At 50.2% G+C, this 58641-nt stretch overlaps 3 protein-coding genes and 2 long non-coding RNA genes across 10 annotated transcripts; 3 read left to right on the forward strand and 2 right to left on the reverse strand.

Annotated features, from left to right (window-relative positions):
* The first annotated feature begins 11956 nt into the window (after positions 1 to 11956).
* Pold2 (DNA polymerase delta 2, accessory subunit) lies at positions 11957 to 18156 on the forward strand. 4 transcript variants are annotated; one of them, XM_027388190.2, is made up of 11 exons: positions 11957 to 12014; positions 13542 to 13817; positions 15244 to 15365; positions 15538 to 15661; positions 15969 to 16083; positions 16171 to 16369; positions 16597 to 16677; positions 16819 to 16976; positions 17185 to 17312; positions 17564 to 17665; positions 17921 to 18156. In XM_027388190.2, exons 2-11 carry the CDS (start codon positions 13544 to 13546, stop codon positions 18079 to 18081), a joined length of 1464 nt encoding a protein of 487 aa, XP_027243991.1. In that variant the 5' UTR covers positions 11957 to 12014; positions 13542 to 13543; the 3' UTR covers positions 18082 to 18156. The 4 variants fall into 4 exon arrangements, with proteins under 4 accessions (XP_027243991.1, XP_027243990.1, XP_027243993.1 ...); XM_027388189.2 differs by lacking the exon at positions 11957 to 12014 and adding an exon at positions 12142 to 12560; XM_027388192.2 differs by lacking the exon at positions 11957 to 12014 and adding an exon at positions 12602 to 12752.
* Positions 18157 to 18241: 85 nt separating this feature from the next.
* On the reverse strand, positions 18242 to 27920 carry Aebp1 (AE binding protein 1). Its single transcript, XM_027388188.2, has 21 exons — positions 27422 to 27920; positions 25540 to 25881; positions 25031 to 25102; positions 24844 to 24915; positions 24629 to 24739; positions 24486 to 24554; positions 23758 to 23835; positions 23385 to 23465; positions 23249 to 23302; positions 22531 to 22640; positions 22319 to 22458; positions 21905 to 21989; positions 21665 to 21809; positions 21475 to 21560; positions 21133 to 21256; positions 20706 to 20902; positions 20428 to 20607; positions 19878 to 20229; positions 19658 to 19797; positions 19471 to 19570; positions 18242 to 19067 (listed from the first exon to the last, which is right to left on the reverse strand). The coding sequence occupies exons 1-21, from the start codon at positions 27666 to 27668 to the stop codon at positions 18472 to 18474; spliced, it is 3381 nt and encodes a 1126-aa protein (XP_027243989.1). The 5' UTR covers positions 27669 to 27920; the 3' UTR covers positions 18242 to 18471.
* Positions 27921 to 31893: 3973 nt separating this feature from the next.
* On the forward strand, positions 31894 to 39069 carry LOC113832393. Its single transcript, XR_003479679.2, has 4 exons — positions 31894 to 33332; positions 37861 to 37931; positions 38701 to 38899; positions 39012 to 39069. It is a non-coding gene; the product is annotated as an uncharacterized LOC113832393 (long non-coding RNA).
* A 7696-nt stretch (positions 39070 to 46765) lies between these two features.
* On the reverse strand, positions 46766 to 49357 carry LOC118239671. Its single transcript, XR_004772435.1, has 2 exons — positions 49032 to 49357; positions 46766 to 48568 (listed from the first exon to the last, which is right to left on the reverse strand). It is a non-coding gene; the product is annotated as an uncharacterized LOC118239671 (long non-coding RNA).
* Polm (DNA polymerase mu) lies at positions 47680 to 58037 on the forward strand. Of its 3 annotated transcripts, none has more exons than XM_027388194.2 (11): positions 47680 to 47832; positions 49272 to 49452; positions 49859 to 49957; positions 50086 to 50256; positions 50913 to 50984; positions 53848 to 53968; positions 55646 to 55778; positions 55927 to 56029; positions 56119 to 56361; positions 56443 to 56526; positions 56753 to 58037. In XM_027388194.2, exons 2-11 carry the CDS (start codon positions 49294 to 49296, stop codon positions 56837 to 56839), a joined length of 1272 nt encoding a protein of 423 aa, XP_027243995.1. In that variant the 5' UTR covers positions 47680 to 47832; positions 49272 to 49293; the 3' UTR covers positions 56840 to 58037. The 3 variants fall into 3 exon arrangements, with proteins under 3 accessions (XP_027243995.1, XP_027243994.1, XP_027243996.1); XM_027388193.2 differs by lacking the exon at positions 47680 to 47832 and adding an exon at positions 47857 to 48226; XM_027388195.2 differs by lacking the exon at positions 47680 to 47832 and adding an exon at positions 48090 to 48226 and having other exon boundaries at positions 49277 to 49452.
* Positions 58038 to 58641: the final 604 nt, after the last annotated feature.

The following is a 58641-nucleotide window of genomic DNA, read 5'->3' on the forward strand; positions in this document are numbered from 1 at the left end:
CTCCACTTGGCATGTCATCACCATGGGAGACAGTGCCCTTATCTCCCTGCTTCCCCAGAGAAGGCAGAGGCTTGACTTCAGCAGGCGCCTGGCTGTGCTTGCACTACCAGTCTTAAAGATAGGAGTTTATTTTTTTTTTCCTTTGAATAAAGGCAATTAGCAAACCCAGATGGCCCCATCCTGTGCATGACATATGGTTCCCATATCACTCCATAAAGTGGATGGAGTAGGCTATCCCTGGCTGCATACAGTGGGGGAGATGTCTTCTTTGATCTCCTTGTGCTCTCAGAGTGTACTATAGAGTGTGGAAAGGTTTTCTGGATTGACAGGAGACTTTGTTTTGCAATATCTTATCAACATGGCCAGTGATCCACCCTTCCAGGGCCTTCACAAGCCAAGGGAGAGCATGGTGGCAACGGGACTCTCTGGGGACAGTGCTGACCAGGCTGACTGGGTGCACAACACAAACTTCTCCCTAAAAGTCCAGTCAGTGGAGGCTGGGGCCCTGATGTTTTTGTGTCCTTTGATCTTATGCTGAGACCCCTTGTGCAGGGCCCTGGACCTCAGCTCCTGCCTTGCTCCCACCCAGTCTCAGTCCACACATTCTTTCTTTAACTGAATTAACCCTGCTGATTGAGTGAGAGCCAGACTCTTAGATTGCTGCCCTAGTATGAGAAATATGTGACCCCACAGGCTTCTCCAGCAGGCGTGGGCCACTCAAAGCCTCACGATATCAAGGCCTGATGGATGCCTGCTGTCCTACAGGCTATGCCTGTGTTCTGTAATCCGGATCAACCTCCACAGGCTGGGACCCCACCTGGCACTAACTCATAGTGCTCTGATTTCACTGCACAGGAGATCAGAGGGCCCAGGGAGGCTATGAGGACAGAAGTAGCCTCACATGTGCAGTAAAACTTCTGGAATCTTCTAGACTGATAGCTGCAGGTTTGGCAATATGGAGGGAGTCGTAGCCAGGGTGAAGAGGCAGGCATATCTTCCTTGCACTGCATCTGATCTTACCCTCTCTGAGGTTTTGTTTCCTCATCTGTCAAGGAGGCTGGACCACACTTTAAAGGCACTCAATGTCTGGCTACGCTGCTCTCTTCTCTGTGGATTCTGTATAGTGCCCACACACACACTGTTACCCTCTCTTCCTCCACCATACCTAAGCCAGGCTGGACTTCTGGCTCCACAAGAAAGACTCCACTTTCAGCAATTTTGCCCACAGATACAACCAGGGAGTAGTTTCCCACCTAACAGACAGACCTAGGAATCTCGTTCCTTTCACCTCAGATATCTGACGACTTTCTTAGCCTTTAGTTGGTGGAAGCTAGCGTCCTGTTAACACATTCCAAAAATGATTGACCTAAATAGTCACAAGGATGTCGGGTCACACACAGAGATGAACAGCCAATGGCTATCAAGTGGCTAAAGATAACTTGAGATAATTTGCCTCCAGCTCTCCACAATCACAGTTCAAATCAGTCCATCGGATTGTAGGCTCTTTAACTGGGGGGGGGGGGATGTCAGTTCACGCTTCATTGATATTTGTGCAGAGGGATCCCAGACCAAAGCAGAGAGAGGCCAGGTCTGGAGCTGCATCTCTGAAGAGCAAACCAGCAGAACAGAACCCATGGTAAAGCCACTCCCTGTACTTGGAAATTTCTGTGACTCTCACATACCCAGAGGCTACAAATGAAGACATTGGAATTTCACAGCCTCTCCTGATAGCACCCATCCAACCTCAGAAGCCTCCTCTGCTGTGGTCTGTCTGGAGTAATTTAGTTCTGGTTTAGAACTTCTGGGCACATCCTGTAAAGATTTTGTTTTAAAGGTGAAGTTGGTGCCTTTTCATGGTCCCTGCTAAATTAAACCACTAAGTGAACATGCTACATGCAATAGAGTTAGTGCAAGAGGTTTATTGGGGGAGGCGTGAAGGCGAGAGTGAAAGAGCAAAGGCCATCTAAGAGTGGGGACATGAGAGATGCAGGCAGGCAGACAGACAGACAGACAGACAGACAAGAAGGCAAGAAGAACTAGAGAAGCAAGAGAAGGGGCTATTCCCTTGGAAATGGACCAACACTTAAAGGGTGTGGCGTGTGATATAGCTGAAGGTGGCTGAGGCAGGCAGGCTGCTGTTACTGCTACTACCAAGAGTCAAAGCTTCTGCTCCAAAGCTGGAAGGCAAGACAGCCTTGTAGCATGTTGACCCCCAAGTTGGAAGTCCTGCTCTCAATTGTTTGGGAATCCAAAGGGCACTATTCTGAGAAAAAAAAAAAAAAAAGATTGGGCTGGGTATAGGGGTGCACACCTTTAATTCTAGTACTCAGAAGGCAGAGGCAGGTGGATCTCTGTGAGTTTGAGGCATCTGGTTTACACTGTGAGTTCCAAGTCAGTTAAGGCTACTTAGTGAGACCCTGTCAAACAGCAAAAAAGAGTAAGAGGTTATATACAGACAGAGGCCTTAGCCATTCATCTGGGGCTGTACATGTAGGAAGAAGGTTCCCATGGACCCCCTACTTCCAGTCAAATGGCCATGTACAATCTCAGGAAGTCAGAGACCAGGAACTGCATGGTCAGCCTACAGCATCTTGTTTTGAGCCAATAAAATCTGGCCAGGCTTGTCCTGAAGATAATTGGTCCATCAGTTTAGCCAATACCCCGTGGGGACCAACAGTAGCATTAGCCAACATTTAAGAAATATCAACAGGCTGGGCAGTGATGGCACATACTTTTAATTCCAGCACTCAGGAGACAGAGGCAGTGGGAGCTCTATGAGTTTGAGGCCAGCCTGGTCTACAAAGTGAGTTCCAGGGCAGCTAGGGCTCTGTCTCAAAACACAAAAACAAAACAAACAAACAAAGAAACCCCAACAACAAACAAAAAAAGAAAAATCAACACAAACTCGAGACTTTTTTACTTCATTTTGACCATGTGCTGTAAGAAACAGAATGCCACTGCCTTCCCAGCCCAATTTCTGGGTGGTCACTACTCCACAGGAACCTAGGGCTCTCTGGACAGTCACCTGAAGCCAGCCCTGGATGGAAGTCATGAAGCACCAAGATAAGAGAGCTCAGGCCATGTCAGACAATGGAGCAGCTCTGGCCAGGTCATCTAGATTGGAGAAGCTTCAGTAATCCACAGTGGATTCATGTGTCTGCTGCCATGGCCACGTGACAAGAGACCCTACCAGACCTTCTCCTCCCAGACCCCCTTCTCTTAAAGAGAAATGTAGTCAAGCTGAGCAGGGAAGCTGAGGCAGGAGGATTGCCACTAGTTTGAGAACAGCCTGGTCTATAGAGCAAAACCCTGTCTCAAACAAACAATCCTTCAATGATAACTGTTAAAGCACAGCAAGATAGACTTTATTCTGGGCTATCATAATAGGTGTAGGAACCACAACAATGGATTTTGTAGTGGGGACAAAGATGGGGCTTGATTCCAGTTATAGTGTGGTCAAGGAGCCAAAGCCGGCGTCAGTGGGTGGAAAATAACTGAGAGAAGACACCAAAGTAGGGGATTCTGGTTAAATTAACTGTCCACAGAGTTTTTGTTGAAGGCAAGCCAGAGTGGCCAAACATCGGCATGGTAGAGGGAGAGAGGCAGAGGGGGAGGAACCTGGTCAGGTGTGGGGAGAGGAGGCTGTGACCAAACTGACTCAGAAAGTTCTTTGCTAAAACTGATCAAATGGGGGGGCTGGAGAGATGGTCCAGGGATTAAGAGCACTGGCTGTTCTTCCTGAGGTCCTGAGTTCAATTCCCAGCAATCACAGGGTGGCTCACAATCATCTGTAATGAGATATTGTGCCCTCTTCTGGCTGCAGGCAGACATGCAGGCAGAACACTATATACATAGTAAATAAATCTTTAAAAAAACACATGGAAGTGGCCACCAGGGCTGAGAAGACTCAGGGGCCTGACTGCAGTTTGGCCAAGCAGAGAATCCTTGTCAGGAGAAGCCCCTTCTCTGCCTGTGTCCATAGGCTTCAGGACACTGTCCAGTGGAGACCACTTCTAGAAGACGACACCTTACCTCAGGTCTGGACAGTGTTCTTCCCAGGGCTCACCTGTCTCACGGTGACTTCGGAAGAGCAATGTGAGGGTAGCCTTCCACCCTGATACAGAACAGGCTCTGCAAACACCTTAGTCACAAATAGAAAAAATAACCCCACCTAGATAGAAGTTGAAGAGCCTTTGCAGGCTGGAGCCACTGAGTTTGCCAAGGGGAGCAGCTTATAGCCAGATTTTGCTCTCTGGGTATCAGAGTGTGTCTCCCCTCAAAGGCTGGTGGCACAGGGCCTGCCCCTGCAGGCAGAGGAGGCTTGGCTTTACACAGGGGCACCTCTCTGCTACCTGCATTTGCACTGTGTGGGTGTGTGCAATAGGGAGACCCCTCTTGCTGGTCTCTCTTCCTATGTATATATGGCCCCCTTTCTCCAGGACATTGTCTCTGCAACCCTAGGCATCTGAAGCAACTTCTGTCGTTCGTCTTCTAACCTTAGCCCTGCCTCCCCTGACTGGAGATCATCTCCTGGAATGTGCTGCTGATGTGCAAAGCCCCACAGCTCCAAAATAGAACCTTATCTCCCTGCTCGGCCACTTGCCATCAGCAGCACCTCCATCCCAACTTCCCCAGGACCCCCTGAACTTTTGACTTCCTCTACAGCCTTACCCCTCCCAGGTTCTAGAGACATGGAGAGACTTCCAGATAGCCTGGAGAAATGCCCTGACCATCCAATGGGCTCTTCGGATAGAAACGGCCATGCCCCTGCCTGCTGCTACGATATCCTTCTGACTGAGTGTCAGGGATGTGCTGCAGTTGAAGAGATGGAATCAGAAACTGAACAACTAGTCACACATAAAAGCACGGCACAAATGACTTCATCACTGAGTATGACCAAACATTCCAGGACACTGCTGACGCAGGCATAGACATAGCTTTGTGATTCGGCGTTAATAAGTATGCACGCGGCTGTGACCTTCCCAGTACTTCTTGGGCTCTTTTCTCTGCTCCTTAAGGTGAGATAGGAAGTTGGCTGGAGTCTGAGATATCTCCTTGGTAAAATGGTTTCCCTTATGAAAGTCTTCTAAGAACAGAAGACTCTTGCCTATTTTAGAACTGTTATTTTGAAAGAGCTCCCATGTTGAAGACACTCAGGGACCTTTTTCCATTTTTTGCTTCACCATAGCAATCATAGAGACAGAGGACGGAGACCTTCCTTTCCCTGCACTCTTGGCGGGTGTTAAGCACTCTTTAAATCTGTTAAAACCACTATTTGTATTAATGATGTCATTATTGAAGGCTCTCCTGGTGTTTATGTTCCTGTAAATAAGCAAAGATGGGGGAGGGCATACATGTGACTCCTTAGTTGGCAAGTTTGGACTCTCTGTTTGTGCCCTGGCTGTCTTGAGCAAAAGGACTGTCAGGGGCCGGAGAGAGAGCTCAGCAGGTAAGAACACTGGCTGCTCTTCCAGTGGACCCAGGTTCAATTTCTAGCATCCACATACGGCTCACAATAGTCAGTCTATAACTCTGGTCCTAGGAAACCCAACTCCCTCTTCTGGCCTCTGAGAAGACTGCATGAACATTGTGCGTAGACATTTACTTATGCAAAACACCCAACACATTTTTTTTCTAAAAATACTACTACTAATAATATATTTTTAGCAGCATCATCAATCAGACAGTCAGTGAAACTACCTTCTACCAGCATTCTGAATCTTCCATGGATATATTGAAAAAACTACCCCACAGCCACATCTGGTTGCTCTAGCTCCTGAAGGTGCAGCCTCCAGCAGGAATGTTTCAAACAGTTTACACCAGACACATTGTACTCTAACAAGCCTTAGTGAACTCTAGATGACCCTGCAACAATGTCTACCTGAGGTCAGAAGGGGAGACTTCCCTTAGGGGCCTGGTGGAGGGGGGAGGGAACCCTAACACTGCTGTGACAAATGCTAAATACGCAAGGCTATGATTTACATGCAAGAAGTGTTTCATTTGAATATAAACCTCATCTGCAAGTGACATGTGCTATGATTGGTCCAAGGTCCCCTTCTCTGACTGGCTGCTTAGATATTCACAGGCTGCTTAGATTCAGTGCTCTCCTGGAATAGGATCCCCAGCTTTGCAACATCAGGCTCAACAAAAGGCCTCTGAGCAGTCTTTTCTATCCTACCCTTTAGCAGTGTGGCCTGATCTGGTAATAAGAAAAATGACACAAGGAGGGGATGGGGAGAGGGAGTCAGCAGTGGGCTGGAGCAGTGGCTCAGGGGTTAAGAGTATGTACTGTTTCTGCACAGGACCTGGCTTTGATTACCAGCACACACATCAGGCAGCTCACAACCTCCTATGACTCCAGCTCCAGCGGGATCTGATGCCTCTGGCCCCTGCAGGCACCTGTACTCATCATGCACATACACACATACAGACACACATGATTAAAAATAAAATAATTTTAAAGAAGAAAGAAACAACAGAACTGGCAGAGTGGCAGCCGCAGCAGAGTGATCAGCAGGTGCAAAAGTGGGGAAGCATCTTTTTGCTCCTTGGCAGCTACTGAAGGGCCCAAGAGCATGGCCAGGGCAGGGACAAGGGGGAACAGTGGGAGGCGAGATGGCAGAGAGCTGAGGCTGAAGAGAGATAAAAGGCTGACAGGAGCCAGAGAAAAGAAACTGCAGACTCTGGTCACTGGCAGTGTTCTGGAGAACTGCCAAGCCTGAGAACAAATGATCTCAGACACTCCAGGCCCGGGAGCTGGAACACTGCTGCCATGAATGACTCAGGAATTCTATGCTAGACTTGCCTGCGGTTGCAATATCAGCTGCAGCAAATGGCCAGGAAAGTCCAATGTCCTAGGCCCACATAAGAGCTACAATGTGGGGCTGGAGAGATGGCTCAACAGGTAAGAGCACTGGCTGCTCTTCCAGAGGGCTGGGGTTTGATTCTAGCACCTACATGACAGCTAACAGCCATCTGTAACTCCAGTTCAAAGGATCCAACTCCTGGCCTCTGACGGCAACAGGCATATATACATGGTACACAGACCTACTCAGGCAGAACACCCATACACATAAAAGAATAATAGAAGAACTTCAAAGAACTCTAATGCTTACAGAGTCACGTGTCCCTCTACCGGAGGCCTGCAAAAGTTCTCCACTAGTGGGCGCTGCTGTTAGAGCTCCTACTTTCCCACAGCTATTGCTCACTGCTGCCATTCACTGAAGGAAACGAAAGCTGTCAAAGCTTGTCCTTGCCCATCCGCTATCTCCGTTTAGGTAAAGGACTCCAGCCAGATGATTGTAACATCATTACCAGGGCTTCTGAAGGTAAGACTCATGAGCAGTGTAGGGTCTTCTTAAGACCAAGTTTCCCCTGAACAAGACTGGACCCATCAACACTCACTCCATCATGGATGGAGAAGGGGTTCACAGGCCACCTTTCCCTGAGGAGCCAAGAGCAGCTAACGGTTGCTGGGATGGAGTCGTTTCTTCTTCTTCATTATTTATTCATTTTATTATTATTGCTTATTATTGTTGTTATATGGTTTCTTGAACGGGGTCTTTTAGTAATTTATTTATTTTTATTTTATGTGCACTGGTGTTTTGCCAGATCCCCTGGAACAGGAGTTACAGACAGTTGTGAGCTGTCATGTGGGTGCTGGGAATTGTACCCAGGCCCTCTGGAAGAGCAGCCAGTGCTCTTAACTGCTGAGTCATCTTTCCAGTACTGAACAGGATCTTCCTACAAAGCCCTGGCTGTCCTGAAACTCACAACTCACTTTTTGGACCAGACTGGCCTTGAACTCAGAGATACGCCTGCCTCTACTTCCTAAGTGCTGGGATTAAAATACAAACTCCACCACAATCCTGTTACTGATGGAGCCACTAGGAAGTTGCCCTTATTCAACCCCTCACCCATTCTCATGCAAACAATCCTAATTAAATGTTGTGAGCACCAGAAAAAAACATCCACTAGGAGGGGGAAAAATTCAGTGGGAGAGGTGAGGACAGTGGGGAATATTATCAAAGTAATAATAAAATTGTGAACAACTCAGAAAAAGAAACAACTTCCCTGGAGGTTTTGTGAAGATAGCACCATGTTCGGCCCACACTAGCCTTGAACTCACGATCTTTCTGCTGGGATTACAGGCAGACATTCATAGCCACAGCTGGCTCCCTGATTGTTGTTGCATTTTCTCAATATTGTCCATATTAGGGCCAGGTGTAGTGGTGTCTGCCTGTAACAACAACACTAAAAGGCCAGGGCAGGAGGGCTGTGGGCTCCAAGGCAGTGAGACCATGTCTTAAAGCAAGAACTAAAAGATTGTCCATGTTGAGTCTAGCAATTTCCTGATTACAGTTTGAGCTTTCCAGCCTGAGTCTGGTCCTAGCTGTGGGCAAGCTGTGGTTCTCTGTGTTTGCCTGTCTGTCCCCAGGACTCAGGATAGTGGTTTACCCTAAGACCTCAATTCTTTGATGGCTGTAACAAAAGCTGTTAATTTTCGGTTTGCTCAGCATTTTTCTTTATTGTGTAGATGGTAGTGGTCACTTCCCAACTCTTTATGTGCCTGACCAGAAACCAAATGTTAAAGCTATTATTTCAGGGTGAGGAGATGACTCAGTAGTTAAGAGAACTTGTTGCTCTTACAGAAGACCCAGGTTCAATTCTCAGCACCCACATAGTGGTTCACAATTATCCATAACTCCAGTTTCAGGTGATTTGACACCTTCTTCTGTCCACCATAGGCACCAGACATTCATGTGTGCATGTACCTGCATACAGGCAAAACACTCACACATATAAAATGAAACAAAGAAACGTAAAATAATTTATTTTTTAAAAAGCTATGATTTAAGAAAAATCCTCAGAGCTGGGGAGTCATTTTCTCCTTACACCTTGATGTAGGTTCTGGGGATGGAACTCAGGTTGTCAGGCTTGTACATCAAACGCCTATACCAACTGGGCCATTTTGGCAGCCCTAGACTACTGTAGTATGGGACTGATACAAGCCAGGCCCAGCAGGTGGACTCTGAGATTTCAAAAGCCCACACCAGGCCCAGTCTCTCTGCCTCTGCTTATGGGTCAGATGTAAGCTCTCAGCTACTTCTCCAGGACATGCCTGCCTGCCTTCTGCCATGCTTCCCGCCATGACGGAAATGGACTGACTCTCTGAAACTGTGAGCAAGCCTCCAATTAAAATGCTCTCTTTTATAAGTTGCTATGGTCATGGTGTTGTCTCACAGCAACAGAACACTAATTAAGACACTGCCTATTTCAGTAGCTCTTCTATCCACACACCAGCCTGTATTCTTCAGTCAGTTTTGCATCACAGTAACAATACCTGAGTGATCAATTTATGGAAAGGCTTATTCAGGAACAAAGGTACACACTTGTAGTCCTTGCTACTTTAGAAGATGAGGCAAAAGGATTGCTTGAGTCTGGGACTTGGGAGCTAGCCTTAGCAGCATAGAGAGACCCTAGGAGGGGAGAAGGGAAGAGAAAAGAGAAAGAAGGCTTATTTTGAATTTTGGTTTCAAAAGTGCAGGCGCATAATCAGTGGATCCTATTGCTTTTAGACAAGGCAGTGAACCATGGCAGAAAGATAGACTCAGATTTAAAGGTAATTTGAGCAGAGACAATAAAGAACAGAAAAGGTAAAAATGAGATAAAATTATCAAATAAAAAGAATAGAGAGTCAAAGAGATGGCTCAGCAGTTAAAAATACTCGCTGCTCCAGCGCCCATATGGCAACTTTACAACTGGAAACTCCAGTTCCAGGGGATCCTGTGCCCTCTTGTGGCCACTCAGGGCACTGCATGCACATGGTGCTCAGACATACATGCAGGCAAACATTCACATATATAAAATTTTTTTAGAAGGAAAAAAAAATCTAAGAAACAGAAAAAATACTAAAGTGAACAGATCCTCCCAGATGTGTGAACACCCTGACTTTTCTATAAGATTAAATAAACCTTTTCCCCCCAAGTTGCTTTTGGTCACATCTATCACAGCAATAGAAACCTAACTAGAACACCTGTAATCCTAGTACTCAAGAGGCAGAAACTAACAATTGGAGATTAGCTGGAATACAGCAAGATACCTGACTCTAAAGAAACACAATCGAGTGGAAATAGGCGCGAGGGAATGTAGTTCAGCTGGCAGAGTGCTTGCTTAGCATGCATGAAGGCGTGTGTTCAGTCTCCAACACCACACAAAACTCAGGGTGGCAGAGGCAGCGGCGGCACAGGCCTGTAATCCCAGCACTCAGGTGTGGGCAGAAAGACCTGGAGTTTAAGGTCCTTCTTGACTACACCATGAGTTCTATGCCAGGCTGGGATGTATGAGGCCTGTCTCAAGAAAGAGTAGAAGGCCTGGTGTTGGTGGTGCATGCCTTTAATCTCAGCACTCGGGAGGCAGAGGCAGGTGGAACTCTGAGTTCAAGACCAGCCTGGTCTACAGAGTGAGTTCTAGGATAGTCTCCAAAGCCACAAAGAAACCCTGTCACAGATAGGATTTGAAGGAGTTCATTACCAGTAGACATTTACTGTAAGAAATACTAAAGATTTCTGTGGATTGAAGTCAACACTGTTAGCAACTAAACACCAAATAAGCACCTCTAGGAGAGGTAGACAAGCAGTTAGAAAGCCTAGTGTTACTATAACTCTGTTTTTGCTTTGTTTTCAAGACAGGGTTTCTCTATATTTCCCTGGCTATCATGGAACTTACTCTGTAAACCAGGCTGGCCTCAAACTCACAGAGATCCTCCTGCCTCTGCTTTCCAAGTGCTGGGATTAAAGGCGTGCACCACCAACATCCGGTATAACTCTGTTTCTAATTCCACTCAGTAGTTTCTTTGTCCATCAAATGGGACTTGTCCCTGGAATACAAGAATGTTTCACCCGATGTTGGTGGTGCACACCTTTAATCCCAGCACGTGGGAGGCAGAGACAGGCAAATCTCTGTGAGTTCGAGGCCAACCTGGTCTACTGAGTGAGTTCTAGGACAGCCCCCATAGCTACAGAAAAACCCTGTCTCAAAAAACCAAAAAAAAAAAAAAAATGTTTCAACATAGTATTTAAAAATGCCACAGACAACCTGCACCAGCAGGCCAACACCCCACACTCACCCCAACCTACATAGGAAACACTATTTGACAAAGTGAAATATTAAAAAAAACAAATTATTAAAATCATTATTAAAGCAGAAACAAGAGGCTGGGGAGGGGCTCAGTCAAGAGCACTAACCACTCTTTCAGAATGCTGGCGCTGGGCTCCAGCACCCACCGTTGAGTAGCTCACAGCACCTGTAACTCCAGCTCCAAGGGATCCCACACTCTTTTTGTACTCCTCTGAGGCCACGTGCATATACCCATACACAGACACACATGCATTGACACAATTAATTTTTTTTAAAAGCCACTAAAAACCAAAAACAGAACCAGGGTGTATTAGTGTGAATCCCAGATTCCGCTGGGTGATTGTTCTTTGCCTTGGTTTCCCTGCCTGTGAGATGGGAGACTAGCTCATGCTTCAAAGGGAATCTGAGAAGTGGGTGCAATGAGACCGGAGAATTCAGAATAGTGGCTATCTTGCACAGATTACTATGAGCTGCTTTGTTAGGACAGGCCTTCTGAAGCTGGAGCGAGTATCACAGCGTTGGACAGAGAGTTGGAGGAAAGCTTCATCCACCCAGGAGCCACCAGGTCACCAGAGCCAGGGAAGTGTGACATGACCCGGATTGAGAGGCTCAAAACGGCCCATGACACCCAACGTGCTCACACTGTGTAACCTAGCCGCAAACACTCGCATGCGCAGGAAATCTACGGGGGGGGGCACGTTGTCAGGGCAACCGGAGGCGTGGCTTCGCGGTCCCTCGGCCTCCAGAGGCGGGGCACATGAGGATTGGCCGGACGAGGCGTGCGGCGATGGGCGGGGCGGGGCGGGCGGCGATTGGCCGGATGCGGTGATGGGCGGGATGGGCGCGCGGAGATTGGCGGGATGCGGCGCGGCGCGGTGAGTGTGCTGCTGAGAGGGGTTAATGTGGGTGCTGGGCCAGGCTGGGGGCTCCCGGGGCCACGGGCTGGGGTCTCGATGGTGCTTCGGACTGCTGCGTAGGCCCGAGCTGGGGGCGCCTGCTGCGGGGCGGGTCGTCCGTCGCGTCTGGCTGCGGGCACCGTGTGGGCCGCTGCCCACCACTGCGTGTTCGGCTTACATTGAATTCACACGCGCCCTTTTGGCAAATTCGTTGAGTTCGCTTCCTACGCCAGAGCTGCACATTAAAGAAAGCAGAGCCAGCAAGAAGAATTTGAACTTTGTATTAGCTGTACCAAAAAAGTAAAATGAAAAGAAGGCTGTGTTCTAAACTTACTACATCCAGACTGTTGTCGTTTAACCTACGCATGAAAAATGTTTAACCAGCCGTTATTATTTACTGAAATCCTCCGTGCATCCCCGGAGCACATCTTAATTGGACTCGTTGTGGGACAATTGTGCAATACCTCCTTGAAGATAACAAAAACCGGCCTCCCTGGAACTTTGAGTGCATTTGGAGGAGGCAAAGTAAATGCTTGAGAGATGCAAACAATTGGAGTGGCAGATGTAGTAAATTAGGTGTGGGGAAGTGAGTTTTAAGGAAAGACTTGAAGGGGAAGATCCAGTGAACCTGTGGGGCACAGGAGAAGAGCCAACAGAGAGTAGACAGGCCTCTGCTGGAGCCCCTGCTGTGGAAAGGACACTTGGAAGGAGAAACAGGTGGGAGGGGAGGAACAAATCTTACAGGTAGTGTTAAGAACTTGAGGCTTTGTTTACTAAAATAGCAGCCATTGGAGAGTCTTGAGCAGAGCAGGGGCAGCTTTACGTTTTATTTTTATCACTAATTGTCTTATGGTTGGTGAGCACTCAGAAGTTAAGAGCACTGGCTGCTCTTCCAGCGATCCAGGTTCAATTCCTAGCATTCTCATGGCTGCTCACACCTGCCTGTAGTTCCAGTTCCAGGGGATCTGACACCCTCGGACAGACATGCATGCAGACAAAGCACCAATGCATATAAAATCAAAATTAAAAAAAAAATGCTGAGTAAGCCATGAGGAGCAAGTTAGTAAACAGCACCTCTCCATGGCTTCTGCATCAGCTCCTGACTCCAGGTTCCTGTTCTGTTTGAGTTTCTGTCCTGACCTCCCTCTGTAATGGACTGTGCTGTGGAAGTGTAAGCCAGATTATACTGTGGTAAGCTTCTTTGACGATGCTTGGCAGCATTCCCAGAAGTAAGGTAGTTTCCAAGGAAGTGAATGAAGGCAGATCAATAATTCTGTTGTGGGTATGCCGAATTTGAGACCCTGGTAACTGGGTAGAAATATGGAGGAGATGAACAGGGTTTGGCTCAAGCTCCAGGTTTTATCTGACTAAGGCTACAGGGTGCTGTCTCCAGACATATCTCGGTGCCCATCAGATGCAGTGTGGGCAGCTTGGTTGAGACACCAGGGGAGCTCCTGCTTCGGGTTCAAGTAGGAGTTGCAGGGGTGACTTTGTGTGTCTTTACAGTGATGCTCCTTAGCCTGGACACAGCGGCGTGGACAGAACAAGCCAGGAACGCTGCCATGTTCTCAGAGCAGGCAGCACAGAGGGCCCACACTCTGCTCTCCCCACCATCAGCCAGCAATGCCACCTTTGCCCGGGTGCCTGTGGCAACTTATACCAACTCCTCACAGCCTTTTCGACTGGGAGAGCGCAGCTTTAGCAGACAGTATGCTCATATTTATGCCACCCGCCTCATCCAGATGAGACCCTTCCTGGAGAGCCGGGCCCAGCAGCACTGGGGTAAGCTGCTTCTAACCTGTTAACACTTTCCAGTTACTGTGGAAACTTAGTGTTGTTAGCTCTCTGTTGCTTCTTAAGTTAATAATAATGAGGGTTAAATTAACCTGTGGGGTTAAAGTTAGGTTTGGCTCAGAGGCTGGTCTGAGGTAAGGACTGAGTTCTGGCAGTGGTAGCCGCTATTTCCTGTCCTCAGTGCAAGTTAGGCACCCTTCGCCCACTCTAGCTAGCTAGAGAGCAGGCCATGGCAGGCTGGGCACCAAAAGCCTTGGTCTTTGAGGGATGGACCACACCCAAGCCATAGCAGAGCCACAGGTACTTCTGTGTGGTGCTAGAGTTGCCTTCCTTCTGTGGAATCCGCTCCTCCGGGTGGAGCTCTGAGGAATGTTCTTGGCTGTTCCGGGGCATGAGTGTGGTTCTGGCCGAGCCTCCACTTCACCCTGCCTCCTCAGCAATTTGTTCTAGGGTTGGGTCTGTGCTGATGAATCCCTGGAACTTTCTGGAACTTGCATTCCTTCTTCCTACCCAGCTTGGCTTTCCACATCTTTCCTGCTGAGCATAAGGGACCTTCACTTGCGTTTTGGTTTGCCTCCTGGGGGCTTTGAATGAGCAAGGCTGCTGACTCCACAGGGAATAAAATGGACCGAGGTGGAGGGGACATCAAGTGGGAAATGTAAGGTATATTTTCAGAGGATGAAGCATTGGGTGGAGCAGGGGCTGACACATAAGAATCCAAGGTCTTAGTTGGATACAGTGGTGCACACCTTTAATCCCAGCACTTGGCAAGCAGAAGCAGGTGGGGGGTCTCTGAGTTTGAGGCCAGCTTGGTCTACAGAGTGAGTTTGAGGACAGCCAGGGCTATGTAGTGAGACACCATCTTGAAAAAAACAAAAGAATCTGAAGTCTTAGGACATGGTAATTGTCGGGATGTAGCATGTGACTGAGACGTAGGTAATGTGTTTCACAGTTGCTTCTTGTGGCCATGGTAATGAAGTGTTGTAAACAGGGGACTTAGGACAACATATATTTATTCTCCCATTGTTCTAAAGGCTTAAAGTCTGAAATTGGGTTTTCAGCAGGACTGGTGCCTTCTAGAGGCTTTAGAGTAGATCCTTCCAGTTTCTGGTGGCTCTGGGAGTCCCTGGGATTGTGTCTGTAGCACTCCGGTCTCTTCCTTGACTTCACATGGCCTTCCCTGCCTCTGTAGATATTTGGCATCAAGGTTCCCCTCCACCCACAGGCCCTTTCTCCTCTGGTGGGCCCCTTCACCGTTCATTGAGGTCCAGGGATCCTTAACTTAACATGCTCTCCCTCCTGGCAAAGGCCAGGAGAGCAGCATTCCTATGAGCCCCAGTAAGTGTCCTGTGGGTACTCTGAGGGTATCATCAGGGTGGGATTTCATAGTCTGACTTTGTGCCCTCACACCCAGGCAGTGGAGTCGGAGTGAAGAAGTTGTGTGAGCTGCAGCCTGGGGAACAGTGCTGTGTGGTGGGCACACTATTCAAAGCCATGCCACTCCAGCCCTCCATCCTGCGGGAGATCAGCGAGGAGGTGAGCCCTACCACCCTGGATGCGCCAGCCTTGTCCCGGTGGATTGAGGCTGGGCTCTGACTCTAGGGAGTAAGAAGCCAATCCAGGCAGGCAGAGATTGTGGTGCCACTTCATAACACAGGAGCTGTGGCGACCTGGGCTCTGAGACTGCCTTCTTCTGTCTGCCTTCCAGCACAACCTGATCCCCCAGCCTCCTCGGAGCAAATACATCCACCCGGATGATGAGCTGGTCTTAGAAGATGAATTGCAGCGTATCAAACTGAAAGGCACCATCGATGTGTCGAAATTGGTCACAGGTGGGACCCCAAGCGAGTGGTAGGTGGGGATCCTGAAAGGAGGGTGGCTGTGGGAGGCCTGGCAAGAGTGTATGGGGAAGCCTGTGCGTTAAAGGCTGCTACACCAGAGTTTTGGGAAGTTTACATGGTCAGAGGCTGCTTGTCCAAGATAATCGTCTGGGAGATAAATCTTCCTGTCTCCATGTAAGAGCAGTGAGCCTGAGAAGTAGATAGTTAATCAAGGCTTCACTGGAGTGGCTGACAGAGTGGCCAGGAGGTAGGAGACCCCCAAAGGCTACCTTGGGGTTCTGACTTCACCTTCCCTCAGGAACCGTCTTGGCAGTGTTTGGCTCCGTGAGAGACGATGGCAGGTTTCAGGTTGAGGACCACTGCTTTGCTGATTTGGCTCCACAGAAGCCTGTACCCCCACTTGACACAGACAGGTGAGGAGCTCACTCAGGCACCCCAGTGTCTCTGTTGGGAGAATCGTCTCCTTCCAGCAACCTGCAAGACCTCACCATTCTCTGCAGGTTTGTGTTGCTGGTATCCGGGCTGGGCCTGGGCGGAGGTGGCGGTGAGAGCCTCCTGGGCACCCAGCTGCTGGTGGATGTGGTGACAGGACAGCTTGGGGACGAAGGAGAACAGTGTAGTGCTGCCCATGTCTCTCGAGTCATCCTTGCAGGCAACCTCCTCAGCCACAATACCCAGAGCAGAGATTCTATCAACAAGGTACGGAGTCTGCCTAACTTCTCTGCCTGGCCTGCTAACATGACTGGGCCTGCTCCAGGGTTATCTTCATTAGGCCCCACCCCCTACAGGTATGAGGGCCAGGGTGCAGTTCAGGGCCTGTGCAACCAGCCCCTATCTACCCTTCAGCAAGTAGACATACCTGCTGACCTTTGGCTTTCTCAGAGTCTCACTGAGAGCCCAACCACATCCTGGGTCTCTTCTCCTAGGCCAAGTACCTCACCAAGAAAACCCAGGCAGCCAGCGTGGAAGCAGTCAAAATGCTGGATGAGATCCTGCTGCAATTGAGTGTGAGCAGCTTGGGGACTGGCAGGGCTATGGAGATCCAGCTGGTGAAGCTGCTGTTGGATGGGGAAGAGAAGGTAGGGTGGGTGGAGTAGGGGGTGGGGCCTCTTGAGGCCTACTAGCTCTCCCTGCCTTGTGCCCTCCAGGCCTCAGTACCTGTGGATGTGATGCCAGGTGAATTTGATCCAACCAACTATACACTCCCACAGCAGCCACTGCACCCCTGCATGTTCCCACTGGCCACTGCCTATTCCACACTGCAGCTGGTCACCAACCCGTACCAAGCCACCATCGATGGAGTAAGGTAGTCAGCATGGCATGTGACCTGGGGACAAAGGAAGTCTGGGAGGGACAGGACTGCCCTCCTGGCATTGTCTACCCTGCAAGGTTGGCTTGGGCACCCCCACGAGGCCATTGGGTAGGATCTGAGGTAGTCTTTGTGGCTGGGATGGCAGTGATAGCCTTCCCCCTTCCCATCCCCAGCCATAGTCAGAAGATCCTTTCCCTTTCAGATTCCTGGGGACGTCTGGACAGAACGTGAGTGACATCTTCCGGTACAGCAGCATGGAAGACCACTTAGAGATCCTAGAGTGGACCCTGCGGGTCCGTCACATCAGCCCCACGGCTCCAGACACCCTAGGTATCTGCTTGGTTACACTTTGGGAGGCATTCCCAGCACAGCCTTGTATTCAGAGAAGCTGTTCTGGAAGCCACTGTGGAATCATACTTCTGTCCACAGCCAAGGCCTGTACAGTTACAGACTAGAAGCATACTGTGCCTAGCACCACTGGGCCATGTGACCACAAGGCACTTTTGTCAGTTGGGGTGCTATTGCATTCAGTGAGGGGGGGGCACCTTAGTGGGACAGCTCAACAGCACGCCTTTCTCCAGGGTGTTACCCCTTCTACAAAACCGACCCGTTCATCTTTCCGGAGTGCCCCCATGTCTACTTCTGTGGCAACACCCCCAGCTTTGGCTCCAAAATCATCCGAGGTAAGTTTTATCTTTGGGGGACTCTAGGCCTGAGTCATCAGGAACAATTTTGCTTCACCTGAGTACAAAGGTCCCTACAGGATAGACTGTCTGTGCGGTGACCATTGTGTTATGGTGTGTGGTGTAGCTGACTGGCAAGGGTCTGAGATGGATCTAAGCACATGGTCCAACTGTGGCTGCCATTTCTGGGGACTTGCCTGTAAGGCAGGTCCTACCCAGAACCTAACCAGCTGGTCCCCTGTGATTGTCTTACAGGTCCTGAGGACCAGGTGGTACTGTTGGTGGCCGTTCCTGACTTTAGTTCCACACAGACTGCCTGCCTGGTGAACCTGCGCAGCCTGGCCTGCCAGCCTATCAGCTTTTCAGGCTTTGGAGCAGAACATGACGACCTGGGAGACCTGGGGCTGGGTCCCTGATGACAGGCAGCTGGGCCATTCACCTTTGCCATGTGAGCCCCTGTAAATAAAACATGATTTTTTTATAGGTCTGAACCTTGAGCATCTGGGCATGTTTGGGATGGGACTGACAGGGAGAGCCCCCAGTGAGCCAACCTTTTCTCCTGGGCAGAACAGTACAGTTGGTGCCATGAGCTTGTTTTATTGGTGTGACTGTGGCTCCCTTGCCTGCCTCTCGCCAAAGGCTGGCAGGTGGGACTGGAACTTCTGCAGAGATTGGCTTTGGAGTCCTGGTGACCTTGATGTCCCACACCAGGGAGGGGGGAACCTCTGATGGCTATGTGGCAGCCAGCACAGGCTTGGGAAGTGCTGTCTTAGTTTGAATTGGGCCAGAATGTTGGGATCCCAGTTTCAGAAATCCCCGAAGTTCACTGTGTATGTCTCCACTGTTGTGAATGGAAATGTGGGGCCTGTGACTGTCTCCTCTTCCTCCTCCTCTTCCATTTCCTCCTCCTCAAGCTCAGTCCCATAATCTGTCCCAAACTCTGTCACTATTTCTGTATAGGTCTCAGTTTCTGACTCCTCCCAGCCTGTAGTGGTTGTAGGTGGAATTTCCCAGGGCCTCGTGGTAATGCCTGGTGTAGGGGAAGGAGGAGGAGTGGGGGGAGGGGTGGGGCTTGTGACAGGGTCTGTGGTAGCATTGAGGCGTCGAAGCCGCATTTGTTCCCTCATCCGGAGCCGGTACTGTAGACGGCGCTGCTGCATGCGCCGCTGCTGGGGGGTCATGGGTCGTGAGGGGTCAATGCGGAGAATGGGCCGGTTCCCATTCATAGCCAAGATCTCCCGAATGCGCTTCCAGTTGGAGCGAGCCAGGATGAAGTTGCACTGTGTAGCCCCAATATCATAGTCCACGTTGCAGGTCTTGGCACTTGAAGTGTAGCCCTCTGCATGGGCCGTCACACGGTACTCACCCGGGTTGAGGATGCGCCAGTAGTCACCTCCACTTGCTATATAAAGAAGTTAGGCCTGACTGTCCCGGGGGCCTCTCCAGCTCTGACCATTCAGATTCCCCCAGGCCCAGTCCTCAGAGATCTCCCCAGTAGCTGCCCTCCCAAGTCCTAGGCAGGCCCAACATCTCTGGGAAGCTCTAAGGGACCTGAGACTTGCTATACAAATCAGGTTTGCCTTGTTACTACTTTGGAAGGGCAAGGTGAGTCCCACCTGGGAAGGCAAAGCTATGTACACATGGGCCAGGTTTCATGACACTAGCTCTGTAATCTCAGTACTCTAGGCAGGGCTCTGAATTCAAGGCCAGCCTGGGGCTATACAGAATTGCTAGGCCAGACAGAGATACATGTCAAGACCCTTCAAAAAAAGAAAAAAAATAGGGTGTGTGTACATGCAGAATACCTGTCTTAACACCATGGTTGATGCCATTCACCGAGATGGTAGCATTGGCAATGGGAATGCCTTGCTCATCTGTCACCACACCCTTAATGCCACGGTGCACCTGCAAAAAGGAGGTGTGGGCCCACATAGATTCCATGTCCATACTCCTCCCAAGCTTCACCCTCCTGTGTAGCCCAGGCTGTCCCACCTGCTCCATGAAGGTAAGCAGCGCCTCCTTGTTGTTCTCCCACTCACGGGGCAGCTCACTCTCATGAGGGAACTTGTCACAGCCCAGGTAAATAGAGAGCTCCAGGCAATTAGTATGCAGGTAGCTAAAGTCATTGATAGCTAGACAGACAAAAACAGACCTGTGGTCATCCCCTCCCCAGGTCACATGCCTTCCCCAAGCTCTTCCCAAGCTGACTTACTCCCAGACCGAGGATTCCACTTGGCTCCATTAACAATGCCCATGCCGTTGGTGTAGTCCTGGGCCTGGCACCCTCCCCGGTAGGGCTCAGTCATGGTGAGATGGGCAGAAGCAAAAGAAATAGCCAGCCAGCGGAAAATAGCATGATCTGGAGTCTCCTGGGCTTCGGATGACTCCTCATCATCTTCTCCACGGGCAGCTGCCATTGCTGCTGCCAACAGCTGCTCCTGGCTCGGTGTCCGAGCCATGTCATAGGGGTAAGACACAAACCTCTCACCACCATTCAGATTTGCACCCAGCACGAAGGGGTTCTTCTCCATCCAGGCAATGATGGCCCGGACTTCTGTGGATACCTAGGGATATGTGGCATAAGGAGCCATGTCCCCTTCCATCTGTGGAGCCCCACACTAGTGCTATACTTCCCACATCTATGTCCCTCAGATTCTTCCTCTTGCCCTCTGGGGTCTCAATGCCAACACCTCAACTCACTGTCAGCAACCCTCCCCTCACTCCAGCTGCCACCACTCAGCATGCCAGGATTTGCTCCTCACCGTGGCATCTGGGGACAGGTAGCGTTCAGGGATTGGTAGGTTATTGTTGGGCATCCTGTAGGGAACCCATTTCTTCTCCTCAGCTGCCCAGAGCACAGAGTTGAGGTCTGGGAAGTCCTCAAAGATGTCAAAGCCCTCTTCACTCCACAACCCCAGTGCCCAGTTGCCAAACTCTGAGCCCTACAAGGAAAACATAGGTGACTTATGGAGTAGGAAGTCAGGGAAGGACCACCCGTGCCTTCAGTCGCTAGCCACCCCTTGCTAGCCCCACAACCCACCATCTGCGCGGCCACCTCGTAGCCATCAGGGTTCAGTGACGGCACCAGGTGGATCCGCGTGTCCTGGACCAGGCTGCGCACTCTGGGGTTCCCATCACGGTACTCTCGGCACAGGTACTGCATGAGAAGTAACAGGAGCTCTCTGCCTAGCACCTCATTGCCGTGGATCCCAGCTGTGTAGCGGAACTCGGGCTCCCCTGCAAAGACAGGAGCCACTTAACCTGGCAAGGCCCAGATGTGCCCAGAAGGTTTGGGGGCAGCTGATGCTTATGGTGCTCAGCAAGGCAGGCCTGGGTCCCCTGGAGTCTGCAGGTCAGGCAGAGGATGGCGAGTGCTGTATATCCACCGTACAGGCCCAGCATGAGGGAGGCAGTGCAGGGACCCTGGAACTCTAGGCATTGGTAAAACTAAGTCCCCAGGCCCTCACCCAGCTCGTGCTCCCCAGGGTTATCCGAGATCTCCATCGCATAGATCTTGAGCCCCCGTGAACTCTTGCCCAGGCTGTATGTGCGGGTAATTGTGGGGCACTCCTCATTCACCACCTTCATCAGCTGGCAGGGAGGAGACGTTATGTCACTGAGCATCCTCCCGCTCCCCCGGTGGGTTCTATGGGAGGACCCCAGGTACTAGTTCCTTCCCTAAGGCAAGAGGTGGCCAACATCCCTTGAAGGGAGAGTATGCCTTTGGAATAGTAGGGACAGGGCTGAGTATAAGCTCTCTTGTCCCCCAGCACAGGGCCCAGCCCAGACTGTGACCTCAGGCTCCTAACCTGGCGCATGTCCTTGTAACTGTGGTGGCGGAAGTCCAGGTTGTCAGTGATTACCACCTCATTCTGTGCATAGTAGCTGTGGACAGCTGCAGAAGAGCAGGTATACAGGGCCTGAACCGGCTGCCCTTTGGTCCACACCCGAATCACACGCAGCCACCCAAAGCCAAAGCCAGGCCCCCTCTTCACTCACGCGTCACAGGGCAGCCTAGCACCTCCAGGCGCATGCACAGGCTACCATTCCAGGTGAGCGGATAGATTCGGATGAAACGAGCTACAACTGGATCAGGGAGCTCACTCAACACAGGTGTGTCCTTGTCCACATTCCCATGGAAGGTCTAGAGAGAAGCAGGCCTCTGTGTGGTACCCTGGTCTCCCAAAAGCCCACTGCATCCCAGACAATGAGAGCAAAGCGGAAGATTTGAGCACCCACCATTTCCTCATAGCCATTGGTATACATCACCCAGGTCTGGCTGTCATTGCTGAAGCCCACGAAGAAGGTAGTCACAAAGTCGTCACTGTGGAGCAGAAACAGTAGGCAAAGCTGCTCTCATTCAAGGCTCCAAGGCCTTGAGACCAACTTCTGGGCCAGCAGGGCTGTGGAGCATGGCCTGGACCTCTGGAGCCAGATTCTGTGTCTGGCCATGGGCAGTGGCTGTCTCAACACTTGTCTGTCTGTCTGAACATGCACACTGACTAGCCATGGCTGAGGGGCAGGTACATGCTTGGCCCCTCATTGATTTTTCTGGCCTTCCCAGTTCAGGTCAAGGGCTGTCTGGAATGTCCCAAATGGGACTCAGAGCTGTGCAGGAGCCCCTACCCACTGCCTGAGCGCCCATTTACATACTGGATGCTGGAATCTCGGCCCTGCGTAATGATGCCTGTGAACCGAGTTGTCCTTCTGGTGTCCACCTCGATCCACTGTGTCTGGGAGTCGTCCTCAGCACACCATGCCCCATCATAGTAGTCATCTTCATTAGCACCAGCCTGTTAACAGGGAGGCTGAGCATGGGCAGGGGAGCCCTCACCCACAGCAGGGTGGACAGTCCACTCACCCACCTGCATGTTGAGCCGGCCCCGCTGAGCTCCCAGGCCGTGGCGCAGCATGGAGGAGGCACGGATCTGGTTGTCCTCAATGCGGTGTGATTCCATCCCAATGGGTGGGCACTCTGAGGATGCACACCCTGGGCTAGTGGCTCACAGACTCAACCTCCCTTCATTAATCCGGAGTCAACAGGCCTACAGCCCACATCCCTTACATGTGGGTGCCAGTCAGAGGACAGCCGTGTAGCTTGTGGCTCTGAAGACTGCAGATGCCACCCATCTCAAGTGGACACAGATCAGGCAAGGAGCCAGTATGACCCAAGCCTGCTTCCTCTGTATTAGCTGCCATCTGAAGAATGAGCTGATGGTGCCCAACACTTGTGATAAACCCCAGGTTCCCCCAGGGACTTCACCCAGATGAGGCCGTTTGCACAATGGCTTCAGAATGAAAGCTATATAAAGATAGCTGGAGAGCTCCCTCCCTACCCCAGGCCCTGCCCCCATCCCACTGTCACCCAGCTGCTGGATACCCAGAAGCCCTCCCCTGAAGCAGGCCAACCTCAGGTCAGAGCACAGGTGCAACTGAGTAAGGCTGTCTTCAGCTCATGGGGCTCTCCCCTGTGCTGTAAGAATCTATGGCCGGGTGGGCTTCTGGGGGTCAAAGCTGCAGCAAGAAATCTGGTCCCATGTACAGTCCTGAGTGGATCATCACCCTACACCTAGCCCTACTCACTGATTTTCTCCACCGGAGCCCACTCCTCTTCCAGGTCCTCTCCCTTCCGGGACCCTGTTAACAAAGGGAAGGGCTGGAGCCAAGAGTTTACAGCAGCAAAAAGCTAAATGCTGCCCCATGGGGACTGGCCACATACCTTTGTGGTCCTTGTTTTTCTCCACAGCCCACTTGTCCTCTGTCTCCTCCTTGGGGCTACTGCCCTCCTTTTTGGGTTTCTCTGGGGCATGCAAGATAAGAGAGGCCAGTCAGGTTGGCTCTGGGCCTAGAGAAGGGGAGGCCAGGCTGAGCTGGGGATACATGGGAGGGTGTCAGATTGAGCTGAGGCATGTGGTGGGGTTCAGGCTGAGCTGGGGATACATGAGGGTCAGGCTGACCTGAGAGCGTGTGGGGAGGGGCCAGGCTGAGCCTGGAGCATGCAGATAAGAATCAGGCTGAGCTGGGGGCACATCTAGCAGGCACAGGCAGCCTCCGATGGTGGCCTGATATGATATCTGTCTGGTCTCACTCACTCATTTCCTCCTTTTCTTCATCCACCTCTTGTCCAACATCTGGCTTCTGTGGTGGAGGATGGGGGAAGTAATAGTCCACTGTAGGAGAGAAAGCCAGGTTTAGCTGACCCTGATCCTGTGCTGGCCTTGGCTCCCGACTTCAAAGGAGCCCATAAGGCAGCCTGAACAATAGGGGAGAGAGGCAGGAAGGTAGAGGACAGGCCAAGACTGAGGTCACAAGGCTGGCACAAGGTCTGCCTATGGGAAGGAAGAATCAACGATGAGCAAGAGTGGTGCCAGGGCAAGAGACATGCCTGGGTGGCAGCTAGCACATGTGGCCAGGAGGGGGCAGGCCTTGAGTTCTGGGCTGAGGCCAGGGGTTGGAGGCATGAATAGTAACACAAAGGCAGGGAAATGGTAAGAACCGGTACAAGAGCCCAGAAAGGAGGAGATCTGAGGGCTCCACTGGAATCCAACGAAGGAGTACGACGAGGGCTACAGCCTAGCCAATTTGGAGAAGGCAGGTGCAGTGACCTGGCAGGAAGCCTGCTGGAGCCCAGGATAGGGAGGTCGAGGCCCACATAGGGTAACAGGGCTGAGAGTGAGTCCCAGGCACACCCCCACTGGAGGCAAGAGCAAAGTCAGGAACCAGGAAGGTAGACAGAGAAAGCCCAGTGTCCTGAAGGCACTCTTGGCCCCAGATGCCCACTCGCCTGCATCCCTTGGTCTCTGGGATACTAGATACTCACTGTCGTCATAGTTGGGGATCAAGTAGCCATCCCCATAGTCAGGGGGAAGCAGGGGCTTCAGAGGTGGACCTGTGGGGGTAAGGTAGAGGTGAACTAGGGCCTCTCCCCTGACCCTGAGTCCCCTCTACTGCCTCCTATCTTACCAATTTCTTTCCTTTCTTCTGGCTCTTCAGCCTTCTCCTCAGGGCGCTCTGGCCAGAGTCTCTTCCTACTGGGTGTAGGTCTGGGTTGCTTCTGGCGCCGGATGTATTCAACTAAGGGGGAGGCAGATCCTAAGCAGCCATGCTGGGCGGACCTCATGTAGGACCACCAATGCCCAGGCCAGAATCTAGCCCAAACGTGGGGAGGGTCTACTCACAGTCCTCGTAATCCTCCCTCTCTATCTGGTCATTGTAGTCCAGTGTGGGTGCCTCGGTCTCCTCCTCTGGTTCTGAGGGGAAGATACCAGTGGCCTCCTGACAACCATACCCAGTCTGGAAGGCCCCTAAGTCTAGCAGGGCTGAGTGGCTGGTCACCCTGAGACCGAGAGGACGACAGCTACTCACCCGGCTGGTGCTCCTTGGCCTCCACCTGTGTCCCCTCTCCTTGCCCCTGCCAGGTATTTGGGAAGGTTCTTCCTACAACACACAAGACCCAGGAGCAGATTAACAGGAGTGCTTACATGGACCACCTTGAGAGCTTAAGGCAGCAGTGCCTCAGAGCCTGTGGGCCCTGTGAGTTCCCTCCTAAGGTCACAGCCTACCAAAGAAGCAGAGGCACTCTGCTGGTTTACCCTGGGGCTAGAGTGCTCCATTGCCCCCTGCGGGTTTGGGGATGCCTACTATAAAGCTGAAGCCAGCATAGGAAAGCAAGTGGGACCAGGGTACAGGGTTTTCCACCTATAAGCTCCCAAGCTCTCTCCCTGCCCAAGTGGCAGCCTTAAGAGAACTCACTGAGAAAACTACCAAGTTCATGACAAGGCGTCAAAGCTTCCTTATCTGAGGGTCCCAGGAATCTCTCCTCATTTATCCAAGTCCTCAAAGAGGTCAGAATCCCAAGGAGCATGTTAACAAACCTCTCTCCTGTGGTAGTTCCTTGGGGCTGGGGTTGGAGGGTGGGGGTAATGGCCACTCCAGTGTTTCTAAGGGGGCCACAGTTGAGAGCCTTTTTCCTGCCAAGGGTCTCTTAGTGGCCTTGGGTGGCTTCTCCTTGGGCTTCTTGGTTGCCTTAGGTGGCTTCTCCTTGGGTTTCTTGGTGGCTTTGGGTGGCTTCTCCTTGGGCTTCTTTGTGGCCTTAGGTGTCTTCTCCTTTCCTTTCTTGGGAGGCCTGGTGGACCCCTCCAGGGGTTGTTTTGTAACCTTGGGGCCTTTGTCCTTCTTCCCTTTCTTCCCTCTGTCTTTGTTCTTTTCTGAAGGGGCTGCCAAGGACGAAGATGTAGGTTCAAACCATCAGAACCCATTCTGTATGCCCTTGTGGTCCCTCGGGACGCCTACAGCCTGGGTGTGGGGGTACCCGTCAGTCCCTGGTATTCATCAGGAAACTGAGGTCAGCCACTTGCTCAAGTAGTAGAAATGAGAGCTGTGTCCAGGTTTCCTGTCTGCACATCCCGAGCAATCAGCATCAACTCTCAGATGCTCTGAAGGCTAAGCATGGGGCACGATATCTCAGGAGACATCTCCATATGCCAAAACTTCCATGGGGGGGGGGTCCCTCACAATCCACTTTTTCAATATCTAGTTAGCCTGGAGCACATGTGCCAGACATGGAAAGCACTGGAAAATGCCTGAAGGAGCAAGGCTCCCCCACCAAACTGCCAGGCAAATTAAAGAGCATGACTCAACCTTCCTAGAACCTCCTAACAGGGACAAGACAAACTTCAAAGAGACTCTCAAGTCAGTCTGCGGGTGTATGCAGTTCTATACTCGAGCAGTCCCCTGGTATGTGCAAAGTCTGGGTTTGGTTCCCTAGCGCTGCACCAAGGGAGGAAGGCAGGCACTCAGTAGGTCTTGAAGCCTAAAAGGAAGGTGTAGGGTAGGTTGAAAGCTAGAACCAACAGAAGGCCCTGGGGACTGCATCAAGGATAGAGGGACAGGTAGGTAGCTCCTAGCTGTTGGCTCATCTCAAAGAAGTCTAGTAGTAGGGGCACCCTCCCAGCACCCTAGGAGCTGCAAATGCTGCAGAGAGTTTAATGGTGGATGGGAACACAAAGGCAGTTGGCTGAACAGGGAACATTAATTACAAAACTTGCAGCAGAAGCGGGCTCATTTCAGCCAAGTCTAGTAAGCCTTGACTGCTGGAGGCAGAGTGTGCAGGAAGGTGAGGGATGGGGAGAGCAGAACAGACCTACAGCAGTGGGGGCTGGAGGGGGAGCTGCTGACCTCAGGAATGATGAATGGTGCCTTGCGGTCTCCTGGGAGAGAGATCACAAGACCCTCTGCCACCCTCCAGAGGGCCATGGAAAACAGCTAGGATTTACTGACACCGGTTACGTAAGAGGCTCTGGGTTACATGCTTTGGTGATGCTATCATCTCGGCTAGTTCTGACCATCTCAGACTGCCCACTTTCACCTGGAAGTTTGGAGAACAGCGGTCTTCCGTACCCCCCACCCCCTGCCTCTGTGTTCCTGTGGGAGGAGAGGAGGCAGAAACTCGCCACTAACAGACTAGGGCCAGTCTGAACTGCAGGGAGGTGAAACACAATCCCCCTCTGGCCCAAGCCTACATCCTCGTGAGTCTTGGATGACTGGATCTTAGAACCGCAAAAACCCAGTGCCACCCTGTACTGGACATACCTCCAGGTCTCCAAACTCCTGGCTAGAATTGCCACCTGGCACGGTGTTGCCTTGTATTGCACTGAAGAGCCATTCCTCACTGCGCAGCATGGGAAGTGGCCAGACCCTCCAGAGTCCCTGTATGCTCACCTGAGGCCATGGCCACCCACGCCTCCAGGTTCTCACCTTCTGCATCTGTCCGAAGCTTGCCCCCTGCCTTGGATTTGCGAGCACGCTGGGTGGGCTCTGGAAGTGGCTGGGCTTCCACGTCGTCCTCCCGGGGCGGGGACTGGGTCTCCAGCTCTGAAAGGAAGCCTTCGAGGAACTCCTCGATCTCGTCGTCGGTCAGCACCGTCTGTGGGCTCCCCCCGGGGCACAGCGCCAGCAGCGCCAGGAGGCCGCAGAGCAGAGGTGCGGTGCGCACCGCAGCCATGGCTTCGGGCACACGCGGGAGAGGGGTGGGCTCAAGCAGGGACTTGGGTGGCAGGGCGGTGCCCCGCGTGGGGGCGGGAAAGGGCGTGAGGGACCCTGAAGAGCAACGTGGGCGTCGAGGGATTCCAGAAAGGGGTAAGAGAGGGAGATTCAGGGAGGACAAGGGGCTCCGGGAGAGGTTCTGGAGGCGCTGGGTGCTCCTACCCCGCGTGGCTAGCTCTCACCCGGACCGCCCTCCAGAAGCTTGCCACGGCCTGGCCAGGGCGGGGGCTTCGGGTTTCCGGAGTGGGAGGAGGAGGAGTCGGCCTTGGACCGGGGGCTGCGGGGGAGGGAGGCGGAGCAGCATGGAGCCCTGACTACTAGCAGCGTCTGCGCCCAGCTCAGAGGGTCTATGTGCAGGGCGCCTGGAGGAAAGGAGGCCTGGGAGGAGAGAGAGCCGGGTAGAAGTTTTGGGGGAGAGGGTGTGCAGGGTCTAAGGAGGCCTATGCTCTCTACCTGTTGTGCCCTCTGCTTTAAGCCCCCAACTTACTAGGAGAGGGAGGGAGGCAGGGTAAAAGAGACTTAGGGCCCCAAGGGTATGGCAACCCACTCTCTTGAGGTTGGGTCTTCAAAGTCTTCAAAGTGTCACCTGCTGCTTGCAAGTGCAGATGTCACCTTCGTGGAGTTATCACCTACATCCCGGGTCTTTGGAGTCAACCCTTGCCACAACAGAAAAGATAGCCTTGTCGGGATTCACTTTTTCAAGGGGGGCTATGAAAAACTGCCCTGAGCAACTCAGCTGTTGTCCTGGAGATAGGAGCCCCACTTTAGACCTCAGCTTTCAGGTCCCAACGTGGACCAATAGTTATTTCTTTCCTTTCTCTAACTGGAATCAGTTAAAACAACAACACATTGTATGTAATAGCTTCGGCTACTACACAGGCCCAGATGGGGGCCTAGAGCCTCAGAGCATCCCAGGATACATCAGTGGAAGTGCCAGGGTGTTTGACATTGGCTTCCAGATGGTAAATATTGTTTGGCCCCAATAGCCATTCCAGCTAAGCCCAGAACTGCCAGAGCATTTGCCGTTGAAGAATAAGGACATAAAAGTGGGCCTGTAGCCATAGGTCCAGTTCAGTGGCAGGTAGCTTTCAATCAAGGTGAGGAGGCACCCTGATAGAGCAGAATATAGGCCCTAGGATGATTGACATGGAGAAAAAGGAAAATGCATATCAGGACATCCCAGCACAACCCCTACCTCCCAGGGCCAGCCTGAACAAGTAGAGAACAAGGGAGACTTTCAGAGGCTGGCTCTGCACCCCGCTGCTCCCTGGGAGTAGGTGACAACAGGAAGTCCCCTTTCTGGCTCTCCTTAAGCAAGCAGTTATATACTACATCAAGAACTGGTCCCTGAGGCCTATCCCATCCCTGCCCTCCTAGCCATCTGGTTTCCACAAGTGACCTCAATGTCTGAAACTTACCGTGTGCATATTAAATGGATCATGTTATGTTGTGCCTAGCACACACGGTCAACAGTTGCATCCCAAAGGCTGTTGGCCCTCATCAGCTTTGTCCCCAACCCCCATCCCAGGACAACTCTCACAGCTGGGCCTCCACATAAGTGACTTCAGCCTGGTGGTAGTAACCAGGGTGAATGAAGCAAGTCTCACCCACTGTCTCCCTCTGACTCATTATGCTCCAAATCAGTTCTGGGAATTTGCTTCCATGTGCCTGGTCTAGTCCAATGTGTCATGCTGGGGAGGCCACAGGGTGCATGAGGGGCCATGGGATGTCACTTCCCTAGCTGGATAGTCTCTGCCAGAGAAAACAGAGCCATTTCAAAAATGGAAAACAAAAACCCAAGGTCTAGAGAGCCTTTTCTTCTACCTCGGTGAGTTACTGACAGGAATGTGAGCAGAAGTGCCTGTGAGAAGCTGGGCCCAGGAGGGCTGAGGGGCTGAGGCCTCCACACTGATAGTCCAGGAAGGTGAACAGGCTGCTGTTCCTGGCCTAAGGAGCCCATCATCAGGGAGTCCTTTTGACTTGGGCCTATAGCTCCTGAGCAGGGGGATAACCAGAAGTCAGAGCCTGTGAGGGAGCCCTCTACTTTGCTAAAGAGCACAACATCTAAGTCAAATGTTGAGTATAGCCAAGGCCAGCTGAAGAAGCAGGAGGCCAGTGGTTTCTTTTTCTTTTTTGGGGGGGGGGGGTTGAGACAGGGTTTCTCTGTGTAGCTTTGGAGCCTATCCTGGCACTCTCTCTGGAGACCAGGCTGGCCTTGAACTCACAGAGATCCACCTGCCTCTGCCTCCTGAGTGCTGGGATTAAAGGTGTGTACCACCAACGCCCGGCTGGCCAGTGGTTTCAATGACTAGGAACACTCACTCAGAGGATCCAAGAGCACTCTTTGTCCATGCCAAGTGTTCTGGGGGCCCTGATAGACAGTTTGGTAACTCCTCTCCCCTCCTGACTCCAGCCTTCCATGTGAACCTAGCATGGTCTTCCCAAGGGACCACACAACAGAACTGCCTGAGAGAAGGATGGTGTCCCTCCCTCAGTGTTGCAGAGCTGGGAGATCAGAGCTGTTTGAGGGTGGAGGCCCCAGCCTCTGGTCCTTCAGTAGATCTGTGTAGTTTGCACCTCTGAGGCCTTGGAACAAGTATCCTGCCAAGAGAGCCACCTGCCAGAGGGAAGCCCTAGGAGAGGAACCAGGAGAGAGAGGCTAGGGTTAGGTCAAGGGCAAAGAAGGCTGATGCTCTGAGGTTTCATATAATATAAGTAAAGTTGTCACATGGAAAAGGCACAAAGATCTCTTTCCCCTTCACAGTATCAGATCTCCCCATGGAAGGATGGGTCCCCTCCCCCTTCTTATGAGAGACCTTGGGGTCAAGCTCTTGGGGTGGGGGGAAGAGATACACAAACATGGCAAGAACTCAAAGTTTTAGGGGACTGGAGAGATGGCTCAGCAGTTGAGCTGTTCTTCCAGAGGACCCAGGTTCAATTCCCAGCACCCACATGGCAGCTCACAGTTGCTCATAGCTCTGGTTCCAGGGGATCTGATACATCACACCAATGCACATAAGACAAAGTTAAATAAATTATTTTTTTAAAAAAGAAAAAGTAGCTGGGCGGTGGTGGTGCATGCCTTTAATCCCAGCACTTGGGAGGCAGAGGCAGGCGGATCTCTGTGGGTTTGAGACCAGCCTGGTCTACAAGAGCTAGTTCCAGGACAGCCAGCCTCCAAAGCCTCCAATGTTTCAGGTACCATTTAGGCATCCAGAAAATGCTGAAAGGACTTGGGATCACAAGGGTCAGACCTACTCCTGCTTACTGGTAACTCTGCCATCCTCTCGAAAAACCAAAAAAAAAAAAAAAAAAAAAAAGAAAGAAAGAAAGAAAGAAAAAGAAACAAAAAGGTTTTAATTAAATTGGATCTGATAGGCCTAGTCAGGTAGAGCGTTTAGAAGGTCAAAGCAGGAAGATAGCAGTTTTGAGGCCAGTCTGGATTCTGTAGTGAGACCCCACCTCAAAAATAAGTAAGGGCAGCCAGGCGTTGGTGGCGCACACCTTTAATCCCAGCACTCGGGAGACAGAGGCAGGAGGATCTCTGTGAGTTTGAGGCCAGCCTGGTCTCCAGAGCGAGTGCCAGGATAGGCTCCAAAGCTACACAGAGAAACCCTGTCTCGAAAAACAAAAAAACAAAACAAAACAAAACAAAAAAAAAAGTAAGGGCTGAAAAGATGGCTCATTGGTTAAGAGCACTTACTACTTTGGCAGAGGACACAAGTTCAATTCCCAGAACATCTAACTCTAGTTCTGGGAGATCTGATGCCCTCTTCTGGCCTCCATGGACATTGCAAGTCTGTGTACAAGGTACACAGACAAACACTAGTACACAGTTAAAAATGAGTAATTTTTTTAAAGCAAGGTCAAACTAGAACTCACTTCTTTTATTTTTTAGCTTTTATTTTTATTTTATGTGCACGATGTTTTGCCTGCATGTATGTGTGTGGATGCCAGATGCCCTGCAACTGGAGTTATAGACAGTTGTGAGCTGCCATGTGGGTGCTGGGAATTGAATCTGGGTCCTCTGGAAGAGCAGTCAGTGCTCCCAACTGCTGAGCCATCTCTCCAGCCCCAAAAATGAATATCTAAACATAACAAAGAAATGAGCTGGTCTGTGGTGATGCACACCTCTAGTCCCAGCACTTAGGAGGCAGAGGCAGGCAGATATCTAAGTTCAACGTCAGCCTGATCTACAGAGTGAGTTTCTGCACAGCCAGAGCTACACAGAGAAACCATGTCTCAAACAACCAAAATAATAAATAAATAAATAAATAAAATAACTGAGTTTAGTCAGTTAATGCTGATGATGGGTCAGAAGCAGGAGGAAGGGAACTAGAAAGGAACTGGAGATGGAAGGCATTTCCTGTTTCCTCAGATCTTAAGGAAGGTCTTTGTTTTTCTATGCTTCAGTGGGAAGGAGTGGCTTGACTCTGAGAGGAAGGGTCTGTCCCTTTGGACCAACCTAACATACAGGCAAAGTTCTGGTTAGCATATGTCATTGTTTCAGGTACCATTCAAGCATCCAGAAAATGCTGGAAGGACTTGGGATCACAAGGGTCAGACCTACTCCTGCTTACTGGTAACTCTGCCATCTCTTCTATATTCAGATCTGGTGTCCACAAGCTTCCTCGCTCATTCCCTAGGTCTGAGGAATGCTATGGCCTTCCAAGAAGTCCCCGAGTAATTCACAACATCTCTCTGAAGATGCTTCTCTCACCAATGCAGTGGGAGCCTTATACTGTGGCTCCCTCCAAGGGCACTGGGTGAGTCTAAAGGTCTTAGCTGAAATCCAGATAACACACTCTGGGTCCAGAAGTATACCTTACCTTCCCAGGTGTATAAAAGATGTCCCTGGCCATCTCAGTGGGATCATTTCTATAGGGAACTGATGAAATGTCACATCTCTGTGGCTGTACACATGCCTGGGCAAGACAATCATATCATTTAATTGACCACCCAATCCCTGTCTACCAGCCCAGTTGCCTTGAGATTCCAAGGCAATTTGTACACAACTCCATGTGTATCCTTGCCTATGAGTCTCTGGTTCACTCAACAGTATGTATGGAGTGAGCCAGCAAGATGGCTCAGTGAGTAAAAGCACTTGCCACTACACCTGGAGATCAGAGTTCTATCCCTGGGACACACGTGGTGGAAGAACAGAACCAACTTCTGCAAGCTGGCCTGTAATCTTCACACGTGTGCAATGGCACCACCACCCCTTGCAATGAGTAAATGTCAGGAAACAAAAACAATAAAATGTATGGAGTTTTCAACAGGATGCTGGCTTGGGAATGACCCGAACTCCAACCACCAAAGATGTGCAACTCTCCTGTGGAAAGTTGAGGTAGAGAAGACTGAGTCTAGGAACTCAGCAACTGGGACCCTACACAGAAGGGCCCACAGGAGAAACCCCCAAGCTGCTTTGGGGGAGGGGAAAGGAATACTGACTGGCCTGACTCCACCTGTTAACCTCTCATGAAAGCTCAATTCCTGACCTGGTAGGGTCCTGAGGCAAAGCCTGCTGGGTAAGTCTGTTTCTCCATTTCTGAGTGAAGAAGCTATGGCCCAGGGAGAGGTGACTTGTTCCAGATGACAGCATCGGTGACAGAGAAAGTCCCAGGTAAGCAGCAGAACCCAGCTTCCAAAGACCACACACAGAGAGAGAGAGAGAGAGAGAGAGAGAGAGAGAGAGAGAGCCAACAGGTCCCTGACAGCACCACCTCCTGGAAGCCCAGAAACTCTTGAACACCATTCTGATGATGCTTGGTCCTGAACTTGATCAGGGATCAAAACCTATGTGCCAGAAGGCCCCATCAGCCTTGAGCCCTATTGGGGAGCTGTATATGGAGCAGGAGGCTGCAAGAACCTGGGAACTAGGCAACAGACAGACCTCCCCAACCTGAGCCCGAAGTCTATGAACTCTGTGGCAACAGCTCCAATATGGAAGGTCTGAAGAGAGTAAAGCCTTTTAAAAAAATTTCTCCCAAGTCTACTGGTTAACTCCACCATGCACATTTAGGGAAGACCAGTTTTGAAATGGAGGTCTAAGAAACCTGGCTTTTGCTACCAGGCCCCTGGGACCTCAGAGAGTGTCCCTCCTGGACACTGGGTCTTCCCAGGGACCAAAGGGAAAAGGACCAGCCTCTTCCCTGCCCTGGGAGAAGTCCCTAGAGACACCTCCTTCTTTGCAGCCCCTGTGCCTGGACTTTACCAGTGGGGTCCGGTGCTCAAGCCCACAAAGTGAGGTGGTTCCTTGCACTGTGGGAACCTGGGTCTTCCAGGCAGTGGCTGGCCATTCCAACAACTGGCAGAACAATCCTCTCAGTTTCCAACAACTTGAAAACCACATGTGATTTTCCATAGTCCAGGCTCCCTGGGCCTGGCTGCTGAGCGAGCAGAGTTCGTGCTGAATTCCTTCCACTCACCGCAGGGCAGACAGTGGGCCCAGCTGTGGGGAGACTCTCTGGAATGGGGGGTCACCACATCCAGGCAGGGCAGGCCTCCAGCAATGATGAGTAATTCTGCAGCCTGCTGGTCTGTGAAGAGGACATGTGACAACTTAGTGTAACAATCAGCCAGTGTTAAGTAAGCCCTTCAAAATGGGATCCGTGGACAAAAAGTATGTTTGCTGCCTTGGCACACCTTCATCAAAATTAATGAAATTAAGGTGTCAATATTTCTCACCCTGGACAGAAAACTTTATTGCATACAAGCTTTGGCCCTGTGTACAACAAAGGTAGCTGGGGATGAAATTTCAAAGGAAACAGAATACTGGGAAAAGAGCCTAAATGTCCTTAGCCTCCTGTAGTTTGAAGGACCACTGTGGCCTCAGACCAACCTGCTAGGAAGTCAAACCCTGCAACATTGTACTCTTTTTGTTTGTTTGGGACAGGCTAGCCTAGAACTTATGATCTTCCAGCCTCAGCCTCCTGAATGCAGAGATTTTAGATGAGCTTATGACTTTCTCTTTGAGTCTCAGTTTCTCTCTTCTCTGAAATGGGACAAAATAACACAATTAAATCTCTATAACATGCTTCAAGGTTTTGTGTAGACACAGCTGCATACTTGGACCTGAAAAACTACTTTTTTTTTTACTTTTATGTATTTTTATTTAATATTATTAAATTTATTTAATTACTTATTTTGTATTTTACTTTTTTCCAGTTTTTTTTAAGAGACAGGGTTTCTCTGTATAGGCCTGGCTGTCCTGGAACTCACTTTGTAGACCAGGCTGGCCTCGAACTCACAGAGATCTGCCTGCCTCTGCCTCCCCAGTGCTGGGATTAAAGGCTTGTGCCACCACAGCTTGGTAATGGAAGCTGCATTTTTTATGTTAATTTGATTTATTTCCCTTTTAAATATCTAGTTTATTGAGAGAGCATTCACTCAACATGCATGAGGCCCCTGGGTTCTAGTCCTACCACTAAGAAAACAAAAACAAAAATCTCAGAGAATAGCAGGGCGGTGGTGGTACACGCCTTCAATCCCAGCACTCGGGAGGCAGAGGCAGGCGGATCTCTATAAATTTGAGGCCAGCCTGGTCTACAGAGCAAGTTCCAGGACAGGCTCCAAAACAATACAGAGAAACCCTGTCTCGAAAAACCAAACCAAACCAAACAAAACAACAACAAAAAAACCCAAAAAATAATAGTCTGCTAAAAGGGCTGGAGAAATGAGTCAGAGGTTAAGAACACTGGCTGCTCTTTCAGAGAACATGGGTTCCATTCCCAGCACTCACATGGTAGTTCATAGCTATCTTAACTCCAGTCCAGGGGCTACAATGCTGTTTTCTGACCTCCATGAACATTAGGCATGCATGTAGTACACAGACATAAATGCAGCCAAAACATCCATATAGAAAAGAAAATAGAATAAAATACATTTTTTAGAGTGAGCTAAGAGATATAAACAGACAATTCAGAAAAGAAACATAGGCAGCCACCAAATGTTTGACCTCACCAAAGGTTATAAAATCCAAACCGCAGGGCGGTGGTGGCACATGCCTTTTTTTTTTTTTTTTTTTTTTTTTTTTTTTTTTTGGTTTTTCGAGACAGGGTTTCTCTGTGTAGCTTTGGAGCCTATCCTGGCACTCGCTCTGGAGACCAGGCTGGCCTCGAACTCGCAGAAATCCACCTGGCTCTGCCTCCCGAGTGCTGGGATTAAAGGCATGCGCCACCAACACCCGGCTCTTGGCACTTGCCTTTAATCCCACTCAGGAGGCAGAAGCAGGCAGATCTCTGTGAGTTCCAGGCCAACCTGGTCTACAAAGTGAGTTCCAGGGCAGGCTCTAAAAAGCTACACAAAAGAAACCCTGTCTCGGGCTGGAGAGATGGCTCAGAGGTTAAGAGCACTGACTGCTCTTCTAGAGGTCCTGAGTTCAATTCCCAGCAACCACAGGTGGCTCACAACCATCTGTAATGGGATCTGGTGCCCTCTTTTGGTGTGCAGATATACATGGAAGCAGAATGTTGTATACATAATTAATAAATAAAATCTTAAAAAAAAGAAAAGAAACCCTGTCTCAAAAAACAAACAAAAATATCCAAACTAAGGAGGCAAGAGAAATGGTTCTGTGCTTCAGAGCACTGACAGCTATTCCAGATGACCTGGGTTCTATATTCAGCACCCACATGGAAGCTCACAGTCATCTATAACTCAAGCCTCAGGGATCCAATACCCTCTTCTGGCTTCCAAGAAGGGCTCCTAAAGTTGTCTTCTGATCTGATCTCCACAGGTATGACATCACACACACACACACACACACACACACACACACACACACACACACACACACGCGCGCGCACGCGCACGCGCACACACACAATCTTTCCATGAAAGAAGTACTGGGTGGGGGAGCTGTCTAAACACTGATAACAGGATCACCTCAGGAGGCAGTCTTATTTAAGATCATTTGTCTGCAGAGAATAGAAGAATCCTGCAAGCAGCTTAACTCCAACAAGCACCCTGCTGTGATAACAAACAATGTTGTAGTAGCTAAAATATGAGGAAAATGCAATTCTTACTCTTGTAAACTAAATCTAGGCAAGGAGTTCTGAGTACAGCAATCTAATAACTATTAACAACTGTCAGATGCCCCAGCTCCTCCTACCTGCTCCTTTAGCCTGGACATATAATCTCTCTCACAGTACAAATCAATGCTTATAATCCAGCCATTTTCATGACATCCAAGCCTGTAGACATTTTCTTTAAGAACACTTTGTATAAAACCAAACTAGACTCCCTTAATATAGGTGACAATGGTGTACTGGGACGATATATGAGGCCACTGGCAGTGGGTCCAAGATCTAACTCTAATGCACAAACTGACTTAGTAGAGCCCATTCTATATGGAGAGATACTGTGCTCAGCCTTGACACAGGAAGGTGGAGTATAGAGAGGTGCCTTGGTCCTGCCTCAGTGAGATGATGGGACAGACTTAGCAGACTTCCTAGGGGAGGCCTTACTCTCTCTGAGGAGCGGATGGGGGGAGGAAGAGAGGAAGGAGTGGGAGGAGAGGAGGGAGGAGGAACTGGGATTGGAATGTAAAAAAAAAAAAAAAAAAGAACACTTGCAGCCAGATGTGGTAGATGGCATCTATAGTCTCCTGGTAGATAGAGGCAAAAGAAGCAAGAGTTTGAGGATAGTCTGTACTACAGAGCAAAACCGTCTAGAACCCCCTGGCCCACCCCCCCCCAAACCAGCCAACCAACCAGCAAACAACAAAAGCTTGTAACACTCTCTAGAAGCTACCAGAAAGTTCCACATTCATCCCATTGATTTCACTGTCCTTTAATCACACCTGCATCACAGGCCATGGGCAGCTAGCTACAAAGGGAGGTGGGAAGTACAGCTTTCTCCTGACACCCCAAGCTGTCACTAAAGTTGTTGACATCAACAGCCTCTGCTACACGTGGTATTCTTCTTGCTCTTGTGTCTAGTAAGATCCCTGAAATCTAAGGATTATGTGTGTGTGTGTGTGTGTGTGTGTGTGTGTGTGTGTGTGTGTGTGTCTGGATGAGGAGGGTGTGAGCTATAATCTCAGGAAGCAGGAGAAGTTAGAGGCATCAACAGTTGTGATGTGTATGAGTGTGCGAGCATGTCTCTCTGTGTGTTAGGAGATGAAGTACTCATATTCCTGCTGTTTGCAGACTCAGCCAGAAGCCCAGCCAAGGAAAACATGAAGTGGGCAGCCAGCTTGAGCCTGGGAGACACCCTGCAGGTACCCAGCCCAGCTCCCCAGCTCCTGCCAGCCTCAAGAGAGAGAATACTTGCCAGGACACTGAGGTGCCAGGGGTCTAATGCCAGGACCTATAGCTACCTAGTTGCCATCTCTAATGCTACCCCCACCCTCATCCCCCACCAAGAAGGAGTTGTTCACACACAAATGTCCATTTCCTCAGCCCCAAGCATCTTCCCTAGGCAGAGTTTGGGTTGCCCCAAGTTCCCAAGCGTCTCCACTTTCTTCCTTTTGAGGTAAAGGGTCCCAAAAGTATCATTTGGTCTGTCCTTTATTTATTTTTTCCTCTTTTTCTTTCAGTTCTGAGGGTCAAACCCAGGACCTGGCACACACTAGGCAAACACTTTGCCCAACTTTTCATAAGTCCCTATTGTTTTGTCTGTCTCCTCCCTGTGGGAGCACTCCTGCTGCAGAGATGAATACCCACCTTCACCTCAGACAGCTCTTGTTCTCCCTATCTAGCCTGGACTTCATTCTGACTTCCCATCAGGTCCAATTGCCCTCTCCCTTGGCATCATCTGGGTTATTATTCCAGCATCCACTGTCTCCCTGGTCCCATTATCTCCCATTGATCTGGGAGTTTGGTGTCTGCGCATCATGGCTGACTCACTTGCTGTCCCATGTCTCCATCCATCCCCATGTACCACCCTCAGGCCATTGCAAAGACTTGAGGGCCTCCACACAGTGGAGGAAGGCCTACTCTAATGGCCTGTGAAACAACCCTGTCCTGTATCTTGTCCCTTCCCTTTAGCTCTGGAGTGTGTCTGAAACCTCAAGGACCTTGAAACCTTGCCTGCTCTGATGAATCACCTACTCACAGTCCTCTAGACAATCCCCTTTCTGCAGGATGAGAAAATAAGATTTGATTACCCACTGTGGTGGCTTGAATGCAATTGAATCCCCATAATCCCCAAAGGAGTGGCACTATTAGGAGGTGTGGCTTTGTTGGAGTGAGTATGGTCTTGTTGGAGAAGTATGTCACTGTGGGGGTGGGCTTTGAGGTTGTTTTGCTCAAGACATCACCCAGTGTCTGAGATTATTTCCTATTGCCTTCTGATCAAGATGGAGCCAGCACCATGTCTGCCTGCACGCTGCCATAATCCCTGCAATGATGATAACGGACTGAACCTCTGAAACTGTAAGCCTCCCCAATTAAATGCTTTCTTTTATAAGAGTTGCTGTGGTCATGGTGTCTCTTCACAGCAATAGAAACCCCAAGACACCCTCCATGTGGGAGAACTGTCCCTGAGGTTTCTCTTCAGCAGAGGAGACAATGGCTATATAGCCTGACACTGGAGGCCAACACAGATGCCCTGGAAGGAAGGCTGAGTGGAGCCTACAGAGAAGGGCTGGTGTGTCTGGAGACTCAGGTCAGAGAACCTTGGGGGAGGGGGCAAAGGAGGGGAGCTGAGCTGGATCCTCACCAAGTTGGGATAAAAGTCACCGGAATGGCCTGCACAGAGCAGAGGGATGGGGACAGTGCAGACCCACTGTACAACCACAAGAAATGGCTAAAGCTTGGAAGCAGTAGGTGGGAATCCCAGAAAGAGAGGGGAAGGGAGAGGTGCCTCACCCCCAATGTAGACGGCTCCTAGACAGCTGACACACTGCAAAATGCTGTCGAGACAGGGGGAGCAGACTCCTGTTGGTGGGAGGAGGCAATGAGTCAACCCCAGCCAGAGTGAAGGAGGAATTCATGTATGGCAGGTGAGCGCATTGCCTGACCCCCTCTTCAGATGCCCCTTTCCTAAAATGGGTTCATTTCAGCCTAGGGGTACTGAAATGCCACTGGTGTCCTCACCCCGTATGGTTCTGGATACCAGTTCCACTGGGACCTTGGGTGATCCTCCCTACCCCCCTGTAGGGCCTGGATCCCTGCCAGCCGTGTTCAGAGAATGACTATGGTCATGGGCTCAGGGCTTCCCTGATGGGGAGCAGGGATGGGGACAGGGAGCCTCTAGTGTTTGATTCCCTCTCCCCTATCAAAATGTGAGTGACATACAGTGTATCTCTGTCTCGGGTGGGAGTCTCGGGCTCAGCATCTCCACCTTACAGAAGCCCTCTACACCCTTCTGGGTCTGTGCTGGCTATGGCTCTGCAGGAGACAGTTCTTTCAAAAGACTTCAGTTGCGTAAGTACTGTGCTCTCATTCTGGAAAAATTAGAAAACATGTCAGGCCAAATAACAAAACTATCGATAAGTGTTATCAAAGTACAGGCTACCCCTCCCCTGCCAGAGAGAACAACTACATTCCTCCAGTGTTTAGTCCTAGAGACACTCGAGGGGGGCACAAGCAGTGGGGTTCACGTCCCATCACAGCTTGCCCTCTCTGTCTACAAGCCCTCCCTGGCAAGATTCGGGCATTGATTTCACTCCCACTGACAGGACATTAAAGAGTTGACATGTGCGGCATGCTTAGAGCAGTCTGGCAGGGAGCACTAGCCAGGCTGACCTCATCATGTAGATGTGCACACCCTTAGAAACATATTATTGTGGAAACTTCAGTCATCTGCACAGGCTGCCTGCCCTGGTGCCTGCTCCTGCAATGGAACTCATGGCCCACCTGCTCCGTTATGCTTCACTCTCTCCTCCTGAAGGCATCATGTGATCCCACCAGGGAGGAAACGCACTCTCTCCCCTTCTCTTTCCATCTATTAGCACTCTTGAAAACACAATCACAGTTCATTAATATCCACTATTCAGTCAGAGCACAAAAGTCCCAAAGTGCTCCGTTCATTTCTCATTTAGAGTTTATTTGAATCACGATTACCTCCTTGGGCTCCCCTCATCTTTCTTTTTTTTCTTGAACATTTAACTACATCTAGGTTGCTTCTCCAGAAGTTTCCCAGGGTCTGGATCTTGCTAACTTCTTTCCACGCCAAACCTCTGAAACAAATGCTATTTGTTGTGTATGTGAATTCAGCCCAAAATTTCAGAATGCCTAAAACTCAATTTGACTTTTTCCTGCGAGGCTTCATACTGATTTTAGCACCCCACGCTGTTGCAGTCTTGCAAGGATGCCTTTGTCCCTTTTCCCTAGCCTCCAAGGTACCAGAAGACAAAGTCAAGCTAAAGAATTTGGTCCTTAGGTCACTGTGTCCAGAGGCATGGGCTCAGCCACCCAGATCTCACCTCAGTGCCACCGCGAAGTCACTGTGTCCAGAGGCATGGGCTCAACCATCCAGATCTCACCTCAGTGCCACCATGAGTAAGCAAGGGACGTCCGGCTGGAAAGTGTAATTCCTGTCTGTCCGTCTACAGTTTGCATTCCAGCTTCTGCAGGACTCTCAGGATTTTGTTTCCCGAATGAGAAAACTAGAGCTTAAACTGTCACTTACTTAAACAACAAGCAAAGTGGCACCTTCAAGTGGATGGAAGATGGAGGCCACTCTTCCAGAGGCAGCTTCTGGTCAGCTTCTGACCCCTTGCCCTCCAGCAGAACTTGGTGAAGCCTCAGGGAGGGGTTACAGTATAGTTTTCAGGCAGCCCCCCGACCCGGGCAGCTTTTTCCCATCCTCCTCCTTATGCTTGCTTCTGGGTATCTCCTTTGCATGTCCCTTCTCATCTCAGCGGGAAGCTGCATTCGGTTCTTTCACATCCTCTGTGCCTGTGCCCTCATTTGCAGGTGTCCTTGCCCCTGACAGTGCCCTCATTCATAGCTGTGCAGCTCACTGCTCCAAGGTGGTGACTCATGTAGCAAGGTGATACTCGCCCTCTTCCCTTGATGCCCCTATAGGTCTCCGTAACATCGCTTACACTCCACACTCAGCTTTCTGCTCTCAGGTGATTGGCAGTCCCAGCCTTACTGTCGCTGGAGCAGATCCTTGTCTGTCTCTCACATCCAGAGGGGATCCATTCAGATCATAGTGTAGCCAGAAGCCTGCTTTCCTTGCCTGGGGAAGGGTAGTCATCTGTTGGAGGGGTCTCCCTGCCCCTACCCCTTCATGTTAAAGCTAACAAGGTGAGCCTCTGCTTGAAACCTTCCCTGCAGAGTGAAAGCCAAAGACCCTTGAGTGACCAACAGGGCCACCTGACCTGTTGCTCTGCTCCAGCTGCATGGGTACTTCCTTTCTTGAACATGCAGAGCACAGCCTCACCTTGCTAGTTCCCTGCCAAGAACAGGCCTGCTTGCCTGTGTGAACACTGCTCAACCTTCATCTTCTGACCCTGGGCATGCATTCTCCCTGGTTTTCAAGTTTACAATGGTGTGAAAGCAACTATGTTCAGTAGAAATTACACTTTGGATTTGTATCTTTTCCCAGACAAGTCATGTGCAGTACTTGATGAAAGCAATGATTATTGTTCTTTGCTGCAGCTGTGGGCAATGAAACACGAACCACAAAACTCAACAAAAGCCACGTGGAGTTTAATGGGGAAAAGGAGCAAAGGGAGGGGTAGGTGTTGGCCAACCGGCAACAAAGATGGAAGGGGGACGAAGGGACAAACAGGTGGGAGGCATTCACTTGAAAGGGAAAGCTTGCACATGCGTACAGAGTCCTTACACAGCCACGTAACACATGACATAGCCACACAACACAGGGCCCTCTGAGTTGTCTAAGTATCTGCCTGAATGACAGTGTGCGTATCCTGCCCATTGTCAAGGGGTGGGGTCAGCATAATGCCTGAATCCTTATAATGATGACCACTCGATCAGGAAGTGAAATAGCCACTGACCTCCAGTGTGCTGTACCACTCAGCTTTGGTGCTCTGTAGGACTGGGGTATCAAATCATTCTCCACCTGTAGGATTTCCAAGTTGCCACGGCTTATGGTGCATAGGCCCACCACAGGTCAAGGAACCTCAACAATCAATTCAACATATTCAAAAAGAAAAAATACAAGTCATTAGCATGGTATGTAGCTGCCTCCAAGCCTCCCACTCATGTAACAGTTGTTACTTCCCACCCTATCCTCCTACCACTCAGCTTCAACAAGGACTCCAGGGGCTTTCCACAAGCCTTCCTGGCTACTGCATCCCCTTTTCCCTTGCCAGTAGCTTGATGCTACTCAGGGATTGCTTGTTGACTCCCTGTCCAGCCTCTCAGGACTTTCTGATTATCTACACCGTAAGTCAGAAACCAGGAAAAAACGGCAAGATTTTCTAACTCCATGTCAGTAAAGCAGGGCCTCCCTCCCCAGTATTTGTATCTGTGTTTTATTTCAATAGTAATCACAGTAAATGAGAAAATGACAAAAAAAAATGTAATCGTGTTAGCTCCTGCAGTAGGGTGAATGGAATCATCTTTGGATTTTCTTTGAGACAGTCTCACTGTGCAGCCTTGGCTACACTGGAACTCTCTATATAGACCCGGTAGTTCTCAAACTCACAGAGATACACCTGCCTCTGCCTCCTGAGTGTCAGGATTAAAGACATCTGCCACCACACCCGGCCACCTTTGGATTTTTAACTTGCAGTGGAACTGGGTCTGCAAGCACCCCTTGTCTTAATCTCCTTCTGGGCCCCCAAGTCACTCCCTCAATGCCAGTTATGCCTCAGTTGGTTAGACAAATAACCCCAGTGAGCCTTCATTTGAAGGATAATCCCTTGGCTACAGTCTTCTGTCCAAGTCCCGAGGCAGAAAGGGGTCCTGGGGCGCCAGTGTTTCTTGATTTCTCCCTACCCTGTATATTCCAATGGGGTCCCTTCCTGGACCTCCAATTCCCACCGGTTCTTGTGGGTGGTGCCTGACCAGAAGTGGAGACACAAACCTTCTTAAAAAGGCAGCAAATGTTTCTCAAAAATAAAGTCTCTATATTTGTTACCTAATCAGCAAGATCCTGGCAAGCCCCAGCTCCAGCCCCAGTACTAGTGCACTGAATGCCAAAATTCCAAATCTAAGCCAGACATGGTGGCACACACCCATAATCCCAGCAATGAGGAAGCTGAGGCAGGGGTATTGGAAATCTGAGTCAGTCTGGGCTAAATAGTGAGACCTGTCTCAAAAAATAAAATTACACAAATCTTGAGGTTCTGACAGGTCTACAAAGGTGATAAAGCTAGACCCAGGTAGCAGATTTAAGAGTAACCCCCCCCCCCACCCACACACACACTCAAATCCATGTCCTTCCAGACCATCTTTGGAATAAGAGTTCTTTGTTGATATAATTAGGATAAGAACATTGAGATGATGTCTTCCTAAATTAGTGATGTCTCTTAACCAGTGCCACTTTATGGAAAGAAGAGGACACACAATCAGAAGAGCCCAGAAGGTGACAGCAGAGACCAGTACAGCCACCACTGCAGGGACCTCAGTTGCAGACTTCGGGAATGTGACCCTGCTGACACCTGGGTTTTGTTTTTGTTTTATTTTGTTTTTTACTTCTGGACTTGAGAATTAGGAGAGAGAATGTTTCTATTGGTTCAAGCTGCCCAACTTGTGACAATTTGTTATAGCAGTCATGGGACAGCCACATCAGAGATTAATGACTACAGTGTGCCAAAGCACTTGAAGGTCCAGGCCAGTGTTCACAAAGAACAAAAAATCCCCAGGGGCCCCGGTCCAGCAGCATTAGGAGTTTAACCACAAGATTTCCATGGGCTGCTGGCAAAGGGATCAAGACAGGAGTGGCAAGTGCTAGAACAGAGCTGACTGCCGGCCCCTCAGGTCTCAAACAAACAAGCAACACAACACACAGGTGTAAAAGATTCCAAAGTGAACCTGAAGACAGGTGCTGGTGTGGCAATGAAGGGCAGAGATGTGGTGAGAGCTGTGCAGCACGGTAAAAGTTGTGAGGACTGAGAGGTTGTGAGCACCCGCGCACGCACGCACGCACACACACACACACACACACACACACACACACACACACACTGCCAAGGTCTTCTGGAGCTAGAGGTTGGAGCAGGATATTCATCTTGGAAAAACACAAGTTCATACATCTGGGCAAAAGTAGTCCAAACATGAGTTTGTGACAGTAAGGACTAGCTAGAGAGGGTGGGGGAGGGACAACAAGCCTGGGGCAGCTGAAGAGCCCTACTGTGCAGGCTCTCTGACTCTGTAGGGGTCTCAGAGAGAGGAATAAATGGGAGGCTTGAGACTTAGATGGGAACCCCTGTACTAACTTTACTGGAACAGACCATCAAAACCAGTCAGATATCACTGTTTCCAAAGAGGCACAAGAGCAGCCTGGGGGTTCAGAAAAAGGAAGGCCCAAAACTCTCCACACCCATGTCAGGTCTCTGCCCTTCTCTGCCACTGCTCTCAGTTACAGAACCTCTATGGGCCGTGTTCCCGAGGTATATATGTAGGCAGAGGGAGATTACACAGCATGGTTCTTTCCACTTAGGGTTAACGCTCTCTAGACTCATCTAAGCTATTGTACCACACATCCCTTTTATCTTAAGGCCACCCAGTATTGGATATAGACAGAGGAGGTGACATGCCTCACTAGTGTTCATCCCTAAGGTAGGCCTTCCCCTTCTCATACTCACTCTTCACCACCTTCCTACAGTGGAACTGTGTGTGATGATTACGTCAATTCAGGAATGAAACCTAATGACATTTCCATATATGAATCTTTTTAAAATTTTATTTGTGTGTGTGTGTGTGTGTGTGTGTGTGTGTGTGTGTGTGTGTGTGTGTGCGCGCGCGCTCTCGCGCATGCTTTGTCTGTTATGATAAATTCAGAGGGGAACCTTGGCAGATTCCATGGAAGGTGAGGATGACCGAGGGTGGAGGGACAACATCTCAGGTAGACAGCTTAAGTGAGAAGTTTTATTAGAAAGGGGAAGGAAAGAGAAAAGAGGTAAAGAGACACAGAGAAGACAGAAGAGGGAGACAGGAAAAGCCCTGTGTGCTCCAGAGGAACATCGGGAAAGAGAGAGCAGAAAGAAAGGAGTAAGTGGATGGGGTCTTTCTTTTAAAGGAGTCCTTTGTACCTGCGGCAGGCTACTTAGCCATGGAACCCTGGGCTAACCAGGGTACTGCCTGAGTGCATTCTGCCAGGCGACAGGGGCAGGCCAGCATAATGCCTGAGTCCTTACACTGTCTCCACATATGCCTGCAGGCCAGAAGAGGGCACCAGATCTCATTACAGATGCTTGTGAACCTCCATGGGGTTGCTGGGAATTGAAGTTAGGACTGCTTGAAGAACAGCCAGTGCTCTTAACTACTGAGCCATCTCTCCACCACCACCACCCCCCCCCAGCCCCTCATATATGAATCTTAAGTCTCCATTCTGTGGAGTCTTTACTACAGTTCAAGGACTACTCTCCAAGAAAGGCAACTCCATTTAAGCACATCTCAATCATACTGGGTCCAAGACCTACCCCATAACTCCGAATCCTACTGCTAGCCCTCCTGCCAAAGCTACTTCTAGTACCTGGGTAGTCTCAAACCAGCATTCCAGGAGAGATCTCTTCCCTTCTCCACCTGTCCTAGAGGATTACAAACCTGTTCTTTAGTCTGCTCTGGAACTCAAATAGGCACACAAATATGTATAGCACACTCAGTATTCACATCCCACAGCTTGCTCAAACTACTCTTGAACTGGAAACCCTACACTCTCAGCTTGAAGTGCTGAAAGTACAGAGGCATGCCACCTTGCCAGGCCAAATTTTAAATTCATATATGGTTCCACTTGCCATTCTTTCCCTACAGCATTACCAAGTTGGTTGTGCTACTTAGATCACAAAAATATCCCAGTGGGGCTGGAAAGATGGCTCAGTGGTTAAGATCACTTGCTGGTCTTGCAGAGGACCTGGGTTCGGTTCCCAACAATCCTTAACTCCATCTGGCACTTTCTTCAAATCCCCACCAGCACCAGGTGTTGCTCCCAAAGATGAGAAAGACCACTGACCAAATCATCATGGCCAAATTAATTAAAGCAAGCATTTTTATTCGTGAACACAGGCTGCCTCCCTCTTAAAGTGAGGTTCTAGAGGTCAGCATCAGATGTGAGGAAGACAAGGCTTTTATAGCTCATGAGTAGGGGATTCCCAAAAGGGGGATTTGACAGGTAAAATAGGTAGGCTTATAGGAGCAGAACATAACAGGTGGTCAAAACAAGATCATCACAAAAGGTAGTCATATAACCTTTTGAAACAAAGGTAGGGTTGTAAGATGGTTATAAACAACTTTGTGAAACAAAGGCATCATTGCTATTCCTGGAGCAGGCAATACAGAATTTGTGGTTAAGGTTACAAGTGGGACATAACTCAATCCTGAGAAATGGAGGTTTAATCATAAACGGGAATGGACCTTGTTTTTTTTTTTTTTTTTTTTCTATAAGATATATGGCTTTTAAGCCTAAGATTGAGGAAAGCTGGTTCTTTACAGGCATATACGTGGTAAACATACATACGTTCAGGCAAAACAGCCAAGCACATAAATCTTTTCTTAAAAAAAATGTTAAGGGACCAGATAAACGGCTTAGCGGTTAAGAAACACTTGTTGCTCTTGCAGAAGACCCAAGTTAGGTTCCCAGCATTCATGGGGAATTCATGGAAAAGAAAAAAAGATCGAGTTTCTGCCAGTACAGTTTTGGTTTCTTTTCAGATTTAAACGTTTGAGCCTTCTGGGATTTACTTGATGTTAAGCAGTAAGGGAGGGGGCAGTTTCTGTTTTTCCAAATAGAGGTCCAGCTGTCTCAGTGCCGTTAGATTGTAAAATTTTTCGCACTCCAGCAGCTTATTAGCAGACTATGTATCTGCTCTTCTTTGCATACTCAGGGGATGCCGCGCAGGCGCCGCGTCATCAGCAGAGGCAGCTGGTCCAGGATAAACCGAGCACCGCCTTTGGGGGATGGGGGTGTATAGGAGAGGGTGGGCGAAGACCCGGCTACCGCGGGAAGAACAAGGCCCGCCCAGTCGAAGGCGAAGCCCCGCCCACGGACCCAGGCCCTCTCCTCTAAGGTCTGCGGAGCCAAGGGTGCTTTCCCAGACAGTAAGTCAAACAGCAGACGAGTCGTTATTTGCATAGAGGTGGGGCCTCAGAAGAGAGACCAAACCTTCCCAGAGCGCGCCTCATTTTCATAGAGTCCTTCACCCACCCACCCCCCGCAGGGGAGCAGATAGCGCTTCCTCTCACTGCAAACTTCCTCGCTGATCTTCCGCCTTCCTCTGCGGCCTTCCGTGTCTCCGGAGTTCCGAATCCAGATGCTTCCCAAGCGGCGGCGAGTGCGGGCTGAGTCCCCACGCCGCGCTGTTGCTTCCTCCGCGCCGGCGCGCTTCCCGGGGGTGGCCATCTACCTGGCCGAGCCGCGCATGGGCCGCAGCCGCCGGGCCTTCCTCACAAGCCTGGCGCGATCCAAAGGCTTCCGCATCCTAGATACCTACAGGTGTGCGGCTCCTGCGAGGGCCCGGTGTTGGTGGGATGCCAGCCTTGCGGGGGGCTGGTCTAAGCCGGTCACCCCAGTGTGTGGACCCACCGTGGTGCAGGGATGGAGATGGTTCTAAACACCTGCGGCTTTGCGATCTAGGCCACCCCTAGCACTTCGCGGTTGCGGTACCTTCCTCCTACTCCAAGTTCCTCATTTTGAAAGGGTGCCATCAAGCCGGAAGCTTCTTAAAGAGCCATACAAGGAAAAGTAGTTAGTGAGCCATATTTGCTAGCTGCTCTCCCTTCCAGTGAGCCAGCGGTCCTAGGATGTCCTGAGTTCGCAGAATTCACCAACCAGCTCCTGTAGAGAGAGAACATGCCCAGGGCAATAGAGTAACTTTTCGATTGAGGATAATAAAGGAACTTGGAGCCTGTGCCCTCTGGCTGGCTAGCTTGTTTGCCCCCCACCCCCAATAATGAAACATTCCTAAAAGACTAGTGCACCGAACTCAGGAGTGGAGAAAACAAATTGGATTGCACAGGGCTCTACATTTTTACAAGATAGCTTTCTTTGGATTTCTCCAATGTAAAGGAAAAACAGACCACTGTGTTTACTGGGGCATGTAGCAAGAGTTTGCCTACTGGGGTTTGAACAAATAGACCAAGACTCTTGCATCTGGATTTAAATTTTAGCAGAGTGAGATGCCTGCTTGTAATCCTAGTGCAAGGGTACTAAAGTTCAGGCCAGCATGTCCTACACAGCAAGTCCCCAAACAACAGTTAACATTGAGATCAGAACCACCTGGCCCTGGCACCTGCCATACCCCAATCCCTGTGGCAGAGGGTGGCAGACAAATTAACAAGTCAAACTGGCTTGTGAGAGTGGCTGCACCAAAAACCAGGTGGAGGAGTGGAGAGGTGTTCATCCATTTAGGAGGGGCTACGAAGGCTTTCCAGAAGAAGGGGCGTTTGAAGAATGCAGGGCAGTCACCATGCAGAGGACACTGCAAAAGCAAAGGTTTGGGACAGGGGCCCTTGGTTTCATTCTCCTCCTCTTTTCCCAGCTCAGAGGTGACACACGTGGTGATGGAGCAGACTTCAGCCAAGGAGGCCATCTGCTGGCAGAAGGACATGGGCGCTCATCTCCCAGGCTGCCCCCAGCCCATTCTGCTGGACATCAGCTGGTTTACAGAGAGCATGGCAGCTGGGCAGCCTGTCCCTGAGGAGGTCCGGCACCGCCTGGAGGTGAGCTAGTGAAGGACTAACTCGTCTGGGACAGATGGCACACTAGCAGTGCCTCGGTGTCCTTGGGGGGGGGGGGGGTAAGGGTTCTCCCAAGACTGCAGAGGGCCCTGGGAAACCAATAGAGGGCTCAGCAGGGATTTGGGGGCTAGACCATCCCACCTCTGTTCTAACCATTTGGCACCTACTTACTTCTAGTATATTTAGGTATTTCTTCCTTAGTACTTGGGATGAACTGAGTTGGCAGGGGCCTGTCCTTGAGATGCTCTGGAGCCAGACTGCTAGGAGACAGGAGGCAAGCTCCCTCCCTTCTGAGACCTCAGTCCCCAGCCCACATATATAGAGTTGAGGGGTAGAGTACATGCCAGTCCTGCAGCTTCATGATGACCTGTGCCTTATCCTTTTGCAGGTAGCTGAACCCAAGAAGGAGCCCCAAAGCTCAGTGACGATGCCAACTTACGCCTGTCAGCGTCCCACAGCACTCACACACCACAATGTTATCCTCTCAGTAAGCTGCATCTATGAGCAGATGCCCGCCCCAGAGAGAAGGGACATGGGTATAGCAGGTTGGTAGCTAAAAGTTTGAGGCAAGGTCTCATGTCCACCTTGTACCTTAACCAAGGGCCCTCCCCGCAGGAGGCTCTGGAGACACTGGCAGAGGCTGCAGGTTTTGAAGGCAACGAGGGCCGCCTTCTCTCCTTCTACAGAGCAGCCTCGGTGCTCAAGTCCCTGCCCTGCCCTGTGACATCCCTGAGTCAGCTGCAGGGGCTGCCCCACTTTGGAGAACATTCCTCTAGAGTAATCCAGGTATGTGCTTGTCATACTGAGTGGGGTGAGTGTGTGCAGTAGGGAGTCCTGGGCCTGGTAGAACAGCAGAAGATTTGGTGGTTCATATCCCAGTCTGGAAGGATGGGCATGCACACAAATGCTGCTTCGAAGCCACAATAAACCATCATCAGCACAGATTCCTGGTCTGTGAGTTAGTTTGTTCCCCGTCCTAGTGTGGATGAGTAGATTCGGTGGTGGTTGCTACTGGCATTGGTGTCATTGTTAACAGTCCCAGGATATCTGGGGAGTATAAGAAAGCTCCCTGAAATGTTTTTTTAAGGACCCAATATTGAACCAGACTTTTGTATACTTTTCCTTCAAGAATCTATAGTATCAAAAGCTGCTTTTAGATGAAGCCATACATGTTCCTAAAGGTAAACATTGGTGTATCCTGGGACTCATATGAGGAGTGAGCCATACCACAGGCCCCATTGACTGTTATAACTCCAGCCCTGAAGAGCTCTGTGGCTAGAGCTATGGTCACTCCAGCTGTGCCTTGCAGTTTAGGTTACCTCCCTGGGTACAGTCTCCATTTCCAGTCCTGCTGGTCCCTGACACCACAGAGCCCCCCTGCAGAGTATGGAATGAACAGCCTCACCCTTGGGCTCAGAGTTTTGTTTCATTTCCTATCCCAGGAGCTGCTGGAGCATGGAGCATGTGAGGAGGTGGAACGAGTTCGCTGCTCAGAAAGGCATCAGACCATGAAGGTGTGCACTGGGGAAGGGAGCAGCTAGGACCCTGGCAGGTGTGCACAGTACATGCCGCAGCATAAGCAAGAAGCCAGCAAAGGCCTTTTCACCCAGCCCTGAGGTCATAGTAGGTCACTAAGAAATGGCAGCTGACCTGACATCTGATAGGCACTAGGCTGCCATGTGGAGAGCAGGCAGAGGCTGTTTTGAGCATAGGGAATTTTCTGCTTCACTCATCACCATCTGGTTTTTTGATGGAATATTCTCGTATGTATTAAAGAGCACACTGAACAAAATATGTGTGATGAGATGTGGAGGGGGCTGCCACCTTGCATTGCCCCATCTCTGTGGTCTCAGGTATCATACTTGGGGCCGTGGGTCTGCCTGTTTCTATGGGGCACTTGACTTGTGCCTAGTCACTGCTAACCTGATATGGAAGTCACCTGGGTGCTTTGCTTTTATCTGCTCTGACACCTTCTGCCTTTCCTTTTGTAGCTGGAGATTGTTAGGTCAGTGGCCTGAGATTTGTGGCCTCCTGGGAGGGTGAGGCTCATGGTATCTTGGGACGCTGCACAGAACACTGTCAAGAATTATCAGGGAGGGCCTGGAAGAGAGTTCTCTAGCCAAGAGGCCTGGCTCTGGCCATTCCGGGAAGATAGGCAAGAGTCTGAGCTGAAGTGATATTGGTGTTGATGCAGGGAAGTGAATGGTTCCTCTATCAGTCTTAGTCCCAGCCCAGACATATATGGTCTCTGTGATGAGCAAAAGAACCAAGACATTACTCTTTGTGAGGGTTTCCTGGGCAAAAGAGAAAGAGAAGCACTAGAAGATGTAAGAGGTGTCTCTTCTCCATTCTGCCTCGTGGGCAGCCCAAAGTCCTAGAAAATGTCCACACCAGCAGAAAATTTTATTAGTAATTAGAATTTTTTTTGGTTTGTTTTTTCCAGGATAGGGGCTTGATTAAGACTTTTTCATACTGAAACTGAGGCTGGCCCCAAACTCAAAGCAATCCTCCTGCCTCTGCTTCCCAAGTGCTGAGATTATATGCCCGAGGACCTCCCACTTGTAAAAATAAATAATGCAGTTTTTAGCTCAGTATTTTACTTTTTGTTTTGTTTTGTTTTTGTTTTCCAAGGCAAGGTTTCTCTGAGACCTTGGCTATTCTGGAGCTTGCTCTATAGACCAGGCTGGCCTTGAACTCACAGAGATCCACCTGCCTCTGAGTGCTGGGATTAAAGGTATATGACCACCACTTGGCAGTTTTAATTTTTAAAATTTTTGTTTATATATTTGGGGGAAGGCACGCACCATGGCACATGTGGAGGCTAGAGGTCAACTTGAAAGGGTTGGTTCCCTTTCTACTAGGTAGCGTCCAGGGATGGAACTCAAAACTTCAGGCTTGGCAGCAAGTGCCTTACCTGCTGAGTTTCACCAGCTGTCTGTCTGTCTGTCTTGAGACAGTTTTGCTTTGTAGTGCAGGCTGGCCTAAGTCTCCTAAGTGCTAGACTTTTTGTTTGTTTTGTCTTTGTTTTGGTGGGCTGAAACACACTCTGTAGGTGGACCATTTTCCTCCTGCCCTCATCCGCCAAATGCCAAGATACCAGAATGCACTGCCATATTCAAATCGTGCCAGATTATTTTTTGCAGGTTCATTCTTTACATTACATATATGTATGCACATGTAGGTGTGCGTATGTATATGTACACTTGAGTGAGGTGGGCAGAGGTGACAGATCTCCTGGAGATGTAGGCAGTTGTAGACTGCCAGGTCCTCTGGAAGAGTAGTACTTGATCTTTTTGGTTTGGGTTTTGTTTTCTTGAGACAGAATTTCTCTGTATAGCCCTGGCTGCCCTTGCTCTATAGATCAGGCTGACTTTGAACTCAGAGATCCATCTGCCTCTGCCTCCTGAGTGCTGGAATTAAAGGCGTGCACCACCACTGCCCAGCTAGTACCAGGTTTTGAAAGCAGGTTCTGTCCATTGCAATGACAGTGCTCTGTCTAATGCTGTGAGTTCAGAGAGTCTGGGAAAATAGGGCTGAGAAAAGCCCTGGAAGGGCAGGGCCAAGACTGCTCTTCTACAAGGCAGCTCCATTTTGTTTGTTTGTGATCAGCGTCTTGCTTATAATTAAAGGCTGTCCTAGAATTTGAGATCTTCTGCATCTGTCTCCCAGGTGCTGGGATGACAGGCATGCCTGGCCACAGCTGGCCTCCGCCCTCCTGACACAGATGGGTATCCTCCACTGTTAGGAGACATAGTCACAGAGGTTGGACCATGTATCCAACGTCTACTCCAGTGTGGGCTGTCCTTAGTCTCATTCTAAAATTCCTGGGGAGAGTTTCTCAGTGACTGGCACAGAGCAGGCAAAGGCTTAGTCCAGGCTTCCATGGACCATTTGGTATTTGAACCTTTGAAAGCAAAGTCTCCACACCTGCTGTGGTAGATACTAGTCAGGCCTCCCTTTGAAATCGCCCTCTTTGTTCACTCCTCCTTAGTTTTGCTGTTGAAGGGAACACATAGTGAGTCCCAGCTGTCATAAGTGGAGGCAGTTTCCCAGTGAAGTAAAAACCTAGTAAGCCTATGTCAGGATAACTCTTTGGGTCTGTGGTAAGCTTAGGATGCGCCCGTGCATTAAGGGGACAGACATTTTATAAAGGGTGAAGAGAGAGTTTCCTGAAGCTCTCTGGTAGTTGGGCAGCTGAAATCTGCTGTCTCTAGGAGGACTATTCTCAGTGTATAGTCTCCTTTGAGAGTGGTCTGGGTAGGCCAGACTCTAGGATTGGGTCCTTGTCCTGTGTCACTCAGCATGAAGGCAACACTCTCAGGGAAATCTTCCATGGACTTTGCTCCTGACCTATCCATCCCTTCTTCTCCCACGTAGCTCTTCACCCAAATCTTTGGGGTCGGTGTGAAGACTGCTAACCGGTGGTACCAGGAAGGATTGCGAACGCTGGATGAGCTCAGAGAACAGCCCCAGAGACTGACCCAGCAGCAGAAAGCAGGTAAACTTCCCAGAGATGCCTGGACCTGAGAGCTCTACACAATGAAGCCTTTAGCCCGCTGTGGAACATGCTGCCTCCCTGAGTGCCGGGGAGCAGCTGGTGCAGAGGGATCCTGGCTCCCTGTGGTTTTCTCCCTGTAGCTAGGGTCTATCATGGCCCTCTCTCAGTGATTGTTGTCATAGCATTGCCATGGCATCTGGGCTTCATTTTCCTCCTGTTTGATTTCCATTGTGCTGGGGATAGTCTTGGTCTGGGCCTACATGTCCAATGTGCTGTCCGGTGTATAGTTTTGTGGTTCAGGTGCCTCCATGAGCAGAAATAACATAAACCTTGGATTTGTTATGCCTAGTTTGAGGTCTCTCCTCTATTTGCTAGGTATGTAACCATGGCTTCAAGACTAACCTGAGTCTTGGTTACCTTCTGTGGGAAACACAGATAAAATAATAAGTGCCTTTGGAAGTCAGTAGGTGATGAGCAGACTCTTGGTCTATGTAGCCTGCCTGGTCATTCTAAGTGGTCTTGGCTGGAGACTTGCTGAAGGGCGCCATGGCCTGCCAGTGGCCTCTCCAGGGTACTGCCTGCTTCAGTTTCTCTTCCCAGGGCAGGGTAGACAGGATAGCCAGCAGTGTTTACTAAGGGCTTGCTGTGTGTTAGGCATTGCCATTCCTCATGCTTAAACCTCCCTAACTGAGCATGGAGGGCACAGTGGTGCCCTTTGACAGGCAAGAAGACAGAATAGGCCAAAGGAGAGATGGCTAGTAGCAGACCCATCTTCATCACATCTTTTACCACCTTTTGGTTCCCTTTGATTAATGGAGAATTTAAAACTTTAAAGGGGCTGGCTTCATCTTGCCTGTGCTAGCTTCATTGTCCCATGTAACTCTGAAAGATTTGTTTGTTTTATTGTGGTGTTGGGGATTGAACCTTGGACCTTATAAGGCATATGTTAAACTCTCTGCCCCAGCTCTCTGGTATGTAGCCCTGGCTGACCTGAAACTCTATATATAGACCTCGCCTGTCTCAAACTCACTGGAGTTTTACAAGATACTATGTTTGTCGGGGAGTTAGGTAAAGGATACAAGGGAACTTGTTTATTTCAATTGCATGTGAATCTAGTTATTCCAAAATAATAATTTAAGTTTAAAAGGAGAAGTGAATCATGTATAGTATCTCACTCTGCTCTGGCCCTGATTGGGGATGTCCTTCTGTATTGGTTGGTGAATAAATGCTGATTGGCCAGTAGCCAGGCAGGAAGTATAGGTGGGGCTACCAGACTAGGAATGCTGGGAAGAGGGAGGCTAGAGAAGCCGCCAGAAAGATGCCATGTAGCCGCTGAAGGAGTAACAGGTCTGGGCATTCGTCAGTAAGCCAACACCACATGGAATACTTAGATTAATAGAAATGGGTTAATAAATAAGAGAGTGCTATCCAGTAAAAACCCTAAGCCATCGGCCAAACAGTTTATAATTAATATAAGCCTCTGTGCGTTTATTTGGGGCTAAACAGCTGTGGGACTGGGTAGGATAGAAACTCCGTCTATTTGGCCCCAAACTTTCCCTCTGCCTTTCCTACAGCCATGGGGCTGTGGCGGCTGCTGTGTGCTGGCGGGGGGTGGGTGGGGGTTGGGGGGTGGGAGTGGTGGAGCTCAATGAGGAAGAGGAATTGTGCTGCCCACAGGGCTCCAGTACTACCAGGACCTGAGCACCCCAGTTGGGCGAGCTGACGCTGAGGCTCTGCAGCAACTAGTGGAGGCAGCCGTGAGACAGACCCTGCCTGGAGCCACTGTCACACTGACTGGCGGTTTCCGGAGGTAAGAGGGCCCACCATACCATCCGAGTATACCCCAGGCTCTTCCCAGAGGCAGGGACTTGAGTTGTGGACACCGAGGTGGCCTTTTCCACTCACTGAAAGGAGCAAGGCTCTGTGCCAAGGCCTGAGAATCCAAGTTTCTCTTTCAGGGGGAAGTCACAAGGTCATGATGTGGATTTTCTTATCACTCACCCTGAGGAGGGCCAAGAAGTGGGGCTGCTGCCCAAAGTGATGAGGCACCTACAGAGCCAGGTGAGGGCCTCCAGTGCCCTGCCCAGGATCGGCCCCTGACCTGAACCATGGCCACACGCACTCGGCCACACCTGCCTCCCCTCTTGCAGGGACTTGTCCTGTATCACCAGCACCATCGCAGCCACTTAGACTCTACCCACCTCCTACGGCAGAACTATACCATGGACGCTTTTGAGAGGAGTTTCTGCATCTTGTGCTTGCCCCAACCCCCACATGCAGCTTTAGGGGGGACCCTGCATCCCTGTCCAACATGGAAAGCTGTGAGGGTAGATCTTGTGGTCACCCCCAACAGCCAGTTCCCCTTTGCTCTTCTAGGCTGGACTGGCTCCCAGGTAAGTCATGTATTCCTTAAGGGGGCCTGGGGCTGGGGTGGGTCAGCCCTGCTAAAAGTACTTGTCTCCATCTCTCCCCAGCTTTTTGAGCGTGAGCTACGGCGTTTCAGTCGGCAGGAGAAGGGGCTATGGCTGAACAGCCATGGGCTGTTTGATCCTGAGCAGGTAAGTTGCCAGGAGGAACTAGGGTAAAAAACAGTTGCCATAACCTGAATCTTGGTCCACAATTTCAAATATGATGTACACTGCCGGGTAGTATGACATGGTCTCAGCTACACTGCACAGTAACATGGCCTGGTCCCAGCCATGCAATGGAAGCACGGCCTGGGCCCAGCTACACTGCATGGAAGCATGATCTGGGCCCTAGTGCTAACACTCTTGTTCCTTGTAGAAGACATTTTTCCATGCAACTTCTGAGGAAGACATTTTCAGACTCCTGGGCCTCAAGTACCTTCCTCCAGAGCAGAGAAATGCCTGATCCTGCCTGCTGGCCACCACACCCACCCACAAAAGATGAGGAGTTGCCTCATGTTTGACCAGGAATATTTCTAGACAGAAAGTGGGCTTCCACCCCATGACCTAACATATGCAAATGGAATTTTCAGCTGCTGGAACACTGGCAAGATGTGACCTTGAGTCAGCTTTCAACCTCCATACTCCTCGAGGTGAAGGGCTCTGAGCAGTTCATACATCAAGGAACTGTGGCAGGGTCTGAAGTCTTGGTTGTGGTCCTGGTGTGAGCATTTGATCTGTCCACTGTGGTTGCTGTCTGCTGCAGGATACCCTATTCAATGTTCCAGAAAAGAGACAAGTGTCCCTGCCCTGTGCTGAGCTGATATGGGAAATATAATTCTGGCTGTGAGTTATTGCACAGAAGCAAGAAGCCTGACTGAGGGCTGTGCTGCCCCTGGAGAAGGAAGTGGCCCAGGTCAGAAACCTCCAGTGCTGAGGCTGTCAGGCACCACCACCCACAGAGCTGGGCAACAGACTTCATAAGCAGTACAGCCCCAAAATCAGAGCCGCACATGCCTCCTCTTCCACTCCAGCCTGGGCTGAGCCTGGCCTGCCCTCCCACAATCCCCTGTGCATCCATCCACAGCCCCAGCAGTGAATTCTGGGAGAGCTGGTTCCTAGGACAGAGACTGTGCAGCCCAGCCTAGCAGCCTTACTGAAAACCATCAGGATCAGTGGGCAGCAACTAGGTGCTCTTGCTGTCCTGAGTTGTGAGGCACAGGCTCCCTGATCCTGTCTCTTAACGACATGTGTCCGTCCGCCACTTTTGACAACCCTGCAGCAGTTTTAAACTTGCAGTCCTCACGAAGGTCCCGTGGCTCCAGCATCTCTGTCACCTCTTCAAGTCTCAGCTGTACCCTTCCAGTTAAGCCTCCCCCACTTTCCCAGTTCACTTCCTGTCTCTGCTTCCAGACCCTGAGTGACCTACCCCTTCACCTTCTCCGAGGCAGAAACACTCAAGTGGGCTCATCACAGTGTCCTCTATTCCCTCATATCCCAGGCACGCTCTGGCTCGAAAGGCCCTAGCCCTTGCCTACCGTCCAACCAGTGCCACTTTATCCTGCCTTCTTCAGGACTTGACGGAGGAGAGCCTCCTAGATCAATCACCATATTAACAAGTATTTTAAAGATTAACATTCAATAAAATGGATTCTTATGGAGTATAGCTTTTATGAGTTTTAGCATGTGCGCGCATGTGCACGAGCGCGCGCGCGCGCGCGCACACACACACACACACACACACACACACACACACAGAATGGCCACTTCTGCCACCATCAGTGCACAACAGCTCTGTCCTCCAGAACATTGCCTTATAGCATATTGGTATAGGTGACAGGCTTATCCCAACCCATTCATTTGGTTTTGTCCCTACAAATAGGTCATAGATGTACAACTAGCCTTTATTATGTAAGCTGTTGTTGGCCTCTTTGTTAGCAAATGCTCTTGAGGTTCCTGCAATTGTTACAAGTATCAAGCTTGTTTCTCCCATGTGTTGCTACACCTTGTGAGCATTCCACTGTGCTTAGTTCCTGAAGGTTTTCACAGGCTTTGTGATTGTAACTAGAGCTGCTATGGGCATACATGTAAGCATTTCCTGTTGCTGGGACAAAAGCAACTTAAGGGAAACAAGGTTTATTGTGGCTCACAGTTCAAGTTTCAGTCCATCATGGCCTGGAAGGCATGGAACCTGAGGGAGCTGGTCAAGGTGACACCTTGGCCACGAAGCAGAGATGAGTGTGCATGCTCAGCTTTTTTATGCATTAG

The sequence above is a fragment of the Cricetulus griseus genome, assembly GCF_003668045.3.
Source record: "Cricetulus griseus strain 17A/GY chromosome 1 unlocalized genomic scaffold, alternate assembly CriGri-PICRH-1.0 chr1_1, whole genome shotgun sequence".
NCBI classification, from domain to species: Eukaryota; Metazoa; Chordata; class Mammalia; order Rodentia; family Cricetidae; genus Cricetulus; species Cricetulus griseus.

Excerpts from the sequence above, each read along its gene's own strand:
- Pold2 (XM_027388189.2), top strand. Across the intron at positions 16,370-16,596 it reads GCAGAGATTCTATCAACAAG|GCCAAGTACCTCACCAAGAA; the intron begins GTACGGAGTCTG and ends CTCTTCTCCTAG. Across the intron at positions 17,666-17,920 it reads TGGCTCCAAAATCATCCGAG|GTCCTGAGGACCAGGTGGTA; the intron begins GTAAGTTTTATC and ends ATTGTCTTACAG.
- Aebp1 (XM_027388188.2), bottom strand. The coding sequence starts at position 27,668 with ATGGCTGCGGTGCGCACCGCACCTCTGCTCTGCGGCCTCCTGGCGCTG. Across the intron at positions 23,303-23,384 it reads GAAAAACAAGGACCACAAAG|GGTCCCGGAAGGGAGAGGAC; the intron begins GTATGTGGCCAG and ends CTTTGTTAACAG. Across the intron at positions 19,798-19,877 it reads GTGGAATCCTCGGTCTGGGA|CTATCAATGACTTTAGCTAC; the intron begins GTAAGTCAGCTT and ends TTGTCTGTCTAG.
- Polm (XM_027388193.2), top strand. The coding sequence starts at position 48,045 with ATGCTTCCCAAGCGGCGGCGAGTGCGGGCTGAGTCCCCACGCCGCGCT. Across the intron at positions 49,958-50,085 it reads ACCACAATGTTATCCTCTCA|GAGGCTCTGGAGACACTGGC; the intron begins GTAAGCTGCATC and ends CCCTCCCCGCAG. Across the intron at positions 56,362-56,442 it reads TAGGCTGGACTGGCTCCCAG|CTTTTTGAGCGTGAGCTACG; the intron begins GTAAGTCATGTA and ends ATCTCTCCCCAG.